This window comes from Adiantum capillus-veneris, chromosome 1 (genome assembly GCF_014529385.1).
Source record: "Adiantum capillus-veneris isolate H3 chromosome 1, ASM1452938v2, whole genome shotgun sequence".
NCBI classification, from domain to species: domain Eukaryota; kingdom Viridiplantae; phylum Streptophyta; class Polypodiopsida; order Polypodiales; family Pteridaceae; genus Adiantum; species Adiantum capillus-veneris.
In genome coordinates, this window is record NC_140931.1 from 29597904 (window position 1) to 29669992 (window position 72089).

At 41.8% G+C, this 72089-nt stretch overlaps 1 protein-coding gene across 2 annotated transcripts; it reads left to right on the forward strand.

The window, feature by feature from the left end:
- The first annotated feature begins 11041 nt into the window (after positions 1-11041).
- On the forward strand, positions 11042-37385 carry LOC147464482 (Prefoldin chaperone subunit family protein). Of its 2 annotated transcripts, XR_015188479.1 has the most exons (5): positions 11042-11215; positions 35169-35222; positions 36144-36213; positions 36327-36417; positions 36766-37385. XR_015188479.1 is itself a non-coding variant. In XM_086515224.1 (4 exons), the coding sequence occupies exons 1-4, from the start codon at positions 11159-11161 to the stop codon at positions 36359-36361; spliced, it is 216 nt and encodes a 71-aa protein (XP_086371350.1). In that variant the 5' UTR covers positions 11045-11158; the 3' UTR covers positions 36362-36571. The 2 variants fall into 2 exon arrangements, 1 of the variants encoding a protein (XP_086371350.1); XM_086515224.1 differs by lacking the exon at positions 36766-37385 and having other exon boundaries at positions 11045-11215; positions 36327-36571.
- Positions 37386-72089: the final 34704 nt, after the last annotated feature.

Below are 72089 nucleotides of genomic sequence, written 5' to 3' on the forward strand. Positions count from 1 at the left end.
CATAAGGATTTCAAATCTTAATCAAATCCATTCACAAAATACTTACAACCCAAAATTTGCATATCCACTCAAAAAAGTTATATCAAAACATAGCAGCATCCATTTATACATAGCAATACATAAATGTGTTTTTTCCTTTTTGATATCCAATGTGATTGCATAGTCCTTATGATGATTTGCACTCATAATCAATGAAGACACTGCACCCCCAATGCGTCTCAAGGAATCGTACCGTGTATCTGTCGCCATGGTTCTAGCCATCCCCTTGACATAGATTAGAAGTACACTTCCATGAAACAGAAACAAAAGTCAAGGCACTCTTTCAGCTTGAAAGCAAAACACAAAATGAAACATGAAAGCAATGTCTTCGATCCATAAATACCAACACTAGTACAAAAAGGGTGATAAAAAACATGAGAGTGATGTCAATGTCATAGTAAGTGGTGGGGCTCACTAGTCTTCATAGGGATTGACATGTGATGGTATGTCACCATGATCATCAATGTTTAGAGATGTGGAGTCCTCCTCCCTACTCCTCTTTTTAGGACAGAGCAATGGTAGCACATATCCTGAAATTAGTGGCTCATCAATGTCGACCACAACACATGCCCGTCCCAATGCCCTGCAAGCTACAAGTACAAGAGTTGTACCACAATCGAGATCCAAATAAATGCCTCCATGTCCACAAAGCATCTCCACAAAACGTGCAATGAAGGAATGGCTCCACTGTAATCCACCTCACAATGACTCGCCTAAAGATGATATAGCCTGGGAGAGCTCTAGAAAATGATGCATCATGAAAGAATCACAAGATTGCATACCAAGGCGAGAAAATAGGGCGGTGCTCTGTGATATGAAGAAAGGTAGATGCATACCTACTACATGAACCATAAAGAGGAGAGAGCAATGATGCTACATTGCAAGTGATTGTACTAGAGTAAGCAATAAGACAAAATAGTAAAATATTGATGTAGGAACAAGTGTATCACCTCAACACGGCCACCAAAACACTCAAAATATCCATATGCTTCATGATGGAGCACCAAATTTAATCTCCTCAAGATAGAAGCCCATAGTGCAATCATGTGGCAAAGGTATCTCTCCTAGCACATCCAAAAATTGTGATACTAGTTGCAATGCCCTACTAAGAACTTGAGCCAGCAAACCCTCTCTATGAAGCCACATATAGCCCAAATAGAATGTGAGGTTGCATTGGACAACACAATGTATATTATATATCACTCTTTATATAAGTGGGACTTACATTTGAAAGATGCGATCTCCCTTCTTATACCATAGGCACCCCTTGTAATCTTATCCCTTCCAATAATGAAACCCAATGAATCTTGTTTTGCAAAGGGGCATCCTGGAGCAAGGATATGAGTTTGCAAGTGGTATTTGCTGATTTGGAACCTTTGTATGAGGTCACACATGATGTTAGATGAGATGCTATGCCTAGCTCTACATAAAGAGCCTTCTTGTAGTCATTTTCAAGCAATAAGATAAGCATTTTGTGTCTACACTCTATCCCAATTCTATTGTGTAATACTTCTGTGATTAAGTGTTGATTAGCATGCTATTACAATGGTTCTCTCTCTCATCCTCCCTAATCCCATAAACTTTTGTACTCCGTGACTTGCACCTTATTTGGTATACAAATCATTCCAAGCATTGCAAAGCACAATGTCCATTGCTAACAAAAGCAATCCAAATTTTCTTTGCTACTGTCATACTGGATGCTTTTGCAATTCATATGCTTCAAGAAATTTCATTTCGAACTAGAATCTCCTCAAGAACTTGTTGTGCTATCTAAAGTCCACCACATTTGACTTACATATCAACCAAAGCACTGCAAAACACCGCATGGCAGCTGACATTCTTTTGCCAAAAAACCTTTTAAAAATTCTATTATTTTTGTGCTTTTCTCCTAGTGGACGCGGAGCATCACGACATCGGGAAACTCAATGCCCATTTGGAATCTTTACAGCGGCTACTCAAATGAGTAAGTTTACCACTCAAATGGCTAAGTTTATCTTTGATCTTGAGATGACTTCTCTTGTTTGGTGTTCACCAAAAGGGGAAGAACTCTTCATCATTTAGTTGAGCCAGTAACATGTACCTATTGGGAGAAAGTTTTATTTCTTGTTGAGGCTTACGAGGTTGCTTTTCCTTCTATGACTCTTTAGGTGGTTGAGACGAGGAGGCCAGTATCTAAGGGAGCTGGTGCCTACATGGTGGTTGGCTTCACGAAAGAAGGGGTGGGATGGTGTACTTTGCCAGAGAAGGGGTGGGTGGGAGTGGTGTCCTTTTTCTCAGTTTGAGTTGAAGAAACTTGTTGAGCCTCCTCTCTAAGATTGTGCACAAGGCAATCTTTATTTTTTTGTGATTTGAGGCCACAGTGGAAGCACACATGGGGTTGGTGTTTATTACAAGATGTTGTAGGAAATAGGTCCCTCAAGATAATTCTAACATACTGAGGTGGGGGTTTGCCCAAGTCCATTTCAACAAAGATTTGGGGATGCCAAAAAGGATTAAAGTCCCGAGAAGGATGACTACCTAGAACCTTCCCAACCGTGAAGCTATCGTTTTGAGAAAGTTATTGTATTGTTGGGGAAGGTGTGGAAGTTCCATCCACACTGGGTGAAGAGCAAGGTTGTTACCCTCTAGACAAAAGGATCGTGACTCTCAAAAAAGATAGAGGGGTGCATCTATAAACACCCATTGCCAAACATGCGAACCTTGTTTGGCCATGTTCTCATTTTTAAGTATAATAATGTATAAATTTTTAGGTAGGACTTGAACTTGTTGGACCTCAATACCCAAATTAGCTAGTGATCCCTAAACCATGTACACATTACTTCTAAAGGTGGATGTGCACCACAAAGCATAAAGACAAGAGCCCTTTTTTCATATTCTATTTCATACTTATTAACTATAGCTGAGGGCAATATGCATTTAGGCACACCTGGTTTATCCTCCGCTATTGTTGTTTCGGGATTTCCATTCAAAGCTTAATGCATGTCTTTGGTAGCTTTAACTTTGGCTTGATGGTTGAAGATCTCAACAACATCCTTCATTCTTGCAAGGTGGTCCTCTACCTTTTATTGAAAGGTCTAATTCTGAACTTACCCCTCTTCATGAAGAGAACTTTTTAAAAAAATCCCTTCAAATGATACATACATTTTTTCATGCCCTACAACATATAAAATCACAAAATCTACACTTCATTTTTAAAGCCAAATTCAACACAAAAATGAATCAAGTCAAATAGTTGAAAGTGCAATCATGAAAAATTGGTCTCCAACCTCCACCCCTCATAACAAAATCATCGTATTACACTTAGTACTATATAATATGCATGTATATGTATCGATTTTTAATAAAAAAGTGCCCTTCAAGGGAAACATTGTCTTTGGTCTTCCCTTTCACAAGGAGGGCAAATTTTTGAAATAGCCATTCATAGGAAAATTCTCAAAATTTTGACACGTCTCTTGAAGGTCAAAAGTGGCCTTGAAGGGTTTTGCACTGGGTGTTTTCACCAGATAGATCACCTCCGAAGTGGGTCGCCTCCAACCCCGACTTCTGCAAAGAGCTGGTGCACACCATCGCCAATGCTTTCAAGTTCATCACTACATCCCCCTCCACCACTGTCTCCTTCTTGCACACCAGCATGCAGTATTTGTTGAAGTCGACGTGGCTGTCCTAGTTGCAGATAATGATGCAGGTTTTGACCAAATGCGAACTTCACGAGCTCAATTGTTAGCGAATCTATTTCAAAAACTGGTGGCTTCCCAAGGTGGACAAGCCTACCCTATTACCATATACATGTGGTAGTGATGTGTGTGAACACACTAGGACCACCAGGGAATTTTTTCCCTCTTTAGGAGGTTTTTTCACTGTGCATTGTTTTATACGCCCATCACTCTAGGGCTATCTATCTTTTTATTCAAGGCACACACACTCTCAGTTGTGTGCCTTGAGCTTCCTTCGTCTTCTCCAAGCTGTGTGTGTTTCTCTGCAACCCTAATTCCAACAATTGGTATCAGAGAAGGTTGCGTCCTCCTGACTTAGTCACCAGCAGCTCCAGCACACGCTTGCTCACTTTCTCCGATTTATGTGAGCTTTGGCGAGCATTCACAGGTCGACAAAAATTTTGGGTGAGCCCGTAGAACCCAGTCTGCCCAAATTTCAGATTCGGGCTCATTTCGGCCTCCATTTCCACTACAGGCAGGTTTGCACAGGCAATTTCGTCATTTTGTGCAAATTTTTTGTCAGTGCCGTTTTTTGCATAACAGGTCCTATACAGTCTACTATGGGTTGTGCTATATAGCACGTGCTAGTCTCACTCAGTTTCTCCTCATTTCGGGCAGTTTTCACATCAGGTGCAGACATTTTCAATGGCTAACAACAACACAGATGTGTTCAAGATTTTTTCTGCTAAGGACAGATTGGACAAGGACAATTACCCTATGTGGGCTTACATGATGCAGCATGTTCTTGTGTCAAAGGGTGTCTGGAATAATGTGCAGGGCATTGATGTACGTCTTGGTTCTGAGGATGTAGGTGATGTTGAGGATGTTGTAGGTCTTGCTGCAAGAATTGCTGCTATTAGAGTTGTTTTGCCTATGGCAGAACAAGCTCGTTGGGATGTAAAGAATGCGCAGGATCATGCATTGATTGCCTTGTCTGTGAAGCCCACCATTACTCCTCACATTCGTTCAGTGAAATCTGCAAAACATGCTTGGGATATTCTAGTAGGTCTTTATGCAAGCCGCAACATGAGGCTAAAATTGCTTTGCTACGTAAAGAGCTGGAATCGAAGATTATGCATGAGGAAGATGACATGGACACTTTCCTTGCTGGTGTTGAGGATATCAATGAGCAACTTATTTCTGCACATGAAGTCATTTCAGATAGTTCCCTTGTGCACACTGTTCTTGATGCTTTACCAGATTCTTAACAGACTTTTGCTAGTACTTGGAAACTTATGACCCAAGGAAATCATGAAGTTGTCAAGTTTGATGCATTATGCAAATTGATGTTGCAAGAGTCACTTTCCAAAAAAACATGACTAGGCAGTGTGCACTTGAACAGGCTTTTATTGCTTCTCAAAGAAAGGGTGGTAACAGCAATGCAGCCACTTCTTATGGTTCTGCTGCAAGTGGAAAAAATTATGTTCCTAATGCTTCTGCTAGCAGCAATTTGTCTTGAAATTCTGGTGATAAAGGCAAAAAGAAGATGCGTTGCCATTATTGTAAAGCTAATGATCACTTGATCAAGCAGTGTCCTAAGCTGAAGGCCAAAGAGGCTAAAAAGAAAGAGGGTGGTTCCACTGCAAATGATGGTTCCACTACAAATGCAGCCATTGTTGAGTCTTCTGTGAAAGGAGACTGTGATGCCGATGTTGATGCAGAATGGGCTTTTAGTCTAGAGTGCAATTACAATCCTGTTGTCCATGATGCATGCATGTCGGTTGCTGCAAATTTACATGTGTGGTATTTCGATAGTGGTGCTACAAAGCACATTACCTCACATCGTGAATTGTTCACCTCTCTCGAGTCTGTCCCTCATGGGGATTTAGTCACTCGTGCCAACAATGCCTCTTATCCGGTTCAAGGAGTTGGAAAGATTGTGCTTACTGCTGCAAATGGCAGTTCTTTTGCACTTGTTGATGCACTTTATGTACTTGAGATCAAGAAGAATCTTTTGTCTGTATCTACACTCGCTAGACTTGGACTTGTAGTTGAATTTATGAATGATAGATGTTATGCATCAGATTGTTATGCATTTGCCATGCATCTTATGCATCAGATTGTTGTGCTTTGGTTGTGTCTAGCTTACATGATGTTGAGGAACCTCTATCTTTTGATGAAGCACAGAATAAAAAAAATTGGATGGCTGACATGCAATCAGAATATGACGCACTTATAGAAAATGACACATGGACTTTATGTGATTTTCCTCCTGGCAAAAAGGCCATTAGTACAAAGTGGGTTTACAAGTTGAAACGCAAGCCGGATGGTGAGATCGATCGCCATAAGGCTCGACTTGTTGCAAAGGGTTATGCACAACAAAAAGACATAGATTATGAAGAGACTTTTGCTCCCACTTGTCCTATGACTACTGTGCGTTTTCTATGTGCATTGGCAGTTCATTTTGGTTGGGATGTACATCAATCAAACATTGTTACTGCTTTCTTGAATGGTGACATATTTGAGGAAGTTTATGTAACACAGCCTCACGATTTTGTCGAGAAAGGACAAGAGGACAAAGTGTGTAGATGTAATAAGTCTTTGTATGGGTTGAAGCAATCTTCTCGTGCTTGGTATGAGAAAGCTGACACTCATTTGGTCAAACGAGGCTTTTGTAACAGTCCAACAAAAAGCACATTATATGTAAAGTGTGAGGGTGATGTACTTCTCATTGTGGTTCTTTATGTAGATGATTTGCTGATCACTGGACCAAATGAGAGACATATTGCTGAATTTAAGGCTGATTTGAATGCTACTTTCAAGATGAAAGATTTGGGGATGTTGCATCATTACTTGGGCATAGAGTTTAAGCAGTGTGATGGTGGTATTGCCTTGTGTTAGAAAAGTTACATAGAGACATTGCTATGTAAGTTTGGACTTGAGGATTGCAAATCTATTGCCACTCCCATGGAAACAGGTTTAAAATTGAGTCTTCATGATGCTGGTGATCCTGCAGATGTCACCCTTCACCAAATTCTTGTTGGATGCCTCATTTATGCATGCAGAACGAGGCCGGATATTCAATTTGCAGTCTCACAAGTCATCAGATTTATGCATAGCCCAAGGTCTACTCACTGGCAGGCTGTCAAGAGGATTTTCTGCTACCTTAGTGGCACTTTACATCTTGGCTTGTTTTATCCCAAGGGGGGATCATTGGGGGCTGGTTATTTCGACACGCGAGTGTCCACAAGTGGTTTTTGTTTCATGCTTGGCAGCTCACGTATATCATGGTTGAGCAAGAAGCAACCTACTATGGCCACTTCTAGTTGTGAGTCTGAGAACATGGCAGTCTTCACAGCTATGGTTGAGTGTGTATGGCTCAGACGCCTTATGGCTGATTTGGGTGTTGGATAGGACACTGCCAACACTATCTACACTGAGAGTCATAGTGCATTGGCAGTTGTGAGGAACCCAGTTTTTCATGCTTGCACAAAGCACATTGAGGTGCATTACCACTATGTCATGGAGAGGCTCTCAACAGGAGAGATCAGCTTGGCTTATGTGCCAACACAGGACAACCTTGCAGATCTTTTCATAAAGGCATTGTCTTGTGAGAAGCTCGAAGCTTTCCGCAAAGCTTTAGGCTTACTCCCCTTTGTGGACTGATCATGTCCTCAGGGCATGGCACTTCCCTTTACTCATGTGCCAGCTCTCGTTCACCGCATCACTCTAGGGGGAATTTGTTACCATATACATGTGGTAGTGATGTGTACGCCCATCACTCTAGGGCTATCTATCTTTCCATTGCACACTAAGTAACACACTCTCAGTTCTGTGCCTTGAGCTTCCTTCATCTTCTCCAAGCTGTGTGTGTTTCTCTGCAACCCTAATTCCAACATACCCAAAAATGTTCAAGCTACTCAGACGAAAAAAGGCTAAAGATAACACCCCCTACTTCTCATAGGCAATGGGGAATACTCATCTGCCCAAGAAAATTTAGCCCTTATTCATCAACATTTTTGCAATTCCACCATCAAGCTCCACAACCAAGGTACGGGCCCAAGAAGAAATCTCATGACATAGAAGGAAAGTTGTTCCTTAGCACAATAGCTAGACTCCCTCTTTTCTATTTAAGAGATCAAAGAAGCCATCAAATCTATTAAAAAAGTAAGAGCCCAGGATATGACAGGCTCCCACCCGAGTTCTTCTATGTCTTCATCAACATGCTTGCACCCAAGATTCTCCTACTATGGGAAGGTCTCTTAAATATAAATATCCACCCGATTTTGTTAACACAATGTCAAGCTTATACACAAAAAGGGACAAAAATCGGCCATCATCAATTGTCACCCTATCAGCATGTTATCATGTGCTTACAAAATCTTGGATAAAGTCCTCACTCTCTCATGCTCCATTTTCACCCTCAAGTCTAGATCAATAAGGAACAAAAAGGTTTCATCCAGGAAAGATTTATTTTGGATGCCATCATTGCTTTATGGGAGGGTATCAAATATCAAAAGGCACTAACCAAGATTTTCTCTTTGCAAAGATAGATTTTGACAAAGCCTACAATAGAATAAAATGGAATTTTCATCCAATCTTTGAAAGATATGGGATGGGCCCACATCTAATCTTGGGTATTATAACCCTCCTACGTAATGCTAATTCAAAGGTTTGTGTCAATGGATGCTAACCAATCCAATAAATCTCATGAGATCTATTAGGAAAGGTTGCCCGTTGGCACCCCTCCTTTGTCTCTGAAGGTTTAACCTGCCTGGTCCAAGATAGGATTCAACAAGGCAATATCAAGGGAATTATTCTTCTTGAAGGCAATCAGACCAACTACTTACAAACGACGCCACCGGCGTGATTCACAATGATGACCATTCCATTGCATAATTGTGGAAATGCATAGACTTCTTCTGCACATGTTTAGGTTCAATGATCAACCATGTTTAGGTTCAATGATCAACCATTCCAAAACGGGCATATACTCCTCCACAAAATGCATCTCAATCAAGATCAGAGCACATGCCTGTCAAGAAATAGCAAAAGGGGAGCTTTTTTGTTTTGATATTAGTCAAAATTAGCAGTGTAATTGGATCTATCTTAAATTTGAAGCTAATCTTAAAATATGGGAAGGCTTTCTTTTCAACATGACAAGTGGATTTTTTATCATAAATCTTTATATTGTGTCCTCCTTATTGTTTTATAACTCTTGCTAATGACCCCCCCAAAACAGATCTCCAACAAGTTCATAAGGTTTGCAGAAACTTCTTATGGAAGGTGGACCCCTCTAAAAAAGGCATGGCGAAAGTCGACTGGGAGTTCTATCCCCTCCCTAAGGATAAAGAGGGTTTGGATATCATTGATATCTCAACAACAACGGATAACTCATGGAATCTTTTTTGCTCCACATAGTGATTGGGCTTAGCTTATCCAGAAGATATCAAACAATATTCTTTTACTCAAGCCTCCTCATGGAAAGGTCTTCCTGTATTGCCTAAATTTGTGTCACCCTTTCCCATTAAGTACAAAGGTTTAGAGCTAATTAAAGGAATGTGGCAAGCATGGAACAAATACAAACCCTTCCTCATCTTTGATATTCATGATATATCTCACTGGGATAACATTAAATTCAATTGCCTCTAGTGGTCTACAATGAATATTCCTCGTCTAGATCCTCATGATATTCATAAAGTCCACAAGATTTTTAAGAAGGGCATCTGTCCTTGACAAGATTTATGGGATAAAGGAAAAAGTAGATTCTTTTCAGCAAATGAACAGACTAATATTTTTGACCTCTCAATTAATGACACCACTTTTCTCTATAATCCTTTTTCTTGAAGGTCATAGTTGAAAGATGCCTAGATTTAAGGCGACTACAATGGACAGATTGGTGGCCTCTCAATAAAATCCCCCTACTCCAACAACCCACATTAGCACCTCTTCATAGTAAATTAAATAAAAGATGGGGCCTTTACAAAGAACAATAGACAATGGAAGTAGAAATTTACAATGATTTGGCTAAACCTTTTGCCCTTAAAATAAATCCGATTGGTTGTGGTTAATTCTTCACAAAAGTATATGGACAGGTGTTCAACTTCTAAGTATGGACTTTGGGATGGGATTTTCCAACCCTACAAATCTGCTCAAAAAGACAATTATCATTTGTTTATTATAATAAAACTACCTTGCACATTTTGAAATAGCTAGTCAGCATTAAATGTTCAAATTTGTCGTGGCAACACATTTTTGTAGGGAATTTTATGTGAGGTAAATATTTATGGTACATTTGGTTTAAAAGGTATAATAAAAATTTTACCAATTATCAGCAAGTTAGCAATGAATTGCTCTCTATTATTACTCTACAGGTCTCTTAAGCTAAAAGCCGCATGCGAAGCCAAACATTCGTTCGATTGCGAATTGCGATGCGTAGAAAGATATGTGGTTGATGAAGGAGAAATATGTGCAGATAAAATGGTGGACCATGCTGAAGCATTCCTTAATCCAGTACATGAATAAGAAAGCGAGTTTGTTGAAGCAGTCGGATCTCTGCTAATTGAGTTGGATATCTACCAAGAACACCGCAGGCTGGATACACACTGCCTATGTGCCTACCCGTCACTTTTGCACATGGGAAGTATGAGTTTAAAAAAGTGATAAGAATCTTGTTGTGTGGCTTTAGCCTACCGGTTTGACGATGGAACCTTGCTGAGGTGTACGAAGTTCAACACCCTTCCATGCTTGGACAGGTGGGTCCGATTGTCCATTCTTTTGGGCGCTGCCTGTTTTTTGCAGCCCATCATATTTTGCCAATTGAATTCCACATCCGCACGTCCAAGCACGAGCATGCAACGCGTAAGCAGCCTCAATAAAGTGGTTGATGCTTATCCTCGTCACTGTCTCACACGAGGTTAGCCAAGGGGGATCTAAGGCCCAAATTTGGGGGTGTGGAGCGGCTTTCATCTCAGCAGTCCTGAACTAGGGGGTGAACTAAGGGTGAATTTGGGACAAAATGGTGCCTTGAGTTCACCCTTAATTCACTCCTAGTTCACGTGCCTTGTGGGGTGTGGGTTGAATCCATAACCTCTCGATTGCCACACCAATGCCACCAACACGCTAGCGCATGTCATTGCCCATGTTGGCACGGCACATGATCACACCTTAGTTTACCCGCCCCTAATGAACTAAAGGTCACACCCTAGTTTACCCGCCCCTAGTACCTTTAGTCCACCCACCCCTAGTTCATTGAATGATCCAACGGCTGAGATTAAAGCCGGCTCCCCCCCTCCCCCCCCCCCCCTCTTCAATTTTGGGCATTAGATCCCCTCCGAGCCTCATGTCCGTGCCATATATAGACGAGGCTTAACGCAAAGTGTCTGATTCAAATACTCCTCTCTCGCCTTTGTTCGCTACTACTTATTTGCAAATTGCCTCTTGAATTTGTGCACAGGGTCCTCGAAATGGAAGGCAATTCTCATCATGATGACTCGGATAATCAAGCTGCCGTGAGACAAGAGGTAGGAGATCCGAACCCATGGCTATGCAGTGCATTCCTGTGTTCAGATAGGCTTCGTAATAGCACATAAGTTGATAACATAGAAGCAGTTTATCTTAAGCCATTGAATCAAATCCAACAGCTGTGGCTGTCTGAATGTTAACAGCTCTGGTGTGCAGCTACATGCTTCATGTTGTATTTCATGACAGTACAAACAGAAAAGGCGTTTCCAGTTCCTTGATGACAGCTTGATACGTGTTCTGTGGCATTCACCCCGGTAGTAAAAAGCATACATGGCATCATTTTTTGCTATCGTAGAATGTAAAGACGAAGTGGGTGGGCACTAGGTGTTAGCAGATTTGTCAACCATCCAATCGCTAGAAAGACCAAGCAAATAGAAGGCATGTAAGGGACATGTGAAGACCGTACCTGACTGGAGCAGAATAGAGCCAACTTCAAGCTGCACCCATGAGCCCGAAACTAGCTGCAACAGCCCAGGAATTGCGGCATGAATCTCGGACATCTCTACAGCCGTACAGACTCATGATGTGGCATCATACGGTGCCGACATGGTAACACTGAAGTGACTGAACTGTAAGTAGGGGTGTTTTTTGGGCGCCAATTATTTATAATGACATATAGTAAGAAGTCCTCAACAAGTAATATTTTTTTTTATGTTGATGAACTGTTGCAGTTACAATTGCCTAGTCATATAATCTGAGTGCTAGAGGAACCTTGGCCTCTCACTTATAGACACTTGGCCCTAAGAAGCAAATTTGTTATTTACAATTTCTCCAAAAGCGGCCAATCTGTCAAAGTGGGAAACCTCACTCATAGTTACAGGGTGACCATTTTCAGGTCTCCGTTCCCCGTTTCCATTCCAACTTCCCATTCTGAATCCCCGTTCCGTGTTTCAGGAGTGAGTATCCGTAACAGGGAATGGCATTTGATGCCCATTGCTGTCCCCCGTTCCTCGTTCCGATTTCCTGTTCCGGGTAACAATGACCTCACTCCCGTGTGTCTTGACTAGATGTTCCACTGATGGTGTGGCTGTTGAAGTGGCTCTGTGTACGAATCTGCAGACGTGGCACTTTTTATGTGTGGTGAGCTTTTGGGTAGCTGATTATGGAACGCATTGCCTTTTAAGAACTTTTGGGACTAGTTATGAACAAAAGATATAAGCACCTAGCCAATTGGCTGGTGGACACATTGCACAAACTGGTAGTCGTAAACAACACAACTGGCCTCATAAAGAAAAATATCGCAAGGGGCGCCTAGTTTAGGGGCTAGTATATATGAGTGGGGAACTCCACTCCATTGTGTCTCATCTCTTGTGCTCTACTTCAGTTCAAGCTCATTGTTTTCAGTCTGTTCATGGTGGTGTTGTTATGTTTAATTGCCTTGGGAGGTGACTCATGTTTCCAGTGGTATTAGAGCTCCGATCGATTCTTCTTCTATGACGAGCTCAGTCTAATTTTTTCACCACCAGCCATGGACGTAGCACCTCTTAGTCATCACAACTAAGAATAGAAGTACGAGTATGTGGAAGAGATTGAAGAGGACTTTGAAGCTGAGGAGATAGAAGTAGCAGGGGATGGTGACAAGGACGGCCAGGCATAGCAATCCGAGGCACGACCAGATCATGTCACAAAGTGATGAGTGGCATGCCCAACTGGAAGAGAAATGGCTGAGGGGAAGAGAAATTGAGCCAACCATCTGAAAGAACTTATGAAGCACCGGTCGTGGGGCTCAAAACCCCGAAAAGACCAAAAGCTTGAACTCTGAGGACTTCCGTAAAATGCGTTGATATGTTGGCGTGGTAGTCCGTGCAGACGATGACGTGGCAGGGTTGTATGGATTTTCCGCATTCTACGTTGCTGTGCTGACGCGGCAGGTTGTACAGATTTTCGTTGGGAGCTTTTGCAGACTCCAATGCTAGCTTTTTGGGACCAGAGCTTTTGAGATTTAATGCTTTTTGAACTGATTGCTTTTGGGGCTCTGCTTTTGGGCATCCCTTGTACGTTTAAAAGAGCCCTTGGCCTCTCACTCTGTAGAGCATCCGGACGCGGAGTCTGAGAGCAGAGGACCCTCGGGAGTTGTACCTTGATCTTCTATGGAGGATCCGATCCCTTCAAGAGCAGACATTGATTCTCGAGGAGAATCTGATAGAGCAGTCAAGAGCTTTGTTTGTTAAATAATCTTCGTGTCCCGACCCCGGATTTATTAGCAACTCCCATCCTTTGTCCATCACGCATCGGACGGGCTCCTATCTTCATCGCTCTGTCTTAAGAGACCTAAGCCGTAAAGAATCCAAGAGTACACATTTCTCACGGAAGAATTTGACAGAGATAACACCTCTCGGTGGAAAGGCGAAGAAAAGTTGAAATTCGGCATGGGAATTGAAGAAAAGAATGAAGAATTGGGCAAATTTTCAACATGGAAGTTTGCCAGAGTGCCGAAATATGTGAAACACCTGAAGAATTACTCGATGAATGAGATTCGCTCGAGATGGCATGAGGCCATTGATTCGCCCCTCTTGTAATTGTTCAAAGATCCTTGCAAAATCTTCATCAGCAGTATACTATTCCTTCATGTCATCTAACTCATGATGATAAGGAATTGACAGAGCTGAAATTTGTGGCTTTCTTGATAACGCATCAGCCACAACATTCTTCTTGCCTTCCACATGCATAATCTGGAAGTGGAACATGGAAAGAATGTTTGCCCATCGCATATGCTTTTCGGATAACTTTGACTGTGTCAAGAAGTATCGCAAGGTCTAATGATCTGTTTGGACAACAAAATCAGCACCTAAGAGGTAGTGCTTCCAGCTAGAAAGCGCATGAATCACGGCCAAGAGCTCTTTCTCATAGACTTGCATAGTCCTCTCTGGCCCTTGCAAAATTCGGCTTTCATAAGCTACTACGCGTCCATCTTGCATTAGCACTGCTCCGATGCTACTGCCACACGCGTCACACTGGACCACAAATGACTTCTTGAGATCTGGCAAAACAATAACTGGATCTGAAGTCAACTTTTCCTTTAAGAGACTAAAAGCTGAAACCTCTTTTTGGGTCCATCTGAAAGTGACCTCTTTCTTTTGCAAAGCGTGAAGAGGCGATGCTATTTCTGCAAAATTTGTGATAAACCTTCTATAGTAGGAACACAATCCCAAGAAGCTTCTGACATCGTGCACAGTCTTCAAGTTTGGCCATGTCTTGATAGCTTCGACCTTTGCGGGATCCATTCTAACACCATCCTTTGAGACTATGTGGCCCAGAAAGTGGATCTCTTCGAGGAAGAATTCACTTTTCTTAGGATTGAACAGTAACCTGTGACTGCGCAGCTCTCCGAACACAATGGTCAAGTGACGCATATGCTCCTCTTCATTCTTCGAATACACTATCATGTCATCGAAGAACGTTCCAACAAATTGTTGATGCGAGCGGAAAATCCGGTCCATCGTTCTGTTGAACATGGCAAGAGCATTTGTTAGCCCAAACGGCATCACTAGAAACTCATAAAGACCAAATGTCGTTCTAAACGCAGTCTTGTGCACATCCTCTGGCCTTATACGAATCTGATGGTACCCACTCTTAAGGTCTATCCTGCTAAAAATTGTAGCACCCTCTAAACGATCGAGAATATCATCAATCCGAGGAATAGGAAACCTATTCTTGATGGTATTCTTATTCAACGCACGGTAATCAATACATATGCGCCATGAGCCATCCTTCTTTTGCACTAGGAGCACTGGGGAGCAAAAGGGTGAAGAACTAGGCTGAATCAGCCCCTTCTCTAATAACTCCTCAACTTGGCCCATAATCTCTTTCTGCTGCGCCGCACTACCCCTGTAGGGAGGTCTATTTGGTGGGCTACACCCTGGCACCAAATCTATCCGATGGTCCTCAGGTCTCTCTAGCGGCAATTGCGACGGTAATGAATCAGAAAAACAGTCACTAAACTTTTGCAAAAATGCTGACCTTTCTTTATCTAACATAGATAAATTTGACTGATCACTATCTGAGACATCACGTGCAAAAATCAAGTACATAGAAAGATGATTCTTTATTACAGAAGTGATAGCAGAAGCAGATGCAATAGGGACTGACTCTCCTTTAAGCTTTACATCCAAGATGTGAGTTTTGCCCCTATGCCGTACAGTGATCTTTTTGTTGTAGGCATCCAAGACTCCATGCACTCGGAACATCCACGGGATCCCCAACAAAGCGTCACAACCTTCCAGCGGCATGATGTAGAACTCTTCTGTGTCCACATATGATTGAATATGCAGACGCAGCTTTCCAATGATGGGAGTAACACACTCTGAGTGGCCAGGTGTCACGTGACACATCCAACCCTATGTGTCCGTGGACAAGCTACAGCATGACAAGGGTTCAATCAGTCCAATTAGTCTAGATTTAGCAGTGATTTGGCACTTTTGTGAGTCTATTCGTAGACCGTGCATGCCCAGTCACTTAGTGTAGATGCATATCCTCTGGTTGCACACAGCATGATCATCAGTATTCCCTTCAGAATCCATCAGATTCAGTCAGGGGAATTTTCCAGTGCATTTAGCCTATTTTCCCTATTTTTGGTAATTTTCACTTATTATTTTAAGTGACTTCCCAACAAAAGTAGATAGGGCAATTTTGCTAAGTTAATATATAAGCAAACCAAAGTTAGCACTCAATGGTAGAAGAGACAGCAGGAGCACAGGCTCAATAGGGACCTTCTCAGCAGAACCCGCAAGAACTCTTGGCGTTTGATCTCCCAATCCTCGCCAACACACATCAGCCCCTAGCGTTTTTCTAGCGCTAGGCCAACTCCCCTTTCCTGGCGTTTTTCCCCAGTCTTGCATGATCGTCAACATCATCAATAGCCATAGCCATTGCAGATTCCTCACATCGCCAGATCAGTACTAGCATTTTTGCTAGCATCAGCAAGCATTAGCGTTTTTGGATTTCAGGCCCAGATCAGCCTAGCGTTTTTGGCTAGCAGCAGGAAGGCATCAACGATTTCATTTTCAGCCTTTACCGCAGTAGAACAACAGCGTTTTCAGCCTATAGTACAGTAGTAGAAACAGTCCCAATTGGTTGCAGAAGTTCCTCCAATTTCAGCCCGTGAAAACGCAGCCAAAACAGTCATTTTCAGCCACCGAAACAGCCCAGGAAATCAGCAGATAGAAGACCACAGATTTCAGCCATCAAGTCGTCGTCGTCATCTCCGTTGTCGTCATCGGCATAGTCCAAGTTGCATCAGTCCATTGCATACGCATTGTACCAATTTGTGCAATCAAAAGTAGACCACTCTCGCCGACGAGAGTGGGGCCTTCGGAGGAGGGTTTTACAACGTCTCTGGTGTCGTATCTCTCTTCTCTCTCTATTTCTCAGTCTCATACACTTGCACGCACAGTGTCCATTCACTTTGTTTGTGATCATAGCACTTTCCATTAAGAACGGAAGGCTCTCCCTTCCATAAGAACTAAAAGGAACCTTGAGCACAGTTCGGAGCACTCATCTTGAGCAAAGCGCAAACAATCATTCCGCTGCACCTAACATTGGTATCAGAGCTTTGGCAGTGTCTGTATCACTCAAGGAAAGAACCACAAGAATTTTTTTTGCTTGTTGAGGTCGCACGAACCCAAGTTCACTTGCGCGTGTCGAATCCTAATCGTGTTTTGTTGAAGAGTGACAGGAATCCCAAGAAAGAAGGGCTTGTCCAGCCTCTCCTTGTGTCTATTTTCACTCATTGAGAGCGGACCATGCACTTAGCGGCCGGCCAATCGACGTGAGGTGGGAAAAAGTAACCTTGGTATGAGCGCAAGGCCGCAAAGGGGTGCGCCCGCGGAAAAGAGTACAACTTGGGTGAAGAGAAAATCCTTCTCAAACACGATTTGCAAGCGAAAGAACACCTCAAGAACCTCAAGGACCTCAAGACCCTCAAGAACCCAAGAACCAAGACTCTCAAGAACCCAAGTTCCTCGTGAACTTAAGAACCAAAGATCGTAGTGCATGGTCGTCACCCGAAGCGGAATGGATACTTCGCATACAGGTGATGAGCATGAGAGAGGTGGCGAAGATTTTTCCCCACCAGAAGACTTTTTCGACCCTCCCCCTTCGCCATCTACGCCACGAGTTGTACTCACTCCTATGGAGATGATGGTCAAGTCGATGTTAGACATGATGGCACAACAACAAGAAACGAATCGAGTTGCATTGGCACAACTCGCAAGCAAAGCAGAACAACAAGAAGCTAGGGACCGTGAGCGCGACGACAGAATTGCAAGAATTGCCGCAGAACAGGAAGCCAAGGACCGCGAGCGTGACGAAAGAAACGCCAGACAAGACGCACAACAAGAAGACAAACGCCTTGCTTTAGAACGCGAACGCGACGCAAGGAAAGAAAGAAAAGAACTAAGAAAGGAGGCAGCGGCAACACGAAGCGCGGCCTTGGAGGCCGAGCGTGAAGCTCAAAGGGAGCTACGCACTCAAGAATTTATTTCCCAAGTCCTAGCCTCGAAGACCGAACCACCCAAAGATTGTGGGAGTTCCTCAAGTGGTGCAAGCCACGACGCGGATTCCAACCATCCAGTCACAGAGAAGTTGACTTTCAGTAAGTATGACGGTAAGATGGATGCTACGGTTATTCATTCTTGGTTGCATCAATTTAATGCTTATTTTGCGACAACTAAGAAGACAGGAAATAGCAAAATTTTGACGGCAGCTATGTACCTTGCCGGTGATGCCATCAATTGGTACCACGCATGGCAAGAGGCACAGCTAGCCGTGCACCTAGAGGCAGCCCCCGACGGATTCACGTCCCTTTCCTTCGATTGGGCTGATTTCCAAGACAAGCTCAAGGCGCGGTTTATGCCACCTCAGTACCTCGCACGATTGAAAGACGATTGGCGCTCTCTCTAGCAAAATGGTATGCCGGTTATGTCTTTTTCTAATCGTGTTTTGCAGCTAGGTCAATTACGAAAATCGGATGATGAGCGCAAAGAGGCTTTTCTCTTTGGATTGGACGAGTATATCAAGTACGATGTCGAGGTACTCGATCCAGTCGATCTCAACAGGGCGGTAGCGATTGCTCTCGCATAGGAGATGAAGCACAACAAGGGAAAGCCTAAGGAGAACAAGACTTCCACAAGTACCTCGTAAACTTCTCGGAACCCGCAGAACGGTAAGAATGGTAAGAATGATAACTCTTCTAACCAATCTTCCAACAGTCTCTCATCAAAGAATTCTTCCAATGAATCTAAGGGTAAGGCTAACACAATTGCTAAACCTAAGCTTACTCCAGATGAAAAGGTAGCACAAGGCATTGTAGGAGGATACATCACGTCGGAAGAACAAAGCACTTATTACAAAGAAGGTTGTTGTTTTCATTGTCACATTAAGGGTCACATAAAAAGAACATGTTCGAAGCTTGAATCGAATGAATCTAAAGAACCCACAGCACCCACTACATCTGTCAATGCAATGAATGATAACATGAGCGTGCCCCAAGTTTCTCAGGATCCTCCCATTGATGATTCTCTCATTAAATGTTATGGTCGTACGTCGGGGCACCGTTTTGTCATATTGTTTGACCCAGGTAGTATGCATGATGTGATCAGTTTCTCTCTTGTTGAGAGAGCTGTCACAAAGTGATGATGTGGCGGACGGCAGAAACCCTAATTTCTGCCAGAAACCCTAACATTCCTGCAAACCCTAATTTTTGCCAAAAACCCTAATTTCCGGAAATCGCGGAGGCGGATTATTAAATTTTTTTTTTTTTTTTTCTGGAAAATGATGAGCGACGCGAATTTTGCTTTTGCTTTTTAAAAAAAAAAAAGAGAAAAGACTCTCTAAGAGAGAGAGAACTGATGCTTTTGATTTTAAAAGCTTTTGGGGCTTTGCTTTTGGGCATCCCTTGTAACCTTTAAATTAGTGGTGAGGGCCTCACTTCTCAGAGCATCTGGACGCAGAGTCTGAGAGTGAAACCCTAACCGCTCTCTTGTACTTTGATGATTGATTAATACAAAAAGAAATACCGAAAGGGGCGCCAGTCTTTGGGGCCAATATCTCTAGGCACGGAACTCCGCCGGGCCAGTGCAAATCTATTGTGATCTGTGAATTGTTTTGAAGTGGTTATTTGGTGCTGTCGCGGTTGATTCTTGACTTGGAGTGTCCAAGTTTGTTACAGTGGTATCAGAGCACGGCCGATTTCTCTTCTACGGGAAATCCGATCCCCGAATTTTTTTCCGCGGCACCTATGGCTTCAGGCAATGATCAGTCGACTCCCTCTGCATCTGGAGATGTGGGCTGGGATCACAACGAAGATTCAGACAGAGAGTATGGCCCGCCTCGGCCTACTCAGGCGGAGCAAACAGAGATGGAGCGTCGTCAATTGATTGGCGATGCAACAAAGATGATGCTCAATTTTGCCAAGGACCCGAAGATGGTAAAATATATGAACCAGACCTCTTTGAAAGAGGTACAGATGGAGTGGCAGAGAACCACAACACCACTCCCGAAACCCGCTCTCAAGAAACCTTCTGCCTCCAAGAAATATACGGAGAAGGAACTGGAGAACGTGGTTGATACACGGATTGCTAAGCTTTTCGACGTGCAAAAGAAAGGCAAAAAGCACGGCAAAAAGCAGAACAAAGGTACTGACTTCCCGGGATATTTGGGTCGTCAGTCGACATTCGACAAAGCAAAGAAACGGAAGAAGCGTGTTCGATTTGAAGGAGTACCCAGTTCTTCTTCTTCTTCTTCTGACAGTTCTTCTAGCTCCTCGGATTAGAGCGAAGAAGACAGAAAAAAAGCAAAAAGCGAAGCAAGACACAAAGCTTCGGAACAGGCAAGAAAAAGGCAAAGAAGGCTACATCTCGCCCAGAGACTGACAGTTCTACTGAGGACTCGTCTACAGACAGCTCAGATTCCGATGACGGAAAGTTTTATGCGAACAAGAAGAATTTTTACAAAGCCAACCAGTATGACTTTCTCGAAGATAATAGCAAGAAAGTCCGAGAGTTTAAGGAAGGTGGCCACTCGATCAAGTTTGATACTTTTCAGGATACTCAGATGCTTCGAAGGCTTTGTCTTTTATACAGCAGTTTGACATCGCTTTCGCGGGAGGACGCTATTCAGAGCACTCCAAGATTCGGAGAGCTGCCTCTTACTCTGAGGGGAATGCTCGTACTTGGTGGTCCACGCTTCTATTAAGCAAAGACTGTGCCAGTTACATGGCTGAAATTCAAGAGGCTTTTTATTTCTTCTTGGTTGACTCAAGAGTTTGAGCGAGATATACGAGCTGCTTGGAACCATCTCCGGATGACCAAGAGCGATACAGTGAATTCTTATTGTGAAAGATTCTGGAGCTCTTTTCTACCCGCCTCTTCATTCAAGAAGATCTCGTTCAGAGAACAGATTGAGCAGTTTACCTTGGGTCTACCTACAGAGATCCGAGATCACTGCTTGGAACAGAAGTCAGCTTCTATTCAGGAGTTGATGAGTCATGCGAAGCGGGGCTTTGCCATTCACTCTGGCAGTCTGACCTACCCCACAGATGAGGCCATGACACAACGAGCCGAACAGACTTCTGGGAATGAAAGTAGAATGAAAAAAGAGCAACCCAGAGAAAAAAAAAGGATGCACGACCCAAGCTTACTCCTGAGGAGACAGCTCGCTTCATCAGAGAGGGGAAGTGCTTTGGATGCGGGGAACATGGACATATTTCCGCAAAGTGCCCTGATAAGGCACAGAAAGAACAGAATGATAAAGACGACGACAGGTGTGAGAGTTCGAGAGCAGCTGAGGAATGTGGCAGAAAAGGCAGATAGAAAAGCAGAACTGGTACCACATGGCGTGGGACCTGCACCGAATCTAATGAATGAAAGTACAAACTTTGCCGCTTTCGGGGCAAAGCGAAGGATCAGGAAGCTCTTTTGAAGGAGCCAAGGCCAACTTCTTTTCACTTGGAATTGGCGGCTCGATTTGGAACTACGCCCGACAGACTGACGCCACAGGCGGAGGTAGTTCGACTGGCACCCGGATGGGATGTTGCCATTACACCGAGCATTGGCAAACTTCGTTTGCAATGACAGGGGTGTTCAGGGCACGTGAGTGACGTTCTACTCGGGATCCCTTGGTACCACAAGAACTACGCCGTGGTTGACTACCGGGCCGAGAAAGCGACTTTGATAAATGAAGGGCTTAGAGATTGTACTTGATGAACTTCAGTTTTCTTACTCATTCTTTTGGGAGAACTGAACGATGGATAAAAGTTGAATATGTTTTGACCTGAAGAAAAGAACGCCAAGATTTTTTTCTCCACGCTCATGCCGATTGCTTTTGAGAGGGCCTGAAGATCATACCATTGATCTGATATCTGGAAGCACGCCACCGAATCGGCCACCTTATCGTGTGAGCCGAGTACAGAATGAAAAGATTATGAACTCAGTGAAAGACCTCTTGGAAAAGGGTCTTGTCCAGCCTAGTACTTCACCGTATTGCTCTCCAATGTTGTTGGTTTTGAAGAAAGACGGATCTTGGAGAATGTGTATCGATTATAGCACTCTCAACGAAATCACCATCAAGAACAGATTTCCGATTCCTAGGATCGATGATATACTCGACAGGTTACAGGGATCCTCGTGCTTTAGCAGGATTGACTTGAAGAGTGGATATCATCAGATCAGGATAGCACCAGGAGATGTCTACAAGACAGCTTTTCGGATGACTTTTGGGTTATTTGAGTTTTTGGTGATGCCTTTTGGCTTAACCAATGCTCCTGCGACATTTAACCGGATGATGGACAGGATTTTTCGAGAGTACAGACTATTTGTTGGCACTTTCTTTGACGACATCATTGTTTTCTCCAAGAATGAGGCAGAACACAGAGATCATCTGCTTCAAGTCTTTCAGGCAATTACGAGATCACATGTTAGTGATTAATGCTAAGAAAAGTGAATTTTTCCTACTAGAGATACACTTTTTGGGACACATTGTGTCAGTAGCAGGAGTGCGAATGGACCCGGCCAAGATAGAGACTATCCGTGATTGGCCCGATTTGAGGAATGTCCATGAAGTTAGAAGCTTCTTGGGACTGTGTTCGTACTACAGGCGGTTCATACGAAAGTTTGCAGAGGTTGCTTCCCCTTTGCATACCTTGACACAGAAAGGAGTACCTTTTCCGTGGGGACCCACAGAGGTGACTACCTTTCGGACATTGAAAGAGAAATTGACTACGGGACCAGATTTGACTTTGCCGGACTTGCAGAAGTCATTTGAAGTATATTGTTATGCTTGTGGTCGTAGTCTGGGTGCGGTCTTGATGCAAGAAGGCCATGTCATAGCTTACGAGAGCCGTTTGTTCTCTAGGCCGGAGATGACAGCACAGATCTATGGGAAAGAGCTTTTGGTGGTTATCCACGCTCTTACTCAGTGGCGGCATTACCTACTCGGAGCGGATTTACTGTCTTTACAGACCATCAGAGTTTGCGCTACTTCTTGTCACAGAAGCAGCTTTCGGAAAAGCAGATGCGGTGGGTGAACATCTTGTCACAGTTCCACTTCCAGATTGTCCATGTGCAGGGACAAAAGAATGTGGTGGCAGATGCTTTGTCTCGAAAACCGTTGGTTCTGGCTATTTCCGCGATACATCATAGGAGCTTCGAGGATATGGTCGATCAGTGTGCCACAGATATAGATTTTGCAGATATTTTCACACAGATACGGGATGGGGAGACAATAGCTGGATACTCCCTTCAGGAAGGCTACTTGATGAAAAAGACTATGTTGTGCGTTACACAGCCGTTGAGGGAAAAGCTTATGACTGATTGCCACTGTCCACCTTTTACGGGTCACCGCGGCATTGCTACCACCATGAAAGGGGTAGAGAGAGATTTCTTTTGGCGGAGAATGAAGAAGGATGTGGAAGAGTTTGTGCGCAGTTGCTTGGTATGCCAGAAGGTCAAGTTTGACAGGCATAAGGCACAGGGATTGTTACAGCCTTCACCCATACCCACCCGCCCCTCGGAAAATATTGAAATGGATTTCATTTTTTTTGATCTCCCGAGAATACAGAATGATCACGATGATTTTCCGATTACATGGCACGCCTGAGACGATCGTCTCCGACAGAGACCCCAAATTTATGAGTTTGTTTTGGAAGGCAATTTGGGAGAACATTGGCACGCGGTTGCAGTTCTCGTCATCGTTCCACTTGCAGACTGACGGGCAATCTGAGATTGCCAATTCAATGATTTTAGATTTATTGAAGTCTTGTATCTCGCATCAGAAGACTCAATGGGAAAAGAACTTACCTTTGGTGGAATTTGCCTACAATAACACGATACACTCTTCGACGGGAAGACGCCATGTGAGATTGTTGGAACTGTTGCGAAGGTTCCATCCTTCCTGAGCACGAAAGATTAGAAATTTGAAGCGGATGAATATTCGCAAGATTTGGATACGGCTTTTGCCAAGGTTCGCGAGACTTTGCAGGAGTCTCAAGAACGACAGAAAAAGGCAGCGGATCGCCATCGTCGCAACTAGAAACTGAAGGAGGATGATTGGGTGCTCTTACTTTTGAGAAGGCACACCTAAGAAAGAAAAAGGGAAAGGAGAGGCTTTTTCCAAAGCTTAGTATGTGATACTACGGACCTTTCCAGATTACTGACAAGATAAATGATGTCTCCTTCCGATTGAAACTGCAAGATACTTGGAGGATTCATAATGCATTGCATGTGAGTCTCTTGAACCCTGTTAAGGGTGATGTGCCTGATGATGGGGAGCCTGATGAGCAACCCGAAGTGGAAGAAAACGAGGAGATCCTTGTTCTTGAACAGATTTTGGCACATAATGATACGAAGAAAGGTAAAGTCCGAAGGCGGTTCTTGGTTAAGTTCAAGAACTTTTCTGCATTTGATGCGAAGTGGATGGAGGAGGAGGACCTAGCAGATACTCCTCGGATTGTGAAACTTTACCTCGATGTTTTGGTTTAGCATAGTCTACTCCAAACGGAACCCAGAACTCAGCTTGGCCGAAGATCTGGTGCAGTGGGATGCACAAGAGGGGAGTTACTCTGCTCCCTTGTCAACAGATGCCTTGATTTTGATACTAAAGTCACTGATGTCTCTTTGAGCTTCAGGGATACTGAGAGCTGACAATATTCTGCTGGATGACTTTATGAAATGGAATTCCTGATTATGATAGTGATTTGTTCTTGACTTCTTGTGAGCGCAGGAACTGATAGACGAAATGACTGCAGCATTTTGGTCTACTTGATCTCGAATAGACATGGTTGCAATAGGGGTTAGTCAATCGGACATCGATGAGGTCCCGATTGGACCTAGATGTGATTGCTAGCTACATTGTCGATAAATCATGGTCTAAGATCCGAATGAATGTTGAATGTCATGTCATGTCCTGTGATGTCGTGTGATGTGACTGTCGATTTTGTACATGTGCTAGATGTGCGTTCCTAGTACGTAGGTACTAACAGTCAGTGTCTGCTAAGACGGTTTATGGCTTTTGTCGGTTTTGCAGGTGTAATCGCGGTCGATTACAATGCTTTCAAGAGGGGGGTATGTCACAAAGTGATGACGTGGCGGACATCAAAAACCCTAATTTCTGCTAGAAACCCTAACATTCCTGCAAACCCTAATTTTTGCCAAAAACCCTAATTTCCGGAAATCGCGGAGGCGGATTATTAAAAAAAACAAATAATTTTTTTTTTTTTTTTTCTGGAAAATGATGAGCGACGCGAATTTTGCTTTTGCTTTTTAAAAAAAAAAAAGAGAAAAGACTCTCTAAGAGAGAGAGAGAACTGATGCTTTTGATTTTAAAAGCTTTTGGGGCTTTGCTTTTGGGCATCCCTTGTAACCTTTAAATTAGTGGTGAGGGCCTCACTTCTCAGAGCATCTGGACGCAGAGTCTGAGAGTGAAACCCTAACCGCTCTCTTGTACTTTGATGATTGATTAATACAAAAAGAAATACCGAAAGGGGCGCCAGTCTTTGGGGCCAATATCTCTAGGCACGGAACTCCGCCGGGCCAGTGCAAATCTATTGTGATCTGTGAATTGTTTTGAAGTGGTTATTTGGTGCTGTCGCGGTTGATTCTTGACTTGGAGTGTCCAAGTTTGTTACAAGAGCCCTCCTCGAAGTTAGTCCGAGCTCTCCTATCGAGGTCTCTGGCTTTCGTCCCGGTATGGACGATCTCATCACGGAGGAGTGCCTTGATGTGTTGTTTGCAATTCAACAGACTGCCTTCACTAAAAGATTTGTTGTTTCTCCTCTCTCAGGATGTGATATGATTTTGGGCATTCGATGGTTTCGTGATACTAACGCTCTCATTGATTTTGAGGCTAACACTTTAACTCTCAATGCCAAAAGTGATTCTCCTACTGTCATTCAGGGAGTGGATATTGCTCATTTTCCATCTCTCATTGCTAATCTGCAGGACAAGATTGAAAGGATTCGAGATAAGGAGACTCTCTCAGTCTCTTTTTCTCCACAGCATGACACACAGGATTTGCATGATTGTGAGAAGCATGATGATTTGAATGATAATGATGAGCATGATGATTTGGATGACAATGACAAGCATGATGATTTGCATGATCAAGATGTGATTTCTCACAAGCATAATGAGTTGCATGAAGATGATGTGATTGTTCACCAGGATGATGTGTTAGTGGATGCTTTTTCTAGCCAAGCTAACCTCGTTGCAGATTCGATCAATCACGAAGAACCGATCTTGGCTTTCGAGTCGAGGTCCAATGAACCCCCACAGGACGATTCGATCATTCAAGAAGAACCGATCTTGGCTCTCGAGCCTAGGTCTAACGAACCCTCTCAGCATCGTTATGTGATCCCTTTTCCTAGGCATGACATATTGTATGTTGAGCACGTTTCTCTCATGGATGAGCACGAATGTATGCGGATTTTTCATGAAAAGCTGAAAAGTACGTATGTAAGGAAGTCACATTCCATGTCTCTTCCTTGGCATGACACAGTTTCCGAACGAGCACATGAAAGTATGAGCGCCAAGAGTGGGCATTTCCATTGTGTATTGCCAAAGCTGATTGCTCTAGATCATAAGAGAAAGATTCGATTTCATTGTTTGCATGTGTTTGATGAACGGGTTGTCACTTCGTCTTTATGTTCATCTACATTGCATACACAGTCTTTAGAAAAGACAAGATTTTTTTAACTCACTTTACATGGAATGGGTATGTTCATGGTTTTGTGTTGGAAATGGTTTCAGGAATTTTCAGCCATGGAGATTCTTGAAGAAGAAAGAAGCAGGACTCTAGACGAAGTTGACGCAACGAAGGAGCCACAAAAGACCTTGTGTCGCTTTCGGCGCGGCCCAAAGAAGCAAGCATTGCAGACCTTTATGAAGTTCAAGTACCGCACGACCCACACATCAGAGTGGGCTGGCGAAGAGTCCCTTCTAGGATTCCGGATGCTATTGGCGATCTCCTTCGACGCCATACAGTTCGGTACCAGTACCTCACTTTGAAAAGGAGGGGATGTCACGTGACATCCAACCCTATGTGTCCGTGGACAAGCTACAGCATGACATGGGTTCAGTCAGTCCAGTCAGTCTAGATTTAGCAGTGATCTGGCACTTTTGTGAGTCTATTCGTAGACCGTGCATGCCCAGTCACTTAGTGTAGATGCATATCCTCTGGTTGCACACAACATGATCATCAGTATTCCCTTCAGAATCCATCAGATTCAGTCAGGGGAATTTTCCAGTGCATTTAGCCTATTTTTCCTATTTTTGGTATTTTTCACTTATTATTTTAAGTGACTTCCCAACAAAAGTAGGTAGGGCAATTTTGCTAAGTTAATATATAAGCAAACCCAAGTTAGCACTCAATGGCAGAAGAGGCAGCAAGAGCACAGGCTCAACAGGCACCTTCTCAGCAGAACCCGCAAGAACTCTTGGCGTTTGATCTCCCAATCCTCGCCAACACACATCAGCCCCTAGCGTTTTTCTAGCGCTAGGCCAACTCCCCTTTCCTGGCGTTTTTCCCCAGTCTTGCATGATCATCAACAGCCATAGCCATTGCAGATTCCTCACATCGCCAGATCAACACTAGCATTTTTGCTAGCATCAGCAAGCATTAGCGTTTTTGGATTTCAGGCCCAGATCAGCCTAGCGTTTTTGGCTAGCAATAGGAAGGCATCAACGATTTCATTTTCAGCATTTACCGCAGTAGAACAACAGCGTTTTCAGCCTATAGTACAGCAATAGAAACAGTCCCAATTGGTTGCAGAAGTTCCCCCAATTTCAGCCCATGAAAACGCAGCCAAAATAGTCATTTTCAGCCACCGAAACAGCCCCGGAAATCAACAGATAGAAGACCACAGATTTCAGCCATCAAGTCGTCGTCGTCGTCGTTGTCGTCATCTCCGTCGTCGTCATCGGCATAGTCCAAGTTGCATCAGTCCATTGCATGCGCATTGTACCAATTTGTGCAATCAAAAGTAGACCACTCTCGCCGACGAGAGTGGGGCCTTCGGAGGAGGGTTTTACAACGTCTCTGGTGTCGTATCTCTCTTCTCTCTCTATCTCTCAGTCTCATACACTTGCACGCACAGTGTCCATTCACTTTGTTTGTGATCATAGCACTTTCCATTAAGAACGGAAGGCTCTCCCTTCCATAAGAACTAAAAGGAACCTTGAGCACAGTTCGGAGCACTCATCTTGAGCAAAGCGCAAACAATCATTCCGCTGCACCTAACACCAGGACATGCCAACTTGCCTCTGCTGTGTACCCCATCTCTTCAGCTCTAATGCCCAGCTTCATAGCTAACTTTGGTGAGATAAAGTTGGCTTTGGCACCTGGATCAAAGAAGATGAGTGCCGTCTGATCCCTAACTTTACCCCATGCCCTGCATAACTCACTGGCATCTTTGTTGGGCCTGTCACCCACCACGTCTGTCACTAAACTTGTCGTGGGTTTAGGCTTCTTGCCTTTCTGGTCTTCTTTATCCTCTAAGTTAGCTGGTCTTTTCCTTTGTGGACAATTGATAGAAAAGTGACTAGGCTGCTCGCATATAAGGCATTTGTTCTCAGCCATTAGGACCTTCTTTTCCTTGAGCAACTTGCGCACAAAAGGCTTCCTTTTCTGTTTCTTTGCCTGCACTTCAGAAGCCCCGGCTGAATCCTTGTCTTTGGTGACCTTTTCTGACCCTTGTGACGCATCAAGAGCCTGAGAGTAACGCTTTACAAAACCTCCTATTGTACTCCAGCAAGCTCTTGCACGAAGCTGAAGTAAGTTGGTGCCAATCTGTCATGACGTTGGCTTGAAATTCATTTGACAGCCAAGCAGATGCAAACATTTGCTTGAAGTAAACCCAAGTGGCGGGTGCCTGTCCTTGCATTAACAATGTCGTCCACCATGTAAGCACATGGTCCTTTAAGAAAGTGGCAGCTTTCCTGACCTTCGAGGCCTCTGTAAAATTCCCTCCTGCATAAGCTGTATCAAACTGCTGGAGGAAGGTGAGGGCCTTTGTCTTATCCTCGAAACCACTGAAGGTACTGAACTTTACAGCTGCACCACCTTCTTTGTAAGCCTTCGGCTTCTCTAGTGCCCCCAAGTTGTCATAAGGGATGGTCTACAACATGGGCACTGTAGTAGGCATGATCGGCACAACTTGGCCATTTACATTTTGCGTCAGAGGTGCGATATCTAGCTGCTGTCCAGAAAAACCAGCCATGCCAAAATGACCTTGTGGAACCCCAAACTGGCCTGGTTGCAGTGAAAACCTTGCTGCATGCCGATACTACCATACATGGGGTTTGGCATGATGCCTTGCATACCCCCGAACACTATTCCTGGCATGTACGGTTGACTTCTAGGCACATAACCAGCCATACTTTGGAACACTGATCCACCCCCGAAATACCTAGGATGTACCGTGGGTGGTGAAAAAACTGAGTGCATAGCTTGGTATCCAGTTCCCTGTCCATTCAAGACAGCATGCTGTCTCTGAAAGGTGGCCGGCTGAATTGGCATAACCTGTGGAATAGGCGTTCTAGCCACCTGTTCAAGCACAGGAGGAACCTGTTTTGGAGCCCTTGACTCCGCAACATGCGAGTGTTCCCTTTCCTCATGAGCCGCATGAAGTACCTGGGCTTGAGCATCAACAAGCTCCGTACGCGGCGTAGGTTGCCTATTTTGTTGTTGCACTGGTGGTGCTTGCAAGAACTCCATAAACCTTGGATTCTGCACCAGCTGCGAAAAGACATTCACCGCGGCAACTAACTGAGTCTTGAACGCATCATCCTCAAGCTGCCCAGTCATAAAGCCCTGTACTACTGGAGGGACATTCACGTTGACAGGAGGCAGATCGACCTGGCCGTGAGCTCTTGCCAATCTCGAAAACCATAGGGATCTCTTGCCTATCCTTTGAAGAGGAACCCTCTTCCACAATGCTCTTCCCCTTGTCGGCCATAGTGTAATTCCGCGTTCCTGCACTCTGTGTCTTTACCCAAAACAATCCAAGCTCACTCTTTAAGGAAAAAGTGGTTGATGTCCCGACAACGGAACCATGAAACCGGCCCGTAGTGCGGTAGGCTTTGGCTTTCACCCGAAATTCTTTACTTTAAATAGACACAGAGTACTTTGCAAAGGTAACGTGTAACGAGGATTAACACCTAAGTACACACACGGCTCGAGAGCTAGAATGCTCGAGCAGACGCCGACAACCTGTAGGCCCCAAAATTGGCGCCCCTTTCGGTATTTCTTTATTCTTTAACAGAGGGAATAAAACTTGTGATCTCTTACAAGCTGCCCCGCTCAATCTAGGCTAAGAAACACCTGTTCTGGCCCGATTTCGGCAACATAACTGTGCTAGGACACTTCATAGTCAGTATCCCCACGCAATAGGTGACTTTCCCGATGCATAGGGATACTTTGCAAAACCTGGCGAGAATCTGCAGCACGCTGAATTCTCTGTTTTCTGCCCCAAAAATGCGCCAGTTCACCTATACAGCGGTCCCCTCGCATCCCCGACCTCCTGGGGGTATTAGGGTCCGTTTAGGGCCAAAACCCTAAACCTGCAAAAATACACAGCAGGCTGTAATTCCCTGTTTTGGGCTCCGTTTTGCGTGCTGGTCGCATCTGTAGCAAGACCTCGAGCTCCCGCACCTGTAGGGCTACTTGCCCTTTGAATCGGACGAGATTTCTAACGTGAAACCTCTCCAAATTCACCTGTACCTGCTGGAGATTAGCCGCTAGCTAATCCAGTACCTGTGCAAGAGGCTCTTGCCTCGGCAATCGCGTATGAACCCACATAACTGTACATTGGTCAAATGAAAAGCCCACTAGTGGGGCATAACATACTGCTCGTAGGGGAGAGAGAGAGCAGTGCGTAGCATGCAGGGCATCACTCCTGGCACCCGTGGTGACAGAGAGTAAATGAGGCCTCTCCCAGCATCAAATTCAGCGCCAACTCTTCTTGCACGAGGAAAGTGCACCAAAGTGTGCCACTTGGCGCATTTACTAGCATTTTCCCGTTTCGGGTTCGCCGCTTAAAAATCTCCCAACTGGTCGCCCAGTTGACTTCGCGGCAGAGTTGTAAATTGTTCCCCTAGTCATACTGGAGGTAATGACACGAACACATTTCACGGCCCAAAATAGCAGTTCCCTAAATTTTAGGAAATGATTCCGTTGGGCTCCCTGTGGTCATCTGACCATCTATCCTCATTGGGACCGCGTCCAAAAGTGCAATGTGGCCCAACTGTCGGATACTTTCTGTTGGTAGTCACACCTTGACTTTAGGCCTTTATTGAGTTCACTTCCTAGAACCCACCAACTTGCTAAGTGCGACGGGGGGACCTGTATGATCTTGCTCTGAGCCTAGACATCCTCTTACCATACGAATTCCAGTGCCGACCACTACCCATCTGCGGGTGAAACTACCGTTCACATTGGCCATACAATGTCCGACCGTTTGCTACTTCAAGAAGAGGGTCTCAAAAATAAAACAAAACCCATTGGAAAGAAACCAACAACTAAAGTTAGCAGTTGCCACGTCCTCGTGACATAGTTAACAATTGCCACGTCCCATGACAGAACCAGTGATTTCAGCCTACTGTACCAGCGTTTTTCAGCATGTCAAATCAGCGTTTCCAGGAGGACAAATCAGCGTTTACAGCAGTAGACAAATCAGCGTTTACAGCAGTAGATAAAGCAGCGTTTGCAGCCATCAAATCAGCGTTTCCAGCCAGCAATCATTAGCGTCATCGTCGCTGCCGTCGTCTCCGACTTAGATCCTCATTGCATCATAGCATCAAGAACTTGCATCAGCACCTTTGTATCAGATTTGTGCAATCAATAGCATAGACTTCTCTCGCCATCGAGAGGGGGGCCCTTGGAGGAGGGTTTGGCAACATTTTGGTGTCGTATTCTTCTCTCTCTATCTCTTAGTCTCAACACCTTCTTTCACGGTGTTTTTCCACTTTGTTTGTGATCATTTGCACTATCTCATTAAAGGAACGGAAGGCTCTCCCTTCCGTAAGTAAAAGGAACCCTTGAGCACAGTTCGGAGCACTCATCTTGAGCAAAGTTCAACATTCAGTTCTGCTGCACCTTACATTTTTTCTCACGGAACTCTCTAAGGTGCAAAGGGCGACATCTTACTTGAAAGGAATTGCACAGACATGGCGGTCTACTTTGTCGTTATGCAGAGAAGCACCTACGACGTGAGTAAAATTCAAGAGAATTTTCACGTCAAGTTGAATATTAAACGAATATGAAAGAGATCTCAGCACAAATTGGCATCGTTTGAGAATGATTAAGAAACTTTGAGGGACCGGAATGAGCGGTTTTGTTGTGGTTTGCCAAAAAAGATTCAAGAGTATTGTCTACAAGAGAAGTCTTACTCTATTTAGAGACTTATGGCGCATGCTAAGCAAGGATTTGGGATGTATGCTGGCTCATTGACTTATCCTATGGATAGGATAGTATTGACCTCTTCAAGGCAAGAGTCTTCCAATAAAGAGAATGAATCAGGGGAACGAGATGACAGATCATCTCAAGATTCCAGAGCAGTACAAGAATCGGATCGTAGCACATCTGAGGGTTCCGACGAACTAAGGGAACCTGATGCAAGGTTATTAGAGGATTTTGGAGAAGAAAGAGGAAAATTATGAACCTAGTGAAAGAGCTTCTAGAGAAGGGTCTCATTCAGCGTTGGATATTGAAGAATGTGCATTGACTACAAGGCTCTCAATAAAATCACCATCAAGAACAGGTTTCCATTCCCAGGATCAATGATATACTAGACAGACTTCAGGGTTCTACTTATTTCAGCAGAATTGACTTGAAGAGTGGTTATCATCAGATCCGAATTGCTCTTGGGGATGACTATAAGACAACATTGAGGGCGTCTTTTTTATTGTACGAGTATTTGGTGATGCCTTTTGGTCTCATGAATGCTCTTGCAACGTTCAACAGGATGATGGATAGGATTTTTCGAGACTATAGGTAATTTCGGGGCACCTTTTTGACGACATCATCGTATTCTCCAAGAACGAGGAAAAACATCAACACCACCGATTATAGGTTTTCCAGGCACTCGGGCAACATCGGTTCGTGGTGAACGGGAAGAAGAGCGAGTTTTTCTTACCCGAGATCCACTTTTTGGGACACATCGTCTCTGTGGAGGGTGTCAAAATGGATCTGGCCAAGGTTGAGACCATCAAAGATTGGCATGATTTTTTGGGTTTGTGCTCTTACTACCAACGGTTCATTAAAAAATTTGTGGAGATTGCTTCTCCTCTAAATGCTTTGACACAGAAAGGGGTTCCTTTCGCATAGGGACCATATGAGATTGCGGCCTTCAAGACTCTCAAGGAGAAGTTGACAACTGCCCCAGTGTCGGGTTTGCTAGACTTGCAAAAGCCATTTGAGGTACATTGTGATGCGTGTGGTCACAGTCTGGGAGCGGTCTTAATGGAGGAAGAACATGTTGTAGCTTATGAGAGCTAAATGTTTTCTAGACCAAAACGGGTTGCATAGATTTATGAGAGTGGAGCTTTTGGCAGTTATCCATGCTCTTACTCAGTGGCGGCACTTTCTACTTGGAGCCGATTTTGCAGCATTCACCGATTATCAGAGTTTGCGCTATTTCCCCGAAACGGCTTTCGGACAAGCAGATGTGTTCGTCACAATTTCACTTTGAGATTGACTTTGGTTTTGGCTGTTTCGGCAGTTCATCACTAGACTTTGAGGATACAATAGATCAGTATGCCGCAAATTCGGATTTTGCAGACATCTTTGACCGATTGCAAAGTGGGGAAGTGGTTGCGGGGTATTCGCTTATGGAAGGCTATTTGATGCGGAAAAACTTCTTGTATGTTACACAAGCGCTGAGAAATAAGGTTTTGACAGAGTGCCATTGTCCAACCTTTTCAGGCCATCGTGCATAGAAACCACCTTGAAAGGTGTGGAGTGGTTCTTCTACTGGGCGAGACTCAAAAAGGATGTGGACGAGTTTGTTTAATATGCCAGAAGGTCAAGTTTGACCTTCTGGCATAAGGCACGAGGTCTTTTGCAACCTTTATCAGCACCTAGCCAACCATGGGAAAGTATAGCAATGGATTTCATTTTTTATCTTCCCAAGACTCAGAGTGGGCATGATGATATTTGGACAATCATCGACAGGTTTGGTAAACAAGCTCATTTTGTTCCGGTCAAGTAGACAGTTAATCCCGATCATTTGGCTAAATTGTTTGTCTCATAGATATTTCGATTATATGGCATGCCTCAGTGTATAGTTTCAAATAGAGATCCCCGTTTTACTAGTCTGTTTTGGAGGGCAATCTGGGAGAATATTGGTACACGGTTACAATTCTCGTCCTTTTTCCACCCACAGACAGATGGGCAATTGGAGAAAGCAAATTAAGTGGTTTTGGACTTGTGAAGTCATACATCTCTGATCAGAAGGCTCAGTGGGAGAAGTATTTTCCTTTGGTGGAGTTTGCCTACAACAACACAGTACATACGTCTACAGGGAAGGCGCCATTTGAGATCATTGGGTGCTAAGAAGGTTCCACCTATTCCAAGCACCAAGGATAAGATTTTTGAAGCAGATCAGTATGATCTAGATCTGGATACTGTTTTTGTCCAGGTGCACAAGACTCTTGAGAAGTCTCAAGCAAGGCATAAGAAGGCAGTGGACAAGCATCGACGTGACTTGCAATCAAAGGAAGGTGATTGGGTGCTTCTACGGTTTGAGAAGGCACGCCTACGGAAACGAAGGGGTAAGGAGCAACTTTTCTCAAAGTTGAGTATGAGATCTATGGCCCTTTCCAGATTCAGGAAAAGATAAATGATGTATCCTTCAGATTGAAGTTACCAGATACTTGGAAGATTCACAATGCATTTCATGTGAGTCTATTGAGACCTTTCAAAGGTGAGGTGCCAATGGACATGGTATACAACAAAGATGGGGATGTCAGTAGCTACTTGAAGAATATGCTAGAGCCTGATCTGATTTGAGCTGAGCCAGGCGCTTTGTAGTCTCCCGGTGGAATTGGTCTCTGATCTCTGTCATCTCCCGCTGGTAGAGACCATTCAAGCTATAGCGCATGTCGACATGGTATCTCAATCCTTTTCCGTTACTTAGGAATTGAGGTGGTAGTTGAACTTTGCACCTTGAGGCTCATGGGGTGTGAGGCTCCAGCTAAGTGGCATTGTGAGCATGCATTATTATGAAACAAACTTTTTTCCTGGTCATTGCTTTTTCAAGTGAGGTGGCCTCTTTTTCAAAATACTATCTGTAGCTTATTTTTCCAATAATTGGCTGCATAATTTCGTTACAAAAAAAAAATTATGATTTAAAAAAAAAAACACTTGATTTTTAATTCCAGTTTACATATAAGAAATGTCAACCCTTCAGCATCATAATTATGCACCAGAGTTTTTGAACTTGTGTTGTGTTTCAATCGAATGCAGGTACAAAAACTGGAAGTGGCTTGTGCTGAGTTGAAAAGTTTACCTCCTATGAGAGTAAGTGCCTACCAGTTCAGAGCATGGTCGAAAATACCATTGTCAGGGCCTCCCAATTCAACTCTGATGGTTGTATGTTATGAAAAACTCCGAATCTCAGAATGATTAGCTCACAACTGTGCCATTTTGTTGAGAGCTAGCGGTGTTGTTTGGTCTTGACAATTGACAGAAGTCGTGACGGCTTTTGATGAGTAAAATTTCAAGCTAAGGTACTCACCACATTGAAATGCAGCGTGCCCGCAGCCCAACATAAATGAGCATGGATAGGGTCTCCTCTAACCTTGGTGGTTGTTTTGGATTGTGCAAATCTTGTTCTTTAGGAATAGCAGCAGTAGTTCTGCAAGGGGCTATGTAAGAAACTGACTAATTGGATGACTAGTAAGCACAGGAGTTGGAGACAGATTGATGGTGCTGCAATGGAGGTGTCCATTGTTCAATGGGCTTTGCAGTGTACTGACTATTGGTTATAGATGGAGTTTGCAATAGATTGGTAGTGCTTATAAGAGTCGTCTAGGTGGTTGAAAGTGCATCATTGGGAACGTCTTTGAAAGTAATTTTTTCCTGCAGAACTTCTGTTGTCGATTCTTTTCCTTTGGAATGTTGGAAGAGCAGCTCCAAGGCTTTTGATGCAGAAGATCTTGACTCTTTCATTGAGGATGACACCAAGTGTCGCACCGTCTTACTTTCAAGTGCATTCTGCTTTGAATGCTTACCTTAGAGGTCCATAATAAGACCGCAACAGATGTGATGATTTGAATGTTCAATGCGATTCCTTGCCTTTTAAATCAGAAAATTGTATAAACATAGCATTATAAAATTATAATTCTATTTAAGCCTACAGTTAGCCTAATGTCCTTAAACCGGGATCTCTCCTTCAAACGATTTTGCCATGATTGCTTTTCCCTTTTTTTTTTTTTGCAGAGTGTGTATCACAAACGAGGTGCTCTTTTTTTCCAAAGCGACGTTAAGACACTCACAAGTTTGCATCAGAGTAATTTTCTTGGTCCAGTTCTTGCTTTTTTCTACACTACAAGAAGTTGCCAGTGATTGTTTGATCGTTTAATGTGGACACATTAATGTTTTTACCTACTTCTTTTGTTTCAGAGGAGCTGGAAAAGGCAAAGACTCGCTTAAGGTGAATTTCTACAAGAGCGTGTTCTTGCAGGCAGCTAAACCGGGAAGGATTTTTGTGAAGGTGGTACTAGAAGCAATATGTAACAGTTTATGTTGTCATTTGCTGGTACCTGGGTACCAAAGGTTTATGATGTGAAACTTGTACACCTGCATTGCTCAAGGCACACCTTATGTCATTTTAATCTAGTGTTTCTGTTTTGTATGGTTGAGAGAAAGGAGCATTATTGCCTGTGTCTTGTCAATGGTCACATTTCAAAGCGCAAAAACTGTCATTGTATGGCACGAGGGTTGGGTGTCAATAATCTGAAGAGTTCCTGCCAAACATTTTTTCTTTTGGTCACATTGATGTGCTTTCTAAAGGCTTCAATACAAGAAACTTAAATTGAACAGCAGCAACCTTTGAATGCAGAACATCTGTCGCCCAAACTTTGGATGAGAATACATTATGGAGTATCAATGACGATGGAGCGAAACGTACATAAAATCGTTTGGTTACTAAGAACGAGAACGTTGCCTCTTTCTCCTTTTTGGAGCCTAGAAGGGAAGATCTTGGCAATGGTGTTTTCCAGGAGGAAATTGGTATAAGTTTTCATTCATGACACAAGTCAGGCAAAATAAGAGCTTTGTCTTTTCTAGTTGGTAAATAAACAGCTCAATGCTTCAATGCTTTTGCACCACAAGTTGTGGTTTTGACTTGTCAGTCATCCTAGTCCTTCAAATTTATGGTTGATACACGTTATTGCAATCTACTTCACATTTGCCCGCGTTGAAATAGGTGTACAAGCCCAAATTTATGAATACCCTTGTTGCATCCTTGAGTCTAATCTCTTCACCAGGGGTTTCCACCTTTTGGGGTGCAGAGGTTGCAACAAGCCTGTTTCCTTTAGCCCGCTTGGAAGCTTGTGCTACCATTGCCACTCTACTGTGTGTAATTGACAAGATGAGCATAATATTTAGTTCAAAATAGTGCTTGAAAGTTGAACTCCATATCTTGACATTCATACTCAAAAGAATATGTTATCTATCTTCCGAATGCTTGCATTTTGTTAATAGCGGCCGCTTTTGATTTTCTAACTTGTATATGCTAGGTTTGCTTGTGCCTTTGGTTAAATAATGGATTCCCACTAAATAATGGTTTTTCTCATTTTGAGATAGCAACAATGAAATTGAATAATGTATAATTGTCTTTAATTTAAGCTAGTATTTGAGAAGATGGTGTTGTGATCATAGATATTTTGTATGTGGCACCCTAAAACATTTTGATTTCTTAGCTTATTAATAACACCTATTGTTCTGTAAGTGCTTAGACACTCTCCCCATTGCACTAAAGGATACCTCATGTTAGAGAAGATCAAAGGTCTAAGGTGCACACACAATTCACAAATAGCTCACAAAGTGCATACATGTTCACACATATTTCACACACAATTCATGACAAAGATTGCACGATGGAGATCACCCTTGATCAAGCAGATTAACTTTAGCTAATGATCCCTACAAAGCCTTGGTGTCATTTAATCCCATGGCACCTTGCACTTAAGCCCATTTAAATGTCAAATTCTTAAGTTTCGAACATCTATTAGGTTTCTGGTAACTTTTAGCTATCTTGATCATTAGACAATCTTCTTGGATTTTAAAGAGGAACATTAGCTTAGGAAACTCCTCTTGATGTACGTAATTTTCTGATTGTAGTGTATGGTCGAAGTTGTCACATGCTCACCACCTCATGCATAGTGATATTGTGACTCTCCTTGTAGCTTTTTTGATGAAGAGAGAGTGCCTTGGGTGTCATTTGGAGCTTTGGAGTTGGATCTACTATCTTGGCCAAGCTAGCTAGACCAATTTTAGTAACAAAGTATGTGATGAGGGATTTTCATCTGATGGACCAAAAAAATGTTACCGTACCTTTCTTGGTAAGTTGAAAGAATCCAACTTTCTATGGCCAATTATATGTCTTGCTAAGAAATCGTGTTTTCCCATCTATGACGGTATTGTTGACTATGCCAATTTTGATTTCTTGTACATTGTGGTTATAGATCACGTCTGTTTGAAAATATTTCATTAATTTTGTTAAAATCTTCAACAATAAGAAATTTTATATGGCCTTAGCATGAATTGGGTGGTTGGCCACATTCAATTCTTGAAATTATTTAGTTTGCTATGTGTGAGTGCTTTCTCGGAAAGTATTATTGGGGATCTAAAGATGTGGACTAGCTTGTACAAACTTCTTTGGAACCCTCAATTTTTGAAATGATAAAGTTGGCTTTGGTATCCAAGAGGGTTGTTGCTTGCAATTCCATAGCAATCACAGATGATGGTGATGATGTGGCCAAGTTGTTGTGGACATTAGAATCACATTTTTTGAATCTTAAATGCCAAGTACCATTTGGAAAACAAGTAAGAAAAAATGGATTTGTTAGCTTAAAAAGAGTTGATTGACCGCTCAAATGCAACACATATTTAAGACAATACGCACAAGAGACAGAGGTGATTGAACCAACAAAGCTATTTGTCTACTTTGGCTACATAGGTAGGTACTTTTGATCACCTAGAAAAGTAATCTGACCATGTACTAAAAGTATCTAAAGTTGCATAGTCGGCACTTCTATGGGGAGTTATCATGGACCTCCGGATTGTGCTCATGTGTGGAGACATGTGCATGTAAATTGAGGTTTATATTATGTATATAAAGCTAACAAAGGGATTGAGTAAGTGGAGTAGATTGACGGAAGCTTAAGTAAAAGTCTTGATACTTCACCTTCTAGATAGGTTTGTTTCAAGGAGCCTAGGTGACCACTTGGTCTAACGTTATTTGCAAGAATGAAAATTGTAAGTCTGAATCAAGTCATCCTTTTGGTGATGCCATAGAGACATTCCTTGTTGTTTATAAGGTTGAAATTTGTCACTATGTCACGTGCTATTGCTACATATTTTTCTTGGAGGAGCCACTTGTTTAGCATTCGTTGTCCCTTAAACAGAATGTCCTTACTGGAATCCAAATGTGTGTTAATACTTGTTGAAGAGAGCAATTGGAAACAACAAGTATTGTGAAGACCTCTACTTCATCTTCTTAAAATGTAACATTTCATAAAACAACTTCATTGGAAAGTATTTTTTCTTTAATAAAGTGATGTACAACTTCAATTTGTTTGCTTTTATCATGGCAAGATGGATTTTGTGATAGCTATTGAGGTGGCTTATGTCTTTAGATATTGTTGTAGTAGTAGCCTCTTCCTGTAAGCAAGGAGTCTCATATGGGAATTTAGAGAATTAATGACCTTATTGTCATCTCTTAGCAGATGTAAGCTATGTCACTTTTCACAATGTTCTAGATGGACCAACGCAAGCCTATTCTAACACCATGTAACCAACACAAACCTATTCTAACACTAATGAAGACAACCTAAAAAGTTAAAATTGCAAGTCAATAAACCTTTATAAGGATGTCACACTTTCTAAGATGTTGATTGGAACCCTCATTATTTTACAATCATAAGGCCAGATGTTACATATGTGGCTCGTTGGATAAGCCAATGTATGGAGGCTATGAACACCATTAGAACATGAAAAATCAAGCATTAATTCAAATTGTGGCATTGAGTAGTCGTGTAATAACTTTCTTTCTTGGGATTCTCACTTTCCCATCGTAGAGAGGATAGAAAGTTCTCGGTTGAATGTGACTTCTTTCTTGCAAAATGTGCAATTCCTTGGCTTTTAAAGAAGAGATTGTTTCACTCCCTTCCACTCAAAGAGAGTTTGAGGATCTTACAAAAAACTCAACAGAGTCTTTAGGTTCCTACCACTTGGAGTATACATTGTTCTAAAGCTCCTTATGCGCACTCGCTACCCATGTGGATGCACCACCTCTTGCCACTCATAATATCTACTAGCTCCACTCTATCTATAAGTGGAAAAGTCTTTGACAAAAAAAAATTGGTGCTAATCTAATCCTAAATGCATTGGTTCTACTTTTGTGCCTATTGAGGGTAATTATGTCGATATGAATTCTACTAATATCCATCTTTCATAAGCACGTGCTCCTCCAAAGTGGTATCGGAGCATTACGTGTACATTAGGCATAATCCCCTTCTCCACATCATCTATTCACCACTTATGGGAGATAATTTTTCATTGTATGCATTAGTCTAGAGATATCAATAGGGAATATCGGTATCTAGTCTATCATTGAGTCTAGTCACACCTTATCGCCTACATATTCTCATTTGTTGACATCTAGTCTTTGTACATGCATTAGTCTAGAGATATCAATAGGGACTATCGGTATCTAGTCTATCATTGAGTCTAGTCACACCTTATCACCTACATATTTTCATTTGTTGACATCTAGTCTCTGTACATGTACATTGTGAGAACAACAATTTACACACTCACATAGAGCGCTCCTACTTAATCTTACACATTCAAGTCTACACCCTCAAACTAAACCTCAATCAACAATGTATACACAATACACACTCATCTATCAAGAACGGAATGCACAATAACATTGGAGAGATCACTTCCACCCACAAAATTATGCACAAAAGTGCATACACATGCTTGCAATGTGAGAGGAAAGAGAAAATGAGCTCAAAGGAGAGGATAAGATATTTTTGAAGGATAGAATCTATTTCCTACATACCCATCACCTCCATTCCAACATTCAAAATTTGATACAAAGCCAAGCCCTCAAGCTATGGAAGCGTGGAGCTCAAAGCTTGGAGATGAAGAAGGAGAGCTTGTTGGAGATAGGGCAAGAGTCTACAAATACTATGTATACCTAGGGTTTCACTAGATTTTTTCAGGTCCACACTCTTAAAAATAAATTGGGTTAAGAATGGAGGTGAAAATATTTTCTATAACTTAGTCAAGGTTGAGTTAGCATCATATATCCACATTGTCACTTTGCAATTCGAGAATGTAGTACAATAAATGTATGTTACAACATAAGCAAAAAAATATGATTAATGGGAAAATAATCAACATTGGCACTCCATTATATAGCTTCCCATGCATGCCTTATGTGGGATGTAGAGCTCACCACATTGACACACAATTATGCAGTCCATGTGTATGTAGCTCCCCATTACATAAACATGACCTCCATCCCTTAGCTGGATTGTAGAGCCTAACGGTTTGTCACTATTGTGTCAATCTTGTGTATGTGGCATGATATAATGGCTACAAAATTGATGTTGTTGCTAGGTAGTGCTCACCTCAATTAGGCAAACCTACATACACATTGGTGTATAGATAGGTAATCAACCACTAGATGAGCTCCATTTGGTTGCAAAATTGATGGTTTTAGAGTAGAACAAATAAATTGGTGTATAGATAGGTAATCAACCACTAGATGAGCTCCATTTGGTTGCAAAATTGATGGTTTTAGGGTAGAACTTGCAAATACCCTTTGCAGCTGAGTAATTTATACCAATAGAAGATAAGAACGCTATGAAAAAGAGAAGGGTAGAGATACCAAAGTCACAGGCAAACACTATGGTTGAAGAACATCAATGTTTCATACCCATTTCACGTATGATGCTAGCAATGATATTTTGTAAATAATTTTGTTGTTGTTTGGTCATTTGAAATTTTTGTAGCTTGTCCCTCTTTGCTAGTAAGGTAGCGTTGCTCTTGCAGATAGCCTTGGTGTACTATTGGTTGGTCTATATATTTGCTAACCTTTTGTTTGAGGGAAGCGTGTTGTCTCAAGTGCCATTATCATAATTTCATCTTGATTTTCCTATCAGAATTTTTGTCACAAAGAGATATAGGGGAAGATTGTTAGAGTTCAAAACTCTTTGTTTCTTCCAGATGTACCCTCACCAGTCACGGTCATGTATGAGTTTTTGTAGCCATTTGGAAGATTCTTATTAACCTACACTTGCAACTTGTATATTTTGTGCAAGAAGCTACAAAAACTTGAGCCTATATCCCTAAATTTCTTTTCTTTTAAGTGGAATCTCTCGTGCTGAAAAAAGCTTCTTGGTTAATGAGCTATCTCGTGGTAATCAATGATTGTATTGTTGTCCATCTCTTATCTTTATTTTGTTGAGTTCATTTATCTCTTGATTGATTGATTTAATGTCTAGTAAGTTATGATTAATTCATCTAGAATGCAACCCTTATTTACTCCCATAATCTCCAACATTGCTTGCACTGTGTAGATGTAATTTCCCCCCGAGGTGTGCTAAAAAACATAATCATTACATTGTGTGTAGTTGAGTCTAAGCACAACTTGGTTGTAGTAGAGTTTGGATGTGATCCAGAGTAACAAGTGCTTCCAAGATGTTTAGTCGTGCATCCTCTTAAGTGGTGGAAGATTGGAGTTATGTTTACCTCTAACTACGTCACCGTAATGCAATCACAAAGGCTAAACATACTCACCCATAACTATTGAAATGTGGCACAACTCCTAATTGAAAATTTTGGGTTTGTTACATCAACTAAAGATGGGGGTTCAAAGGCCTATAATTGCGAATCCTCTTTTTGGCATCATTTTGTGTGAAGCCACTGAGGTAGATAATGTTACCCTTTGAAGCTGAAAATTATGTCTTTGAGCCTTTTCTTGAAGATAAAATGAAACCTCAAGAATTGATCCATGAACTAAAGGGCAAGGCAAGCATACATAAAAAAGCTAAATGCTCCTATGTTGCCTAACTTCTTGCATGAGACGAATGCAATGTAATGCAATGAAGAGTTAATTAGTCAAAATGTTTATGATGGGTTTTCCCAAAGCTACATGAGTGAGAAAGCCTGATGAACATAAAGTAAAAGTAAAAGGTCTCTCAAACTCATGGAACCATGGTTATAATTATCTCCAAAGGAAGACCAAAGGCTCTTTATCAAGTAGCAAAAGCAAGTCTCAAAAGGAAGTCAATTGCTCGTACTTCTCAAAGTGGGCGTCCAAAACTCTTAAGAAACTAGAGTAGCATCACTTACACAACCAAAATCAAGAGTACAAAAGCCGCAGGGCCAATTTAATCCAAACTCACTTATGTCTTAGCAATGGCAAGCAACTACAAGACACTATTATGATGGGAGTGTGAAGATGCTCTCAAAGCACAAAGTCACTTTGATGGCCGAGAAAAGGTTTAAATGCCTAATCAAGGGGTTAAGCAACATAGACATACTAAGTTGAAGGGGTTATCTCATGCAAAAGGACATGTGGTTAGTTGTAAAAGCACCCCTTTAGCGCAACGCTCAAGTGAAGTCACACAAGTAGGACAAATAGTGCACAACTTCTAGCTAAAGATGAACAAGCTTGAAGTATAATTATTACAACTCTATGTGACAATTAGTGCAATTTATAGATAAGTGTGATCATTTTAAAATATCTTGGGATAGCTAGAAAAGAATTTTAGTGCCAAGACCAAGAACATCAAGGTTAGCTTCAAAACCAACTCTAAATACTTACAATGTACCAAGATGAAGGCATAGCTAGCCTAGTCAATATAGGCTAAGGGCATTGTCACCCAACTCCCAACTCACATACATAAAATGTGGATTTCTAAACGATGACAAAGTACTTGTGTTTTTTAGTGCTATTCCACCTTCATTAATTAATCCCTAAGAAGTCCTTGTACATTTTCAACCTTTTTCCACATATTTCTTGAAACTCGGGTAGTATCGAATTAAGGCATCTTGTAACATATGAGTGATGTTAGTAAGTGCACAGTCTGATGCACTAGTAATCCATCTAAGTTTGTGTGTGGGGGCTTTGTAGGAAATAAAGCAAGGAGTAGATAGTGCACAAAGATCTAAGCATAAAGTGAAGCTGGGAGTAGATAGTGCACAAAGATCTAAGCATAAATTGAGCGATCGAGCACCTAGTTGTGAGGCTGCGATAGGGGATATTCGGGCAGAGACCTAGTCCATCCACCTCACAATGGATACCATTCCCCAATGCTTGGCTTTAAAAAACTCCATCACTACCCTCACAAAAATGTTATGCAAACTCAAGGCTCAAGACAATGTTGTAATTGCCAAAACTGGCACACACAAGTATAGTAAGCAGTATTCCCAAACTTCATACATACAACATGAGAGATAGAGCAAAACCTGCCAATTGTAGCAAGTATGCACGCCAAATCAAGCAAGCGAGTCAAAACTAACAATCTCCCACCTCATTTGAATTTGCCTCAATCTTGCATGAGAGGCTTCAAGAGTACTACCAAAAAACTACACAAATCTACCACAAACTGGTCAATATGCATAAGGGATGACAAGAGAGCTTAAAGTTCCATAAAAACACATCAAGATTGCCATATGCACACATCACAAGACCACAAGTAAAGTTTATCTCAAAACGGCATCAATGTAGATGGACACGATCTTCATAAGCATGGCATAAACCTACATCAATTCCCATAAAAGAAATGTTTTGCAATCAATGCTCTCAATATGACATTAACTATCGTAAGCTAGCAAGTTCACCATAGCCATGCTTAGGTCATAGCCATAATCATAAAGGTATCAAACCACATCAACTCAAGCATCCATGAGCTGTCAACACATCAAAGCTCTCACAATGAGCAATTGCATCAAGACGCTTAGGAGCACATCAAAGAGGCATCAATAAGTGCATATGTTTCTCTAAAGAGAGTAACAAAATTTCTATAATTGTAACCATGAGATTCACCACTCAAAATGTGTAAAAAATACACATTCACATGCTCTCTACATGTGCATAACTAAGAGCAATATGCACTTCATCCAGAATTATCTAAAAAAAAATCAAGATTTTGAAAAATGTTTGTTCAACAAAAAAAAACTTACGTGTAGAAAGTGTGTGCAAATTATCTCAAAATCCGTGATGAATTTTGATAAAACTTTCTTGTACAAAGTTGTAGACCACGACAAACCCAGCTTAGGTGATGGATAAAGACTTAATGTGTGGATCGTGTGTGGTACTTCGACAGTGGTGCAACTAAGCACATTATGTCTCATCTTGATTTGTTCACTTCTCTTGAGACTAACCCTAATGGGAATACTATCATATGTGCCAACAATGCTATCTAGTTACGAGAGCCCAAAAGATTATGCTTAGTGCTGAGCAAGTGGCATCTCTTCTTCACTTTTGGATACTTAATGCAATATTGGGTAAAGTGTAAAAAACCCTACACTTTGGAAATGAAGCTTTAATTTTGATTTGACTGTACAAAAAACTTTGAACTTGTTGGAGATTGCAAATCGAGATTCTAGTTTTGAAGCACTTTCCAATGAGAGGTTACATGAGGGGTTTTGACAAAAGATTTGGAAAATTTATGTTTGTACTTGGGATCAGGATGAACCTTTTTTCTGTATTTGCACTTGCAAAACTTGGTCTTGTAGTCAATTTTATGGATGAATATGCATTATTCATGATCTCAATTCTAGTAATACTAATGTGGCATCTAGCACTTTGTTTTGTGGGATGTATAAGGTCAATGCTTACAAGATATGTGTGGAAGGTATGGCATAGATAATTTTTCACTTTAAGGCTATTTTTTATGTAGAACTTTGGCATGCAAGTCTTTGTTATCCTTATTTTTCTAGTTTGCTACAATTGCATGCATTTGCAAAAATCTGGTATGGTTGCTTCATTGCCTCCTCTTGAGACACCATTGAAGCATGTTTATAAAGGCTATATTTCCTAAGGATGGTTTTGTGTAGGCTACTTCCAAATTTCAACTTGACTATAGTGATGTTTGTGGTTTGATACATACTCCTTGTTTTGGAGTCATTTGTACTTGGTGACTTTTTTTTATGATTACCCCAGGCATACCTGGGTATAGTTGCTTAAGGAAAAGTCCGAAGTGTTTATGTGATTCATGCAATTTTTTCTTATGGGTGAAAATCTATCTGGTTGTAATGTGGGGACTCTTGATTCTAATCAAGGGGGAGAGTATATGTCTAAAGAATTTATGCATTTTTGGCAAGTCATTGGATGAAACACCAATGTACAACATCATGTACCCCTTAGTAAAATGGTGCTGCTAAGAGGAAAACTAGGTTATGTGTGGAGTTGGCACAATATATGGTCAAAATCTAAGCTTTGCCACTTGTGGTTTGGCTTGAGACTATCATATGTGTTGTGTATGTATTAAACAAGCATCCCACTAAATCTTCATTGTCTATCACTCCATATGAGACATGTACTATTTTAAATATACAATTTGTACTCCTTCCCTTTTGCTAACAATTGGGGACACTTGCTAATGCAAGGTATAAGAGTTGTTAACCATAACTTATTCTTCACTAACAGTAGGATCCTATCGCTAATCTCAAGTTCCATATGAGAAGAACATGCCCTATCAGTAACTTTCTTCTCAAGGAATTCCCTTCAATAGTGTTCAAATACATTTGACCTTAAACCAAATTGTACCTTCATCAAACACTTCCTTTCATCATGACTTGGAAAACACATGATTATCTCTTGTGATGCAATTCACATTTTATTAGCCATTTTTGGGACATCCTAGATTTCTCTTTGTTACCATATACATGTGGTAGTGATGTGTGTGAACACAATAGGACCGTTGGGGCACTTTCTCCCCCTTTAGGAGGTTTTTTCCCTCGTGCATTGTATATACATCCATCACTCTAGGGCTATCTATCTTTCCATTGCACACTAAGTAATACACTCTCGGTCATGTGCCTTGAGCTTCCTTTGTCTTCTCCAAGCTGTGCGCGTTTCCCTGTAACCCTAATTCCAACAATTGGTATCAGAGCAGGTCACGTCCTCCCGGGCTTAGTCGTCAGCGTCGTCAGAACACCCCTATTCGTTTTCTCAGATTTCAATGAGCTTTGACGAGCGTCACATCAGGTCAATGAAAAATTTCATTTTGGGACCATTTCGACCTCCATTTTCACTACAGCCAGGCCTGCATAGGCAATTTTGTCATTTTGTACAAAATTTTTGTCAGTGTCAATTACTACATAACAGGTCACATACAGTCTAATGCGGGTTGTGCTATATAGCATGTGCTGGTCTCACTCAGTTTCTCCTCATTTCGAGCAATTTTCACATCAAGTGCAGGCATTTTCCATGACTGACAACGACACAAATATGTTCAAGATGTTTGTTGTTGAGGAAGGATTGGATGGGGACAATTACCCTATGTGGGCTTACGTGATGCAACATGTACTTTTATCAAAGGGAGTTTGGAACATTGTGTAGGGCATTGATGTACTTCATGGTACTCTGGATGCAGGCGATGTTGAGGATGCTCCAGGTTTTGCTGCTAGGGTTGCTGCTATCAGAGCTGTTTTGCCTATGACTGAGCAAGCTTGTTGGGATGTAAGAGATACGCAGGCTCATGCATTGATTGCATTGTCTGTGAAGTGCACTATCACTCCTCACATCTGTTAAACAAAATCTACAAAACATGCTTGGGATATTCTAGCAGGTCTTTATGCAAGCCGCAATGATGCTAAAATTGCTTTACTGCATAAAGAGCTGGAATCGAAGATTATACATGAGGAAGATGAAATGGACACTTTCCTTGCTGGTGTCAAGGATGTTAATGAGCAACTAATTTTGCGGGAGAAGTCATTTTTGATAGTTCACTTGTGCAGACTATTCTTGATGCTTTATCAGATTCTTACCAGACTTTTGCTAGTACTTAGAGACTTATGACCCAAGGAAAGTTGTCAAGTTTGATGCAGTATGCACATTGCTATTGCAAGAGTCACTTTCTAAAAAAACTAAGACTAGCCAATGTGCAGTTGAATAGGCTTTTATTGCAGCTCAAAGAAAAGGTGGGAACAACAATGTAACCACTTCTTATGGTTTTGCTACTAGCTAATGCTTTTGTTGGTAGCACTTCGTCTAGAAATTTTGGTGATAAGGGCAAAAAGAAGATGCCTTTCCATTATTGTAAAGCTAATGATCACTTAATCAAGCAGTGTCTGAAATTGAAAGCAAAAGAGGCTCAGAAGAAAGAGGTTGGATCCACTACAGGTGTTGGGGTATAAAGCCCAATGTGGTCGCCCAGGTAAGTGGGCAGGCCGCCAGGTATGTACACATATTCTTTTGTTAAAACCTAATAAGAACTCACTATGCTCTACACATTACAGTAGAGCGAGCTCACCATATCATCGTGCTCTTCTTCTCGCACTCTCTCTCGCGTCGCACTTCCGCTCGTACTCCTTCAATTGGTATCAGAGCTCAGATCGAGGCTCGGGGCAGCACTGCAGGACACTAGAGTCACCAGCTTAGATTGGAGTGAAATTCGACAGGCAAAGACACGGCCCCAAATCCTGTGGGTGAGCCCGAAGGACTCGGTGTTCTCAGAATTTCATTCTGAGGTCATCTCGGCCACCGTTCGGCTTCGACAAAGGTCTGCGCAGGCCATTTTCGACTACGTGGTCTCGGTGGGTGTATATCCGACTCTGCGAATTTGGGGTTTTTGGCCTACGACTGCAGGTGCTGAGGATATCGACACTCCCAGAGTGTTGATTTGTGGTTGTCTACACATCGAAGGACGGCTCACAGTTCTTGGAGGCGTGTAACATACGACACGGGCGTATCTACACACAGCCTCTAGGCGACATCCACTAGTTCATCAGGTAGCTTGTGTTTGCTGCTTGATATTCGAGATTTCATCCTGACATTGCAGGTACTTCCACATGGGATGTATTGTCAGAGATGATGTATGTCTGTTGAGGGTTTGTTGGCTGTGAGTCACGCAGCAAACAACCGCCGCAGCGGTTACAACATACAGTGGGAAATTTGTGGATGTATGACTTTATGGGAAGTCTATGTACTGTCAGATTTACTGCAGCCTTTGTTGAGGGTCAAGTGAGGTTTTATTGAGCTGGGGGATTCTTGAATGTTGAGATCCTTTCGGTGATACAGGTCTTGGAGCGATCCCTCGAGCACCCTTAGATAGGCAGCTAGGATGTATTGACTGTGAGTTAGACAATTGGGATTGCATCTTTGCTTTACTGCCATTGAGGCATTGTCGCAGTCTATGCTTACAGGACAGTGACAGAACAGTCAAAGACTGTACAGGTGCAGGACAGGTTTACCCACAGCTTACAGTGTCAGAGAGACACTGTTTTTTGAGCTGTTTTTTGGTCTGTTTTTAGTACACCAGAGCCATTTTACAAAGGAGACTCTGCCAAAATTTCTGCAGAATCTAAAGCTTTCTTGGTTCATTTGACAGGTTGATATTGGTTCAGAGGTCAGTTTACAGGGGAAACTCTGCCGAATTTTTCCTAGGAAAGTAAACTACTGTGAAGCGTAGCTATGGCTGGATCATAGGACACTGCTCTTTACAATATCAAGAAGCTGGATGGAACCAATTTCCCATTGTGGAAGAAGCAGATTTCGCACATGTTGGTACAAAAGAAGCAAATAAAACCTATAAATCTCAAGGGGATAAAACCAGAAGATATGGACGAAGATGAATGGAGCGAAATGGATGAATTGGCACATTCTACCATTATGCTGACTTTGGCAGAAAGCGTTTACTTCAATGTAGCAGACGAGATGTCGGCTTATCAAGCATGGTTAAAGGTGAGTAATCTTTATGAGAAGCAAAGTGCAGCTTCACAGGTATACTGGCTTAAGAAGCTTGTTGACTTGAAGATGAAAGAAGGGACACCTATGTCCAATCATCTGAATGAATTCAACACAATCTATAGTCAGTTGTCAGCTCAAGGTGTCAAGTTTGATGAACCTGTTAGAGCTATGTTCCTGTTGATCACATTGCCGGAAAGTTGGGACACTTTTCTCACAGCTTTGAGTAATTCTGCACCTCCAGATGGTTTGAACATAGCAGGTGTAGAAGGAAGTCTGCTTACTGAAGAAACCAATAGAAAGACAATGGACAAAGGCAAAGGAACAGCCTTAGTTGTCAGGGGAAGGACCAAAGAAAAGTACAAAGGTGGAAAGAGGAATCAGTCTCGTAGCAAGTCCCGCAGTGCTAAAGGCAAGAGTGACATAGAATGCTACCATTGTGGCAAGAAGGGTCACATGAAAAGAGACTGCAGAGAATGGAAAGCAGAAAAAGGCAAAGAGAAAGCTGAAGACCATGGTGAGAAGAACAAGTCCTTAGTGAAGATTCAAGAAATAAATGTGACAAACACTGTTGCAGAGGATGACAGTCTAGTGTCAGGAGACATCTACTTCTTGAAGAATACAATGGACTCAGCTCTTCTTACAGCATCTGATGGAAATGCACTGAGTGACTGGATTATAGACTCAGGGGCATCACTTCATGTGTCTCCAAACAAGGAGTGGTTTACTTCTTATGTGACCACTAAAGATCATGTTCGGCTAGGCAATGGGTAGACATGTGAGATCTTAGGTGTTGGAGATGTTCAATTGAAGTTTCAGAATGGCTCTTCTTTCACGCTGAAGAATGTGAGACATGTTCCCGCAATTACAAAGAGCTTGATCAGCACAGGTTTACTTGATGATGCTCGCTATGTCACCACTTTTGGACAGAACATGTTGAAGATATCCAAGGGTTCTATGATAGTAGCACATGGAGTAAAGTCTGGAGGACTTTACATGATTTATGTATCAAATGTCTCTAAAAATGTAATCAATGTAATCGAGCAGCCGAACGTTTCTTTGTGGCATAGCCGGTTAGGACATATGTCCAAGAAGGGAATGGAAATCTTGTCTCGTTCTGGTTATTTGCCTGGCTTTTCATTTAATGATTTTGAATTCTGTGAACATTGTCTGTATGGTAAGCAAACACAGCAACCACATAAGCATAGAAGCAGTAGAAGAGATACACAGTTGGCACTTGTTCATAGTGATTTGTGTGGACCTATGCCTAACCTATCTCTAGGGGGAGCTTCTTACTTTATGACATTTATAGATGATTACTCGAGGAAAGTATGGGTTTACTTTCTCAAGCACAAGGATGAAGCGTTTAGTGTTTTCAAAACGTTTGTGACACTTGTGGAGAATCAGAGTGGCAAGAAGCTTAAATGCTTACGCACTGACAATGGTGGAGAGTATGTTTCAAAGTCCTTTCGGGACTTTTGTGAGTCAAAAGGTATAAAACGTGAACTTACTGCTCCTTACAATCCTCCTCAAAATGGTGTTGCTGAGAGGATGAATAGGACCATACAAGAGAAGGTCAGAAGTATGTTGTCTAATGCACAGCTGCCAAATGGGTTTTGGGCTGAAGCTGTATCAATAGCTGTTCATCTTGTAAATAGATCTCCTAGCAAGGTTTTGTAGAAGGATTCAGTGCCAGAGATGGTATGGTCAGGCAAAATTCCCTCATACAAGCATCTCAGAGTCTTTGGCTGTGAGGCATATACTCACGTTCCAAAGAATTTAGGAACAAACTTGAGCCAAAGAGTAGAAAGTGCATCTTTCTAGGCTATGGTAATTCTGGTGAGATGGGGTACAGACTTTGGGATCCCGAATCCAGAAAGGTTGTTCGCAGCAATGATGTTCACTTTAATGAATCCAAATATCATTCTAAACCAGAGAGGGTTGAGGAGATAAGAAGAGTTGTCTTCCAAGAAGATGGACCTGCACGTGCAAGACAAAATGTCAAGGCTCAAGAGGAGCAAGGACAGGATAGAGTGGAACCACAAGTTGTGGCTGAGCCTGAGCCACCTATTGTGCGTAGATCTGGACGTGTCACGCGACCTCCTGATAGGTTTGTTCCATCTATGAACTATGTCATGTTGACTGATTGCAATGAGCCTTCATGTTACAAGGAAGCAGTGCAAATGAAGGACTCCGGGAATTGGCAATTGGCCATGCAATCAGAGATGACAGCTCTGCATAAAAACCAGACATGGAAGCTAGTTAAATTACCACGGGGCAAAAAGGCTCTACCCTGTAAATGGGTTTACAGGTATAAGATCACCGCTCATGATAGTCAGCCAAAGTACAAAGCAAGGCTTGTTGCCAAGGGCTTTAAGCAAGAACAAGGCATTGACTTTGATGAAGTCTTCTCTCCGGTGGTCAAGATAACTACATTGAGATTCTTTCTTGCATTGGTTGCCATATGAGATTTGGTGTTGCACCAAATGGATGTCAAGACAGCGTTCTTGCATGGTGATTTAGATGTGGAAATTTACATGCAGCAGCTAGAAGGGTTTGTTGAGAAAGGCAAGGAAGATTGGGTATGCCAGTTGTTAAAGAGTCTTTATGGCTTAAAACAATCACCGAGGGCATGGTACCATAAATTCCACAAGTTTATGCTTTCTCAAGGCTACAAACGTAGTGAGTTCGATCACTGTCTATATACAAAGAAGGCTAAGGATGGTAGTTGGCTGATCCTTATTTTGTATGTGGATGACATGTTGATTGCTGGCAAGCACTTGGAAGAAATTTCAGCTTTGAAGTCAAAGATGGAAAAATTGTTTGACATGAAAGACATGGGTGAGGCAAGTCATATACTTGGTATGCGCATTGAGAGAGATAGATCAAAGAAGTTGATTTGGTTATCTCAAACAGAGTATATTGACAAGGTTTTGCAATGTTTCAATATGGAGAAGGGAAAAGCACTGAGTGTTCCATTGCCACCATATGTGAAACTTAGCAAACAAGATTGTCCTGTGTCTAAGGAAGAAAAGGCTGAAATGGATAAGATTCCATATGCGTCTGCAGTGGGTATTTTGATGTATGCAATGATTGCTACTCGCCCAGACATTGCATTTGCAGTGGGAGTAGTAAGTCGATACATGTCAAACCCAGGCAAGAAACATTGGGAGGCAGTGAAAGTATTGAGATACCTGAAAGCTACAAAGATTATGCGTATATGCTATGGGAGTCAGGAGCTAAGTGTAAAGGGTTTTACAGACTCAGATTATGCAGGTGACTTAGACAACCGAAGGTCTACGTCAGGGTATGTCTTTACATTGGCTGGTGGAGAAGTATCATGGCGTTCTAGATTACAAGATTGTGTTACTCAGTCTACTACAGAGGCTGAATATGTTGCAGCATCAGAGGCATGCAAAGAATCAATTTGGCTTAATCGACTAGTAACAGATTTGGGAATCAAAGAAGAGATGCCTGTGTTATATTGTGATAGTCAAAGTGCTATACAATTGGCTCGCAATCCAGTTTATCACTCAAAGACAAAGCATGTGGATGTGAAGTATCATTTCATCAGGGAAATGCTCGAGGATAAGCAACTTCAGCTTGTCAAAGTTCACACCACAGAAAATCCTGTTGATCTACTTACAAAAGGACTTCCCTCAGAGATCTTTGCGCATTTTCGCAAGCAGTTAGGTGTAGGGTAGTACATCACTTCTCTACATCTCTTGTATATTAGCTTGTATAGTAGCTTCTCTCACACTTAAAGTACCACATTGGACTTTAAGTGGGAGGTTGTTGGGGTATAAAGCCCAATGTGGTCGCCCAGGTATGTGGGCGGGCCGCCAGGTATGTACACATATTCTTTTGTTAAAACCTAATAAGAACTCACTATGCTCTACACATTACAGTAGAGCGAGTTCACCATATCATCGTGCTCTTCTTCTCGCACTCTCTCTCGCGTCACACTTCCGCTCGTACTCCTTCAACATGGTTCAATACAAGTGCAGGAATTGTAGAGTCTTCTATCAAAGGAGATTATGATGCTGATATTAATGCAGAATGGGCATTTAGTGCAGAGTGCACTTATGATCATATTGTTCATGATGCATGTATGGCAATTGCTGCAGATTCACATGTGTGGTATTTTGACAATGGTGCTACAAAGCACATTACCTCACATCGTGATTTGTTTACCTCTATTGAGTTTGTCCCTAACGAGAATACGATGACTTGTGCCAACAATGCCTCTTATCCTGTTCAAGGAGTTAGAGAGATTGTACTTATTGCTGCAAATGGCAGTTCTTTCACACTTGTTGATGCATTGTATGTACCTGGGATCCAAAAGAACCTTTTGTCTGTATCTGCACTTGCTAGGCTTGGTCTCGTAGTCAAATTTGTGGATGACAGATGTACAGTTCATGATCTCAGTTTTGGTGATGAAATTGTTGCATCTGACCTTTTGTGTTGTGGGCTGTATAAGCTCACTTTGTATGACAATTGTGGACAAAATTTTGCAAATGCAGTGGGAGATTCAAGGGTTGTTTCAGATGCAAAACTGTGGCATGCACATTTTGGGCATCTAAATTTTGTCAGTTTGCTGCGTTTGCAGAAATTTGATATAGTTGCTTCTTTGTAGCCTCTTGAAGCACTTGTCAAACGTGTTTGTAAAGGTTGTATTTTGGGTAAATACAGTTTAAGCAATGTGATGGTGGTATTGCCTTGTGTCAAAAAAGTTACATAGAGACATTACTATGTAAGTTTGGACTTGAGGATTGCAAACCTATTGCCACTCCCATGGAAACAAGTTTGAAGTTGAGTCTACATGATGTTGGTGATCTTGCTGATGTCACTCTTTACCAAACTGTTGTTGGCTGCCTCATTTATGTATGCAACACGAGGCCGGATATTCAGTTTGCAATCTCACAGGTCAACGGATTTATGCATAGCCCGTCAAGAGGATTTTTCGCTACTTGAGTGGCACTTTGCATCTTGGCTTGTTTTATCCCAAGGGGAGATCATTGCCGCCACATTTAAATGCTTTTTCGGACTCATATTGGGCTGGTTGTTATGACACGCGGGTGTCCACGAGTGGTTTTTGTTTCATGCTTGGCAGTTCATGTATTTCATGGTTGAGCAAGAAGCAAACCTACTATGGACACTTCCAATTGTGAGGCTGAGTGCAGGGCAGTCTTCACAGCTACGGTTGAGTGTGTATGGCTCAGATGCCTTATGGCTGATTTGTGTGTTGGATAAGACATTGCCAACATCATCTACACTGACAGTGAGAGCGCATTGATAGTTGCCAGAAACCCATTTTTTCATGCTCGCACAAAGCACATTGAGGTGAATTACGAGTATGTCAGGGAGAGGCTCTCAGCAGGAGAGATCAGCTTGGCTTATGTGCCAACACAGGACAACCTTGCAGATTTTTTCACAAAGGCATTGTCTCGAGGGAGGTTTGAAGATTTCCACAAAGCTTTGGGCTTGCTCCCCTTTGTGGGCTGATCTTGTCCTCAGGGCATTGCACTTCCCTTTACTCTTCGTGCCATCCCTCATTCACCGCATCACTCCCAGGGGGGATTTGTTACCATATACATGTGGCAATGATGTGTGTGAACACACTAGGACCGCCGGGGCATTTTTTCCCTCTTTAAAAGGTTTTTTCCCCCGTGCATTGTATATACGCCCATCACCCTAGGGCTATCTATCTTTCCATTGCACACTAAGTAATGCACTCTCGTTTGTGTGCCTTGAGCTTCCTTTGTCTTCTCCAAGCTGTGTGTGTTTCCCTGCAACCCTAATTCCAACACTCTTACTATGATTGATTCATGTATTGACCAAGAAAATTTAATTCATGTATTAACAAAGAAAATTTTAAAAATTTGACTTGTCAAGTTAGGTGCAAGGATGAAGATCACCGGTTACATTTTCATTTACTTGCACCATAGGTTGAGGATTCTCCGAGCTTGCAGGTACGGCAGTGAAAGTTTACGTATTCCTCTTCAAAACCATCTCTCATGCAATAAAAAAATAAAAACTAGGTGGTAATATTAGGATATGAGATAAGGACACAATTCTAGTGCATTGGGTTATGCATCTATTCACCTAGGCACGCAACCATGTGGATTACCCCTACTTGCTTCATATACCACATACATGTGATAAGAAGAAGGTAATTAGGGAGAAGCAATAACAAAAAGAGGAGACAATTCAAGTGAACAAAATCACACAAAAAGAAAGGATTCTATCCCCTAGTTATGTACACATACTTAGCTAGTTTCTAGATATTTACTTGTATGCTTATTCTATGCATGAGCTTAGTCAAACAAAAAATTCAAGTTCAAGTAAACTTTCTTTTGGAGGTATAAACAACAAAGAGGTTTAACTCAATAATTAGTTACCTTGCGGTTAAGTGCGCTTCAATCAGAACACTACTTGAGTTCGTGACCTCTCAAAAAGTTTTGCCTTCAAGAAAATGGTTGTGTCTCCCATACAGCCAATGTGCCAATGAAGCCTTTAAAGCTTTGTTGCCAAGTATGGCAAGGGCTATGTCTTTTCTACCACCTTGGAGGGGAGAAGGTGGTGGGATTGTGTGCTCTCATCACCGCAAAAAAAAAATACTATAGAGTTCTCTTATTGTTTGTTCAGCATCACCCTCTGCCCCTTTCTATAGGCAAGTCTTAGGCTTGCTAATTGTGGTGCAATCTTTTTGGCTCTCTAACTCTCACATCGCTATTTATGGATGCATGTCTTTCACACCTATCTTTTGAGCTCTTTTCTCTTAGAAATTTTAGGGCCATTAAATTTTTTTTCAATACCCACTTTCCTAAAAGTAAGGGCTCTTGAACCCTCCCCTTTTTCTAAGGTCTATAAATCAAAATTAACATAACTCCTACGTATAATCTCTTATTTCTAAATGGATAGTTTCAGCTAAAGCCTCTATTGTTCACACACCTAGTCATTCTTGAACTTTTAAGATATAAGGACTCAAGCCAATATAAAAATTATTAACAAAAACTCAAGTACATTGCACTGTCAACTCTTGAAGGCATTATTGGGAATATTGATCCCACATAGAGATCATCAAACCCTAGTCCATGTTATTTATTGTCTTTATTATTGAGAAGAATGACACAATGGTATATTTCTTTCATGTCAAGGAGCAAGTAATTAGAGTCTCCATACCACCTATTTCAAACAAGAGAAAAAGTATACTAATAATTGCCATGTACCTCCCTGCCTCTCCCTGCCTGTATTTCTCCTCTTGACTTATTATAATCGTTGTTTATATGTCTAGCTAGAGAATATAACTTGCTCTCTTTTTGTTTTTATCTCATTTTTCTCTCTCTCTTATACTCATATTCATAAACATTGGATAAAAAGAACTATATGTCTAGCTAGAGAATTATAACATTTTTTTTTCAAAACTCACAATTGTGAGTGAGTTATATTGATCATCCCAAAAAATTACAAGGTGTTAACTGAGTCAACTTCAGTTAACAAAAGCTGCAAAGACTGAAAACGTACGGATGCACATTGAAGATCAACATGAAGAAGCAGTAAAGATTGGAGTTACACATTTTTCACATTTTCCCAAAATGGTCACGTATTATAAATTCTCAATTTATTTCAAGCCATTGTAATATTTTAATGTGTTACGCGCTCAATGGGAGTTCCAAGCTGTAAAGAATAGGACAATTACTATGCCTAGGTTGCAGATTCACTAAGTGGTGTAGCCCTAAAGGCCTTGGGCGCCCGGACATTGCATATTTTTAACATAAGTATATAAGGCAGTGTGTAAAAGAAATTAGCGTTCTCAAGCTCATTTGCTGAGAGCACTCTTTGGTGAGAGCTCTTGAGGTGTGTGGCTATGGAGTCCTTGAGCTTCTCCTTGTTCATGAGACTTGATTAACACTAATCATTGATTCATTCTCTCTCACTATGCCTCTCTCTTACTTCTTATGATTGTCTATGATGCTTAGATTAACTAGATCTTAACTAATTAGTGGTTAATCCCTCTCTAATCTTGTGTAATTGCCCTCTTTTGCTTGAGTGTGCATGTAGGTTTGATTGGAGTGTGGTGCTCGATAGATCTATGTGTGTGTGCGCTTGTGATTAGTGTGTTGCATGATAGGATTAGTGTTGTGTGCATCTTGCAATCGTAGTGTGTGTGATTGGGTTGATTAGAGGTGAAGAGAAGTGGATATGTAGATTTCCCTTCATTGCAGCTTAGCTCCTCCATAGGCCAAGAAGCTCATCTCGTAGAGTTAACCATTTGTGTTGCCACGATTAGCTCACTAACCGTTTGAGTGTTTCCATGCTCTAGACGGGTAGCTCATCCCTCCGGATTGATATTTTGTTGGTCATTGGAGCTATTACAATGATAGAACCCCCAACACAAGATCGCCGTTGCAAGGGACGATGGCCTACGCTAGTGTAATTGTGGCATAATCGAATGTGTTCCCTCACTAATTTCACTTGTGTGTTTATGTTTTTGTGGGTTTTGAATGTGTATGCATGAAGCATTGTGTTCATAATTCCCTAATGTGTGGCAATATCTTATCAATTGTGTGTTTACACACTCTAATTTCTCACTAACCCCTTGCTAATTTAACTAATTTCACTTGTGTGTTTTATGTTTTTGTGGGTTTTGAATGTGTATGCATGAAGCATTGTGTTCATAATTCCCTAATGTGTGGCAATATCTTATCAATTGTGTGTTTACACACTCTAATTTCTCACTAACCCCTTGCTAATTTGACTAATTTTTGCTAACTTACTAATGTGCTATGAAAGATTGGAGCATTCGACCATTCAATTGATCTTCAATGGAAAGGTAATTAAGGTGGTATTCTCAACCTCCTTAGAATCTAAGGATGTGTAGAATTGTGTAGAGATCCCACCATGATGCAACGTAATGTTGATGCAATATAATGCTATGCTATGTTGATTTTATGGATTGAAAATTTTGTGATTTTTTGTTTTCACGCTGTCGTAATGCCGAATTTTTAAAGATTTGGTGGCATATGATTTGACAAGTTTCAATTGCTAATTGGTGATTGTGGGTTGCTAATTGGGTGCCTAATTGAGTTAATTGCATGCTTGGATGGTCAATTTCAAGTGTGTGCACTAAAATCAAGTGTGTGTGCATTCTAATTGAGTATATGTGTGTATGCTATTTTTAGGTGTGTGTGCACTATTTTGCCCATGTTTGTACGCCTAGAAATCAATGTGTGCGTTATGATTTTTCAATTGTGATGATTGATTTGTGTTGTGATCATGCCCAACTAATGATTTGTGAAGTCACATTGCAAATCCAACAAGTTTAACCCTTTTTTGTGCACACCTAAAGATTGGTAAAAACTGCCAATTTTTTTGTGTGTGTGTGTGCCTAAAAAAGTGTTTAATTTGTATGATTGATTCATACTGATGATTAATTTCTATGTTTTTGTGCTCAAAACAGTGATTTACACACTCTAATTGTGTCGATTTTTTACCTAATTTTATACTTGTTGAAGATGATGAAACAGGAAACAGAAGGAAGACAACAACTCAGAGTAGGAAGAAGATGGAGAAGGAAAAGACACAGAGCTTGCGTATGAGATCTCTGTAGTCTCTCTCTCTCTCTCTCTGTATTAGAATAATAGAGTATACAAACTCAGAGCTACAAAGCTTATATGAAACCCTAAGAGATAAGGTGTCCTTTCACACCGGATGTCCAGGGGGAAAAACCCAGTGGGAGAAAAGTGCCCCTGGTGAAGCGTGTATACACACTAACACTACTACATGTCTACATATCCCCCCTGTAGTGATAGTGTGAATCCGTACAAGGTAGCAGATCATCATGTTGATGAGAGTAAGCCCAAAGCTTTTCGGAAAGCTTCAAACTTATCTCGTGATAACGCCTTCGTAAATAGATCTGCAATGTTATCCTGTGTAGGACAGTAAGTTAGTGTGATTGTTGAGACAGCAGAGGATCACACCCACATTTTTGCTCACACTCATCATTTTTGTAACCATTGATTGTAATAAATGTCTTTACGACATTGATTTTGATTTGAGCCATTCATTAAGTAACGGGACTCAATTGAGTTTCCAGCTTGTAATCCCGAAGTAATTTCACTTGCTGATGTAATTAGTTAGAGATGTTCTCACCTCCAAGGCTGAGGTATATAAGCCAAAGTTTTGTAACCTAAAGGGGGATTCTGATTATTAATCAAAGTGAGTTTTTGAGCGCCGTGACTGTGTCTGAGAGAGAGAGAGAGAGAGAGAGAGAGAGAGAGAGAGAGAGAGAGAGAGAGTCTTATCTACTTGCTACGCGAGCTACGGAGCCGCCATTGGAGAAGCGACACCGCCATTGTGTTAGCAACGGCGAGAGCTACGCACTGATACCAAAAGTGCGCGCTATTGGCTTTTATGTGTGGTAAGTTCCTACGAGCTTCGGTGTGAGTTTTCTTCCAACTCGTGTGTCGGAATAGAGCGTGCAGCATATCTATAGAACCACAACGAGTAGAGCTACACATTAGTACCATCGGGGTCAAGTTTCGATCACCTGTATTTTTCGGCCTGTCTTCATACGCGTTTACCGCACGGAGTGATTATAGGTTGATTTTGCAGTTCAAGTCTTTAAGGTGTTGTTCTTACCTAGTGTATAGACTTCCCCTTGAGTTTGAGATCGATTCAATGATTCTAGATCCTGTTTCGTATAGCATTCGTTCGTAGTAAGGATTTCAGTCACTTGCGTATTTTAGAACTTAGATTTGATTTCCTTAGTAGTGATTGTCATTAGAAGGTCGAGTAGGTGATTTGACACCCACCTAGTTGTTTCCATGCGCCTGCGGGTCAAGCTCCGTCCTCGTCTGACAAATTCTGTTGTTGGTTGAGTTCTCGCTATTTAGCTTCCGCTAGCGGCGTAACCGCCTTAACATTTGGCGCCGCTGCCGGGGACGAGAGCCCCAAGTAGGCGACCTTAGACTAATCCTACGAGGTGAGTCGTATAAACTACTTTGTATACTTTAGTTAGAAAAGATCTAGGAGTGGTGGACTCCGAAGATCTCGAGAGATACTAGGAAGTGGGGTATTCCTAGGTCTTCCGTGTTGACAGTATTTTTAGATTAGCTTAGATTTGTTTGTTGTTTTGTTGGTGTTGAGTAGTTGTTGATAGAAGAAGAATTTGCTAGTTCATGAGTGGCAGTGGATCTCTTTAAAATCACAATTACCAAACCCATTTTATGATTAGGAATAGCTTAGGTAGGACTTCATTTGATCCTGATCTAGAGCTAGCAATCATTGGAGTATTTGCTTGATATGGTTGATTGCATGTTAGATCACTAAACCGTCGAGTTAGTAGTGAAACTTGCAATAAACAAAAGTCAGAGAAATTTTTTGTGTATCTGGGAGTTGCTGAGCACTTCAGAAAGCTTTACAAAGGATTCTGTGCCAAAAAACTGGAAATCTGCAACTTTAAACATCATACGCGTATGATGTCTAAATGACCAAACAGAGACCAAAACATAAATTTTGACTTTACCAGAGTGTTCAAAAGGGGGGTTATACCCTAATTTCAACTTAAAACAAGAGCATTAACACTCAAAGAAAACAAAAAATACAAGTCGGAGTCCAAGAAACGCAAAGAAGAGGAAATGTTGGATTCAGATCTTGTTTTTACATTCAAACCTGACAAAAACACTTGAAACTCAATTATAAACATTGGAGAAGGCTTAAAACCAAGAATAGTCAAAATCTGGGACAAAAGACATCATACGCGTATAATGTCTTTTGGCACATCCACTGCTTATTTTTGATATTTGACCTGACAAGATTGTTACAAGCACTGTAGAAAGCATAAATATCAAGTCTTGACCCAAATTGATGAAAAAAACATCATACGCGTATGATGTCTTTGACCTAATTTCAGACATATTTTGATACTTTGCTAACATAGATCCATTGTAATAGCTGTCTAGAGGTTATATTTCAAGTTTCATCCCATTTGGATCACAATTGACCCAAAACAAGTCAAAAGCGGAAAATTGCCAAGAAAAGCCTAAATTAGCCATAACTTGCTCAAACAGAGTTCAAACTGAATTTTGTGAGTGGAAAGAGCATAAGGGGGCTATTGAGAGTGAGCATAGCCAAAATAGTCTAAATTTGTGAAAAAAGACATCATACGCGTATAATGTCTTTTTCAGCATAACTGCAACAAAATTCTCACTTGATGAAACAGAAGTTGTCCAACTGACAAGATTAAACAATTGACCAAGTATCAATCAGTTTGGATCAATTCTGACCACAAAAACTTGAGGAAAACAAATTGCCGAGATGGAAAAGTTAAAGTCCTTGAGGGGAATTGTTGAATTTGAGATCGGGCAGGAACCTCCAGAATAACCAACCAAAACAAGGGGAACCAGCAAGTGTCATATCAACCAAGGGAAGTGTAAACCAAAGTTGGGTGCAACCATTAGAGCCGATCTTTGAAGGAAGTGTCTCTGATACTTCTTCGGAGAGATCTTACGAGATTTTCACCGAACACTTGGAACACTTGAGCCTGAACAACAGAGAAAATATGGCAGCAGGATCATCAAGCCCTTCCGCCACAATGAAGCTATTGTTCATAAAATACCAGTACGACAATGAGCAAGGTGCCAGGATCTACAAAGATGGAATGGACCGCTATTGTGTAAAGATAGAGGAGAGACCTAGTGAGTTCAAGGACTTAGTGCCTGTGAGCTATAGCGGAGATAGATATCTAGATGACGAGGGTACCATGTACTTGGTAGTCCTAAACCCTAACATTGTGGACAAGTGGGGATTGATGGGCACCAAAGCCAACGTAGATGAAGAACTCGAGGAGAAAGCACCAATAATGAACTTCCCTGATGCGAGGTTAAGAAGAGAGAATGAAACTACAAGGATCAACAATGATAACATCTATGTGGGGCTATACAAATATAATAATGGGGAGCAAGATCTCTATTATAGATGTGAAGAACCCTACACCGGAGAGTTGACAGACCAAAAAAGACTTTATGTCTTTACCTACACAGAGGGATCGGAAGTGAAAATTGCTGCTTACGACAAGTATGGGAGGCAATACTCAACAATGGGCAAGAAAGAATTAGAAGGATATACATACTTTGGGGGACCACTACATCAGTATTATGTTACTTCTAGCTCACAAAGACCAGTACCAACAAATGGAGGGCAAAACCCAATGACGACAGGAGGACAAAGAACTCAGGCTGCTGACTCTTTCAGTCAACCTCAGTACTCGAAGCCCGGACCAATGGGATCATTACATTCCAGAGAGTCAATGGATACGAATCGAGGTAGTGCAGTTCCAATCCCCACATATACCACTCCAGGTCCAAGGTTCGAAGCGGAACCATCACATTTACCTCCTAGTACTAGATTCAGGACAGGGGAACCGACAAGGGTAACCCATGAAGTCCATGATGCTAGAGAAAGCTTTAGCCGGGACACAGGAGCAATGAGATTGGTAGCAGACCATAGACGTATGAGACCATCTCAAGTAGCGAAGTGTATGCCAAAGAAGTATGGTGGTTCAGGAGATCCGTATGCACATGTGTCACTCTTTGAGCAAGTCTTAAGAGCTGAGTAGATAACAGATTTCCATACACAATACGAGGGATTTGGTCTTACTCTAGAAGGTACGGCATTGACATGGTTTCAACCACTGAACATAGGGGGATTCCAGGACATTGACCATTTGCTAAGAGAGTTTGCTGAGGAATTCTCAAAACGAGGGATTAAGCACAATACGGTCTCACACATATATGCTTTTAAACAAAGAGAACACGAAAAAGTGAAGGAAGCTTCACTTCGCTTCAAACAATACATTGAGAGATGTCCAGTACGTGAACGACCACAAGATGACAGACTATCTGTTCTCTTTATTGAGGGACTGAGGAACGACACTCTCAAGAAGGACTTGCACTTGAAAGCTTGTACAAGTTTCGAGCAAGTAACGAGAGAAGCATTGTACTACCACTAAAAAGAATGTTCAAACAACAACCGTGCCAAATGTAGAGCAAATGATAGAAGATGCTCTAAAAAAGATGGCACCATACCAAAAACCATTGCCAAAAACACTGAAATGGTGTGCTATTGAACAAAAATGGACAAATCATCCAACAGAGGAGTGCTATTACAACAAAGGGTATGTAAGGGAGCGTCAGTATGCACCTCCTGCTCAATTAGCACCACCTTAGGTACATCCAGTACCTCGATACCCAACGGAAAATGTACCAGGACCTATGGGGATAGAAAGACCGCAACCGGTATTGGGACAACAACCACCTTTACCAGGAGCAAGACCAGTGGGCATTAGATATGCACCAACCTTAGAGAATCAGGAAGAACAAGCCTTAGTGCCTGTTCGAGCCTATTATGAAGAATCTGGTGCACACATGTCTCCAACTGTGTATTACCCACCAGAAGAACCCAAACAACCAGAACCATGGGGCATGATTGGGAATGTTGGAACACCAACAGTTACAAGTGCTGCTGATGAAGAGAGATACAATTTGGACGCAAGAACATTGATGTTCATAGCTCATGGAGGGTTAACAGGACAAAGACCATCCTATCCACAAAGGACGAATCAAGTGGGATCAAGACCAGCACTAGGACCCTGTTACAAGTGTGGAGGTGACCATCTGATGAATGTTTGTCCACATACGGAAATCATTAGAATTAACGCTTATTGCACTGAGTGTGGGGTTACTCACTTCATTGAGGATTGTTCAAAGAATCCAAACAAAGTGCAAAAGATGACATTGAATATGCTAGAAACTATTCCTACCAGCAGTGGGTTTGAAAATGAAACTCTGATACCAACGCAAGTTGTTACTAGAGCTCAAGCTAAGAAAACCACTAGAGAACCTGAGAATGGAAATTTAGCGACTGAAATGGTTAGTCCAGGACCGCGGAGTCAGAAAAACAAATGGAAAGCTAGAAAAGCACGCATGAAGTTGAGAAAAGAACGTGAAGACGCTATTTTAGCTGAGGAACTAAAGCGAACGAAAGATAGATTAGAAAAACTTGAGAGTCAAAACGGGAAACGAGAGATGAGCCCGGAAAGAACGAAACAAAAGAGTATCAAAGAAACAACGAGCTTAAGCTCAGGGGGATCAGTGCTAGTCGACAAAGTACACGAACCATTGGACGCACTGATGAAAGCTTACGAAGCTAGGTTAAAGAACAACCAAACACAAGAGCAGAGGTGGATGACATACCCAAACGCGGAATTGGAAAAGCAGAGACTTGAAATGTGTCAGAGAATGATCAAGACTGCACAAGCCTTATTAGAACCACCGAAAGAAACAATGAATTGTGGAACGGAAAACCCAATTCAGCAGGAGACTATCATTTCACGGGTAGCTGAAAAGACTCCTAGTGCACAAAAGCCTGAAAATACACACAAGGATGACCGCATAGTATTGAACACAACCGATCAGGAGATAGAGAGTTTTCATCCAGTCATACAGAGGTCTTACGGAAGAGATGAGGATTACAATGAATTTTGGAAACAAGTGAGAGAGGCAAACTTTGCAAACGAGCTAAGTTGCCAAGCTAGTCAGACAAATTGGGAAAAGGACATCAGGAATCCTCCCATAGTGGAATTTGAGGCAGGATCTCAAGTGGACTTGGATCTGCAATCTTACTGGGGAGATGGGGGCTCTGTTAGAACAATGGAGAGCAAACCTCATTCACTGAATACCTTACCTTCATACTTAGGAGAGTATGAAGCAAAATCCGAGATTAGAGCACTTCCCTCATGAAGAATCTCATCAGAAAAAGTCATGGACTCGCAAGGATTGATAGAGATCTTGTCAACACCAGTGACATGCACTATCACTCTAGCTGAGCTTTTGAGGCTAAGACCACATATGTGGACCACTGTAGGAAAATGCTTGGAGAAATTTGGGATAAAAGACCCAACATCGAGACTGCAAGAGGGTATACAAGAGCTGAGTAAACCACAAAAGAACGCTAAGCCTGTACCCTTAAACAAGGTTGGAGATTATTGCGAAGGTGAAGAGGGGAATACAACCTTACCAGTTGAATTCCAAGGAGTAAACACGATGGCAATACTAGACAGCGGAGCTGGGGTAGCCATTGCTACAAAAGAAATCTGGAAAAAATGGGGGAAACCAGCAATAAGGAAAACTAGGTTGAAACTCCAATTAGCAGATGGACACATGGAGAAACCTATGGGGTTATTAGAGAAAGTCGTAGTGACTTCTTGCGGCATTGAATACGAACATACTTTTGCTATTGTCGATTTTGGCAAGGAGAATAACTATGATATCATATTGGGAAGACCATTCATGAGACAGTTGAAAATGGTCCAAGATTGGGGCTACGATCACATATACCTGAGAAATATGGAAACCACTACACGTGTGAACTTGAAAGACCATAGCTACAAAGACAGTTGAAAATGGTCCAAGATTGGGGCTACGATCACATATACCTGACAAATATGGAAACCACTACACGTGTGAACTTGAAAGACCATAGCTACAAAGATGTGAACCGAACACCGGTGGAGGAGTTTGATTCAGCTACTTTGGCAGGATCCGAATTTCCAGCTTGGTTAGGTAAACCCAAGGAGTTATGGATGTGTGGAGCTTCGAAATGTGGAAGTCTGAAACGAGAAGAATGTGTTTTAGAAAGGGCTATCGAAGACGAAACTTATATAGGAGAACCCTTTCCAGAGGACACGCTTGAACCATTAGAATGGACACACATTCTAGCAACCCTAGATGTTTGTGCAATTCCGAATGGTCCCACAACGAAATTTTGTGACAAGGACGGGTACGACGTGGTTCCGTACTTCATGTTGAGAACTGTACTTGAAAAAGAAACTGAAAAGAACGATACACTGGAAAAGGAAGATGAAGAAGAGGTGTTTCACGACATTCCCGATCATCCAGAGTGGGGAAATGAAGCAGACAACAAGTCAACCGACAATTCAAGCGGAAACGAAGAAACTATAACGGATGTTCGATTTTATGATTTTCCGAACAGAACTAAACAACGCCAAAAATGCTATAGAGCAAAGAAAAAAACAAAGGGGGTTAGAACCAATCCGATGCCTAGAATAAGAGGAAAAAATCAATTCCTAATGCTAGTAAAGGCGGAAGATTGTGTTAAGGACAAGGTTTTTGGAAGAATGAGACGCAATGATCAAAAGAGCTTACGAAAAAATAAAAGAGGCTCAAGAAATCGAGTTCAAAGGAGTGGAAAGAAAACTGAAACTGAAAAATTAGAAAAGAACAAGCGCAACAGAGAACACACGGAGTCCAAGCTAGAACGTAGAAACAAGTACAGAGAGCTCAAGAAAACTCTGAAAGACGTTTGGACGACAGAAATTGAGAGTGGAGAGGACGAAAACGCCAAAATCAAGGAAAACATGGATGTTCCCTCTCACTATAGGAAATTCACAATAGAGGATAGGAAGGTGGTATTAACCCCACCTATTCGAGAGAGAAAGGAGAACGAATCTTATGACGGACCGGAGGATGCAAAAAAAGTTGATTTAGCAGCTCCAGGTGAGCCACCTAGACCGGTGTACATAGCCACAGATTTGTCTCCAGGCGAGGAAGAGAGACTTTTGAGTCTTCTCAGAGAGTATAGGGATGTGTTTGCATGGTCTTATAAGGACTTAAAGGGAGTTGACCCATCGATATGCCAACACACAATCCCACTGAAGCAAGACGCAAAGCCTAGCAGACAGAGACCATACACATATAATGATACGTTTGCTAAGCGAATCAAAGAAGAGATAGATAAGCTAATGGAAGCTGAATTCATATACGAGATTGAACACACCGATTGGGTATCTCCAATTGTGGTAGTACCCAAGAAGAACGGAAAACTCCGAGTGTGTGTCAACTTAAAGAAAGTGAATGCTGCAACAATCAGGGACAATTATCCCCTGCCGATAACTGATCATGTTCTAAAGCGTGTATCAGGGAAAACAGCCTACTCCTTTCTTGATGGTTTTTCAGGATATAACCAGCTAGCCATAGCACTGGAAGATCAACATAAAACAGCTTTTGCAACTGAGTGGGGAATCTATGCTTATAGGGTTATGCCTTTTGGTCTAACCAATGCTCCCGCAACCTTCCAGAGGCTGATGACACATGCTTTCAAAGAATACTTAAGGTTGTTTCTAGAAATATATATGGATGACTTATGTGTACATTCTCTTCTGAGAGATGAGCATCTAGAACACCTAAGAAAAGTATTTGAGAAATGTAGGACATGTCGCATTTGTCTCAATCCTGACAAATGTGTGTTTATGGTCCGACAGGGCAGAATTCTGGGACATATTGTCTCACAAAACGGAATATCCACGGATTTAGAGAAGATAAAAGTTATAGTGGATATGCCTAGACCAGCCAATGCGAAACAAGTACAGAGCTTTATGGGACATTGCGGATATTATAGACGATTCATTTACATGTACGCTATAATAGGCCAACCACTTTACAGGCTAATAGTGAACTTTGAATGGACAGAGGAGTGTGAGGAATCGTTCAAGAAATTGAAAGAGGCACTCATTACTGCTCCAGTCTTGAAATCACCAGATTGGGAGAAGATATTCCATGTGCATATAGATGCTTCGGCATATGCAATAGGATGCATTCTGGCTCAGCCAGAAGAAGGAAACATGGATTTTCCTATCTGTTACGCCAGTCGACAGCTCAACAGTGCAGAGAAGAATTACACCACAACAGAGCGAGAGGGATTAGGAATGATATATGCTGTGAAGAAATTTCGGCATTATCTTCTAGCCAACAAGTTTGTGTTTTTTACGGATCACCAAGCCTTGCTCTACCTAGTGAATAAACCATGCAATACCGGGAGAATAGTGAGATGGTTCATTATCTTACTGGAATTCGACTTCACGGTAGTAGTAAAGAAAGGAAAAACACATCTTAGAGCTGATCATCTTTCGCGATTGACGAATGGAGAAGACCCTATAGGAGTAGATGACGACATGCCAGACACGTACTTGTTCAACATAGAAATGATACCGAAGTGGTCTCAAAATGTCGTTAGCCTATTAACCTATGGAGGAGAGTTTGATAAAAGAGAATACAACCAGAAACATATTGCTATTCAGCAATCCAAGAATCTTCAATTGGTTGCAGGAAGGTTTTATCAATTGGGAAATGATCATGTTTTACGACTATGCATCAATCCTGAGGAATATAATATGTATCTGCGTGAAGCACATGTTCAGGAAGGTGCATTTCATTGTTCAAGAAGGAACACATATAGGAATTTGTTACAATTGGGAGTCTATTGGCCAGGAATGAAAGAAAGCGTACATGCATATGTCACTGTATGTATTGTATGTTCATCAAAACCGCCAGCAGAGTATTCGACATTATATCAGATAATGATCGCTCCAGAATGGAGTCAGTATATTGTTGAATATCGCACAAATAGAACTTTCCCAGAAGGAACGACAAAAGCTCGAGATTACGCTTTAATAGGAGATCAACTCTATAAGAGATGTAAAGACAACCAGCTTAAGATTTTCGCATCAGAGTCTGAGTATGTGATAATCCTAGAGCAAGCTCATGGAGGAGTAGGTGGAGGCCATTTCTCAGGTGATAAAACAACAAAACTTGTTTTAGCCGCAGAAATATGGTGGCCAACATTACATATGGACGCTGAGGAATACGTTAGACAGTGCGATGACTGTCAGTGGACCAAAGTACCACTTAAAAGAGATGATATGCCGCTTAGACCAATGATGGGGGCAAGAGCTTTTGCAAAATGGGGGATTGATTATGTCGGACCCATTTCACCTCCTGCATATAAGACTCATGTACAATACATCATTGTGGCTACAAATTATCTAACAAAGTGGGTCGAAGCAAAGGCAACTCAAAAAGCAGATGCCAGGACCACGGCACAGTTTCTATATGAATACGTCTTTGTACGATATGGATTGCCAATAGAAATTGTGAGTGATCAAGGCACACATTTTATAAATGAAGTGATAGAGATCCTTCTAGATGAATTCATGGTAATCCATAGGAAATCAGCCCCGTATCATCCACAAGCAAACGGACAAGCTGAAGCAACAAACAAAACCATATGTACGGTCCTCACGAAGATTGTATCTGAGTCGAGAACTGACTGGGACCAGAAGTTGCATTCAACATGATGGGCATATAGGGTAGCATATAAAACATCAATAAGAACGACCCCATATAACATGGTTTTTGGGCTAAATGCTATCTTACCAATAGAATTCTTGATTTCAACCTTAAGGGTGGCTAAGGATCTAGAGTGGACAGGGCACGAGCTTTCTGATAGAATAGATGACCTGGAAAAGCTAGATGAGCTTCGCCTAAAAGCAGTAGCTTCTATCTACGCTCAAAAAAGGCGACAAAAAGAATTTTTTGATAAGCATGTGCGGACTAAAGAGTTTAAGGTTGGGGACTATGTCCTAGTTTACACTCTGAAACAGCATGCTAAGAAGCTTAAAAAGCGAGGGATAGGACCTCTGGTGATTAAAGATCTATCACCAAGTGGAGCCGTCAAGCTTGCTACATTAGACGGAGAAGAAATGCCCAATTGGATTAGTGGATGCAGAGTGAAAAAGTATCTTTTGCCGCTAACCCAAGACATGCTTCTCAAAATACATCAAGAAAAGCTGCGTGTCCAGAAAAAGAAAATGATTTTGGAGGAAGCGCAAGCCGAGGCGAAGGAAAGAATGGAGAAAAGAAAACTACTGCGTCAGAAACAGCGCAATGAAGGAGCAATACGAATAAACGAAGTCAGTATAACAGAAATGGATAATGACAAAGAAGAACCCATCATTGAATGCAAAGTAGGAACCAACCAAATCAAAGCCAGAGCACTATTGGATTCAGGAGCTCAAACTAACCTACTTTCACTCAGTTTGTATAGACAATTGACAAATGACACTAAACTACAAACTGCCAAGCAAGAGTTAAAGAGTTACTCTGAGAATTCAATCAAAACTGTCGGATGCACAGTTTTACATATCCAGATTAACCAGTATGTGTATCCTCATATGTTTTACGTGGTTGAAGACCAAGCTACACAACATCCATTATTGCTAGGACAACCATGGCAGAAGCAATACAATGCAATGATTGAGTGGAGTGCTGAATCAGTGCTTATCAAATATGAAGGTGAAAGTCAATCAGTTAAGTTCACCAAAGGAACAGAGCCAACTACAAAGGAAGAATCCACGAACAAGGGCAAACAACAACCAGAGAAAAAGAAGAAGCAATGGCAACCAAAAGTTTCTACACAACCGGATTGCTCTTCAACGAGGAACTCTCAACATTGGATAAGGAAGACAAGCAATAATATAACAACTCAACCTTGGAAAAAAACGGAGTCAAAGTTGGTATGGAGACCAAAAAAGGTTGTGCCAGAGAAAACAAAGGTGGAAAACAGAGTCTTCAATACCAGACAACAGAGTGATTCCAGACAATCAAGGACAGTGAAACAGATCTGGATTCCAAAGAAATTCATGATGGCACAAAGCCATAGCAAGCAAATTTGGATCCCAAAGATTTGTAAACAGGAACTCCCTTCGGTACAATCAACGGAAACTCCTAGGTATTTCAGGGCGAGGAAATCAACACAAAAAACAAAGCAGGTTTGGGTCGCAAAGAGTTTGTGGCAAGCACAAGCAAAGCGGAAGCAGATTTGGATTGTGAAAAAGAACAACAAGACAAAGAAGAATCCATCTACTGATTCTACTACCGAAGTGCCAAAACCAACCCGAAACCCGACCAACAATCTTTCAATCAAACAAAGAGCAGCTTTATTGGAAAGGATGTTGTATCAGCTTTATTGGAAAGAACAACTACAATGCTTCGTCCACAGACACTTCATAGTCGTCCGGGAGGACTCAGACTAGGAGGGGGGGAGGTATACAGGTATACAGGAGCTACAAAGCAGCTACAAGCGAAAAATAACAAAAAACAAAGAAAAACAAAAAATTATATTACAAGGGCAGTGTCTTACATGATTTTGCAATTTTTATGTTTGATTGCGGATATTGATAATATTTATGCCCTTATATACCTTGTTTTGCAACAAGAAGAGATCAAATGATGAATTTGGGTCTCTAGATGTGTAAATATCACTAAATAAGAGTGTTTTTGGAGCTAAAAAGTGGAAAAAAGTGGTAA

Excerpts from the sequence above, each read along its gene's own strand:
- LOC147464482 (XM_086515224.1), top strand. The coding sequence starts at position 11,159 with ATGGAAGGCAATTCTCATCATGATGACTCGGATAATCAAGCTGCCGTG. Across the intron at positions 11,216-35,168 it reads AAGCTGCCGTGAGACAAGAG|GTACAAAAACTGGAAGTGGC; the intron begins GTAGGAGATCCG and ends AATCGAATGCAG. Across the intron at positions 36,214-36,326 it reads ACTCACAAGTTTGCATCAGA|AGGAGCTGGAAAAGGCAAAG; the intron begins GTAATTTTCTTG and ends CTTTTGTTTCAG.